The 72,089-nt window shown below is 37.7% G+C and overlaps 1 protein-coding gene and 1 non-coding gene across 2 annotated transcripts; one reads left to right on the top strand and one right to left on the bottom strand.

Moving 5' to 3' along the window:
• The first annotated feature begins 39,943 nt into the window (after positions 1-39,943).
• Positions 39,944-44,451, top strand: LOC145132442 (polygalacturonase At1g48100-like). The gene is made up of 7 exons (XM_079067224.1): positions 39,944-40,309; positions 41,733-41,864; positions 42,127-42,351; positions 42,449-42,493; positions 42,594-42,801; positions 43,400-43,590; positions 43,884-44,451. The coding sequence occupies exons 1-7, from the start codon at positions 40,004-40,006 to the stop codon at positions 44,277-44,279; spliced, it is 1,503 nt and encodes a 500-aa protein (XP_078923350.1). The 5' UTR covers positions 39,944-40,003; the 3' UTR covers positions 44,280-44,451.
• A 344-nt stretch (positions 44,452-44,795) lies between these two features.
• TRNAL-UAA (transfer RNA leucine (anticodon UAA)) lies at positions 44,796-44,878 on the bottom strand. Its single transcript has one exon. It is a non-coding gene; the product is annotated as a tRNA-Leu (tRNA).
• Positions 44,879-72,089: the final 27,211 nt, after the last annotated feature.

The following is a 72,089-nucleotide window of genomic DNA, read 5'->3' as shown; positions in this document are numbered from 1 at the left end:
AAGGCATTTTAAGTATGAGGCAATTATATCCTATAGTTCCTGAAAAGATCCCAAGCCTACATACTAGCATGCATTTCTAAAATTCCACATATCATTAGCCATAACAATATAGATACTTTGGGATCCACTTTCCTTTCTGAGCTTTGGCTGACCGTACGTATCGCATTCTTTTCTTTTGAATAAAGTTATTTTAGTTAAAAATAAATTGTTAAGATATTCAGATCCTCCGTTGAGTCGAGAATCACACGACTGTTCATCCCATTCTCTCAAACCAGGGTTCTGATACCAACTTGTAACGTCCCAATTTTCAACTCAAATTTTTTATTTTTATTTACTAAAATAAATCACAGTATGATTACATTATGCAGAAACATGTTGCGAATGCGCGTGTGTATAATCGAACCTTGCCCTTCACATGAGTACCTGAAAAACATTCATATTTGTGACAACCCGAAATTTCTATTCTGTACAACCATTCACTTCAATAGAAGTCAAAAATGTTTCTGCTAACTGTTAAGCATTTTGGAGTCAGTTTGAGTGTTTTAAAGTTAGTACTTCAAGAGATAACAGGAGAGAGGATACCCTAGGGTTTATTGTGCAACAATAAAGTCCCAAAACTCCAAGAGTTTGGAGTTTACGGCCTAAACAAGGAGTTTACGGCCGTAAACCCCATGGGGTATAAATATGGCACTTAGCCATTTTATTCACTTTTTCACATTTTCAAGAACTAGAACTTATTTCTCTCTCAAGTATCATCCGACTTTTCTTCAAGATCTTCAAGAAAGTAAGTGTTTCTTGCCTTGTTTAGTCGATATCTTACTTAATCTAGTGATCTTACGTGATTCCATCCGTGAAATCATTCCATTTGTGTAAATCTTCAAGTGTTCTTAGTTTCACCAAGAACACACACTAGTGTTCTTGGACTTTTAACACCTTTTCAAGCTTCTACATAGTAAGTACTCTTACCCTAGTGTGTTATAAGACTTGTTACACTTCCAAATCATCTAGAAAACATAAGGAAACACAAGATCAAAGGTGTTTACGGTCCAAGATGTTCTTGGACCGTAAACCCTAATAAAGGGGCCAAAGTGTGCCCTAGTCCCTTACCAAGCCTTGGAAACTAGTCTAGAGACCATCCTTGATGTGCTTAGGACTTAAAACATCAAAAAGACCATAAACCATTTGGGTTTACGGCCGTAAACCCAAGGAAAAGTGGTCCAAGGACCGTAAACTCCACAAAGGACTGAAATGGTGCCCTAAACATTTCCTAAGGCTTAAACGTGAAGTAGGAATGCTTCTTATGACCTTTAAAGCTTCAAAACACAAAATGGTTAAAGTAACATGAGTTTACGGCCGTAAAATCATGGGTTTACGAGCGTAAACTCAATGTGAGTTGGTCCCAAAACCGTAAACTCCAAAAAAGTTTACCTTTGGACCCCAAACTCAATAACCAAGTCCTACAACCCTTAGATGCAATCCTTAGCACTTATAAGCACTAAAATCAAGTGTTTTACATGTCTTAGAATGTCTTAACTTGGTTAATTAGTTGTTTAATGACTAATTGGATACATATATGTGTGATTATATGTTAACTAGGATCCTTGTGTGTGTTCAAGTCTTCAATTGACACTTAGCATCCTATATTATCCGTTCATCCAAACCACTCACTACAGGTGAGTTCATACCCCTTTAATTAGCCTTTTAAATGTTTTTAAATGCTTTTATGGGGGGGGATACAAGTTGAACAATTATAGTTATTATAGCAATCACATGTGATTAATAACTACCAAACAAGTGGATTTCTTACTTTTCAAACTGTGTTACCAAACTGTTTTATAAACTCTTTTTCATATCAAATACTTTTATTAAACTCTTTTAACTTATATTCCATGTATCTATGTAGATATAGTTATATAAGTAGGATTGAAAGGACTTAGGACTGATAGCTCACCTTACTTCCTGTTCCTTGTTTGGTTGTGGACTTAGGGTATTCAGGTTATTTGTCCGAAGGTCGTTTGAATCCTAGTTATATATCATGTATATGTGTATAGATATAAAAGGTTACTTCATTCAGTTCAATACCTTTGGGTAGCAAAGGTACACAAACATGTTCATACATTCAAACAACATTACTAGTAAACTATAATAGGTATAGTTTAGGGAGATACTAATACTATTACTAGAACAGTGAAACATACAATGAGTCAGTTCATACATGAGTCAATAACAAACAAACAATAGATACTAAGATGAGAAACAAACAATAGATACTATGATGAGAAACAAACAATAGATACTATGATGAGAAACAAACAATAGAATACTATGATGAGAAACAAACAATACATGTAAGACAGGGAGAGAACACACAATACAACTAGCACATACATATACTAGAACATTATTAGATTTATGTGAGCCATGTAACGGGGCATGGCACTACCTGTCATGACCGTTTTGTATCCAGAATCTCCTTAAGTGGGGAGCGTATGAGTTTGTGTATAGATCTATACTGGATTGACTATCCTACACATTGCTGCTCGCTACAGTGGGACTTGCAAGTCTACGGGTGTCAAACGTCATTTCTTACGACGTCTTACATCGTCGTTTTTCTATGAGTTGGTAGCAGGATAGAGGCCGATCACATGGTACTTTAAATAACAATTGGTTTAAGGTAGTTAGTACAGCAGTAGTTACTTAATACAACACTACAGTACTATTTCATTTTCCCATTACATTTACTTTGTGATCTTCACACAATAAACAATAATGTAAAAACTATATTTTTGGTTAATGATAGTCGGATTTGGGAAAATACACACTCTTACAAGAGACACACACACGGATACTAGATGCCTTGGTAGAAGCCTACTTTTAGTAGGAAACATAGGGTTTTCTAGGGGAGTTCAAACAATTACAAACTTATACAATTAGAGACTTACAAACACTTTCATGCAAATACAGACATTAATATACTTATGATCTCACCAGCTTTAAATCTGATAAACTCTTTCGAAATAACTTGTATTCTCAGGTCACCAGTAGACAGGCACCGGTGCCAGGTTTTGAGAAGATGGAGCTCGTTCAAGACTCATCTTTTATTTTGATGTATATTTTTGGTGTCTATATAACTTGACAGAACACACTTGAATGAAATTATATTATTAATGCAATGGATGATGTTGTTGCTTATTTACTACTTTGCATTGTTGTGATACTGAACATGACGTCCTCCACCTCCGAACGATTCCATCGTTCCGGTTTTGGGGTGTGATAATATTCAACTGGGTAAGCATGAAATTAACGAGTTCCCCAAAATATCATATACCACAATACATATAAAACACATACACATAATGGCCTTCAACATGAAGCTGGTCCTCCCTTTGCCTTTAGCACAATGATGGTCCACCCTTTTTGCCTACAACATATAGATGGTCCGCACTTTGGCCTTTAACATAATGCTAGTCCGCCCAAGTGTATTGGCCTTCAATCGGTGGGTAGGCCGCCCTCAACTCCGCAAATAATATATCAACACACACACAAACACAAACACACACACACACACGTATATATATATATATATATATATATATATATATATATATATATATATATATATATATATATATATATATATATATATATATATATATAACGTACAGCAATCCAACACTACAAGCAACTTAACAGAACTAACCATATTGCATACTACAAAGCAACTATATCCTAACATACAGAGGATATATACTGGATCACATAATATAGTGAGAAGACTCACCTGGGCAACTTATCAAATGAATGGCAGTTATATGGGCAATTCTACTAGTGATCCAATCTGTTCGGTAACGCGCCTAATGAGTATTAAGCTGTAATACTATAACTTATTAATTCCTATGACAATTTGGTAATGAAAGCTAGATTTTTCACTAATCATAATGAATACTAAGAGTTCTATTAAATAAGAATCAGCCAGGTAGGATGATTGGGAGGCACGACCATTACTGAATATAGTTTTCTGAAATCCAACAACCAAGCCACCGTGACCATTCTAGACACCTCTCCCGTAAGTAGATCAATTAGTATTATGTGACAACCGTCAATTTTTGGTTAAGTCAAAGTCAACCAAAGTCAACAAGTCAAACCGGTCAACTCATCTAACCCTTGTATATTAGGGTTTCCAATATGATTCATATTGTACTAGTCGTAATCTTAATACAAAGAATCACTTAGAGTTTTCACGTGTTCGGAAATTCTAAACCCTAATCAGGGCAAGTGATGAATCTATTCGATAAAACCTTATTCCTTAACCCTCGGGGGCATATAACAATCATAACAAGACTTAACGGGATGTACAAACCTTGCGTTACGAAGCCAAACACTTAAAAAGGCCGCAAACGAAGTCTCTCTCGATTTCTTTCACTCTATCTCTCTCTATGAGAAATCTCTCCAAGTATGTGAAATCTCTCCCAAATATCTCTCTGAATGAGAAATCTCTCCAAGTATGTGAAATCTCTCCCAAATCTCTCTCTGAATGAGAAATCTCTCCAAGTATGTGAAATCTCTCCCAAATCTCTCTCTGAATGAGAAATCTCTCCAAGTATGTGAAATCTCTCCCAAATCTCTCTCTGAATGAGAAATCTCTCCAAGTATGTGAAATCTCTCCTAAATCTCTCTCTGAATGAGAAATCTCTCCAAGTATGTGAAATCTCTCCCAAATCTCTCTCTGAATGAGAAATCTCTCCAAGTATGTGAAATCTCTCGCAAATCTCTCTCTGAATGAGAAATCTCTCTAAGTATGTGAAATCTCTCCCAAATCTCTCTCTGAATGAGAAATCTCTCCAAGTATGTGACATCTCTCCCAAATCTCTCTCTGAATGAGAAATCTCTCCAAGTATGTGAAATCTCTCCCAAATCTCTCTCTGAATGAGAAATCTCTCTAAGTATGTGAAATCTCCACCAAATCTCTCTCTGAATGAGAAATCTCTCCAAGTATGTGAAATCTCTCCCAAATCTCTCTCAAAATCTCTCTCAACTTCTTATAATCACTCGGGGCATCCCGACCCTTAATTTAGACGAAAACCGCTCGAAAACGGAAGATTACGCGAAAAACAGCCTTAAGGAGCCGAACCTTCTTAAGGAGCCGAACCTCCCTTAAGGAACTGAAACCTCCTGAGAACCGAACCTCCTGAGAACCGAAACCACCTCCTAAACCGAAACTACTACGGAACCGAAAGTAACCTTCGGTCCGAGAGGCCACCTTCGGTCCGAGAGGACTACCTTCGGTCCGAGATCTTGACCTTCGGTCCCTTCTGATGAGCCGCCTGCGAGACCTCTCAGTTCCCATGCACAACCGAACCTTACCTTCGGTTCTATGCTCCTAAGGAGCCGAACCTTCGCACCTTCGGCCCTGAACTTCGGAATTTCGCTTTCCTTTCCCGTTTTTCAATATTTTTTGCGTTTTGAGCCCGTTTTTCGTGATTTTAACGCGGGATTTTCACCCAAACTCGTATTTTAACATAATAAACCCTAAATATTCATATTTTAACTATGTTTTGGGGAAAATCTTTGCCTAAGAATAAAATCTAGTATGTAAGATTTATGGATGGAGTGTTGACTTTATCTAGAGTATGACACAAGCAACCCTCCCCATACCTTCATAGTACAACCCTCAGTCACTATTCATCCATGCTTAGTCAATTATTTGTCCTTTCATTGTACTCTTTCCATCATTTCCCAGCCACATCTTTGATCAAAGGCTGGAAAACTCCCCTCTCTCCTCACATTTCTCTCATTTTCCACCAAAGAACAAACTTCATTCTCTCTCACTTTCTCTCTCTAAATTTCAAGATTCAAGGCTATTCTCCAAGCTTTTCTTCTACTTTTGAAACTTCGAATCTTCAAGCAATCTTCTAAGTGTTCTTGAGTTGAACACTTCTTTTCTTCATCATCCATCTACTGAAATCACTCAAGGTGAGTTCATACCCCTACATTTTCATGTTTTCTTCAAGTTTTAGGGGGGGAATACAAGTTAAAATACCAAGAACACAACTAAACTCAAACAACAGCCTTCATCAGAAAAGTTGAGCCTTATTCCCGGACTGTTTTGAATATGTTAAACTTAATATCTTTCAAAACTGTTTAATATGCAAATAGTTCAGGTTCATACCTTTAAAATGACTACTTGCACATCTTCATAGGATTTTTCTACAATTTATGGTGATTTTTACAAAACTGCCTATCATTTCAAAAACGAATTCGGACCAGTATGTGAATATGAACATTTAACACAAGTTAAAGACTTCTAAAAATCATAATAAAAATTATGAATAAACTAGACACATTTTGTGAACTCTCAGAATTTACGGATTCAGTTTTCGACTTCGTATGATTTTTCTAAAACAGTGTTGAAAGTTTAAAAACTAGTTAACAGCTTACAACTTTCATAACACTGCGTAGTATGTTGAGCAAAGTGTATAACCATAAGTTCTAAGTATTTGAATGTATTTTCTTGTTAGTTTATCATCATAAACTGAAATTTAGTCATTCATGATAATGTTTCTTCATTCATTTCGAACACATATAATAAACTACAATAAGCATAGTTTATGGATTTTTACTACATGAAAAAGGTTTTACTCTAAAAAAATGGGTTTTTCATATACTACATGATAAACTATAATAGTAATAGTTTAAGGATTTCATATCACTAATTTATTCATAAAAGGTGACTTTACTTCCTCCACGGAAGAGGTTTAATATCAAACTATGTGTAAACTAGTTAACTTAGGTTGTGAGGCAATTCTCTCCCCGTACGTTCGAGTACGGGATCCCAATTCCTGTAAGTTATAACCAGAGTCTCTTGTAGGGAGAGCGTGATAATTGCGTATAGATCTATAGTGGGATTGACACCCCACACCTCGCTGCTAGCTACAACCGGACCGGCAGGTCTGCGGGTGACAAGAGTCATAGTATCTTAACGTCTGAAAAACGTTGTGCAGGTTATTTCTCGTCATAGTATGGTTATAGAGACTCACATAAGGAGTTAACAATCTTTCAAGTTTACAAGGAAAATTCTACTTTGAAAAGGGGTTTTATCTATTTAAAACTACAAATACGTTATAAGTACAAAACGCACACACATTCTCGGTCCTGGGATTTAGAACTACATGACTTTTATAAGGAAAATATTGGATTTTCTTTGGAAACACATTACTATTATGAACATTATAAGTACGCAACACACATATATTCTCGGTCCTGGGATTTAGGACTACATGACTTTTATAAGGAGAATATTGGATTTTTCTGGAATCATACTCTATCACTTTTACAAGGAAAACGGTTTTTTCCTCAAACAAAACTATTATGAACTCACCAACTTAATTGTTGACACTTTTTCAAAACTACTTGTATTCTCAGGGAATAAGTGAAACAGGAAATCAACAGCATTTTGAGGATGGGACGCTAAATCGTCAAACAGTTCATTTTGTCATCATAATGTAATTGATTTTGAAACATGTAAACATATACTATGGTGTAACCTTTTCAATTATATTTATGATGGTTGTATTTACTTTGAGCACTATTATACTCGTTGTTGTGATACTATACATGAAGTCCTCCACCCTCGGACGTTTCCGCCATCCTTGGTTTGGGGGTGTGACATATTATAATTGGAATTACTCATAAATCTTATTTATACAATCATAACAACGAGTATGAATATAAATATAAGTTACTGTAACAACGTAAAATTTTCAAAACAATTTTTCATTTTTCAAACAACATGATTTTCATTTAAACATTCTCAAATCTCATGTTCAACAATTATCATCAAACAAAACATATCCCAAGATCACAAAACATAAACTCCATAAGTGTGTACGGATCATGTCGGTGCCTTCCTGCGATCCTCACTAGTACCTGAAACACATAATACAACAACTGTAAGCATAAATGCTTAGTGAGTTCCCCAAAATACCACATACAACACATACGCCACTCGAGGCTACAGTACGACCCTCCGGTCAATGTGTCTCAGCGGGACCCTCCAGTCTCGTAGCTCGTTGGACCCTTTGGTTCGGTCATAGCTCGTCGGACCCTTCGGTCCAGTCTGTGTCGTTGGACCCTTCGGTCCGGTCTATATCGTTGGGCCCTCCGGCCCGGTTTGTTCAACACATAGCATACATATAACACAATGCACAGAATCTCATATATATACACATAGCATACAAGACCCTCCGGTCTACACATAAATACCACTCTAGGTAATGTATAGTGAGAAGACTCACCTCGGGTATCTCGGATAATCTCGCACACGAAAACACTGATCTAGCCCCCGCCTAAACACATAAACAGTACTCTTGAATAAATAATGGTTCTCAAGGACTATATTGTTGGATTAATGTCTAAGTCCATAACTATAATTGGTAAGACTTGACCCGACCCGGCATGGTCCATTTGGGTTGCATGGCATCATGCATTTGGATAGACTATAATGAGAGAAATAACACTTAAGGTTGGTTAATATATTATAAGTTCTAATATATTAATAAGGTTATTTAATTAGTATTGATCAAGAATTAATTTGGAATTAATTAAGTGATCAAAAGGAGACTAATTAAATATATGGGTTGATTGTGTAAATCATTCATTCTTATATATGTGGGCTTGTGATCCAAGATTCCTTATGTTGGACTAAGTCCATGGGGTGACCCATGGATACTCCATGGAGGTTAAAATCCATGGAGCATAAGGATAGGGTAAAGTTATGAGTTACATGGTGTAACCCTAATAGCCACCATATAAAAGAATCCCATGGCTCAAGAAATCGTACACTAATGTGTGAATATGAGGGCTAGACGATTTCAAGGAGTGTTCCATTTCTCTCAAGTCATCCCATGTGCATTTGGTGTTGTGTGAACCATTTGAGGTGTCACACTTGGGGCACTAGGCACTCAAGCTTCATGGAGACAAGCTGCATCAAAAAAAGGTATGTATTCTATCCATTTGATTACCCAAGTATCAAGTATTGTATGCTAGATAGGGTAATACCTTGGAAAGTTCATAATTGCATGTATAATTGAGAAAACATAGATCCAAGGTATTTAGGGTTGCATGTACACTTAGGAGTGTTAGAATGCTCATAACCCAACAGTGGTATCAGAGCCTAGGCTTGTTTTCTTGTTATACTTGCAAAAGTAGCTGGAAAAATCGAGTTGGATGCATATATTCGATTGTTTTGGCTGGAATTGGACTAGGAACATTACCCTAAGATGTTTTTGGACTTATAAACTTGTTTTTGATGTGGTAATGTTCATGCTAATCCAATTTCTAAGATAATTGTCATAATTTCAAGATTTGTATTAGTTTGTATGTTCATGCTAATTTCTTGAAGATTGATGATTTGAATTATCTTGTTCTTATGAGGTTCTTAGATTAATAGAAAAGTTGTGTGAAATAGTTGTTTTCAATCCATTTTAATCTAAGAGTTGATTCCAAAGTGTGTTTTTGTAACTTGTCCTCAACTTATATGAAAAGTCACATTTAAGAATCATAAAACTCATAAAAGTTGGCAAAGGTTACAAAATGAAGAGTCTAGTTCTAATTAAATGGTTTTATGACTCCATAACTTGTCCTCAAGTTATGGAGGTTCAAGAGTCTCTTCATTAAATTAAAAAAAAATGTAACCTTAATTAGTTCCATAAGTTACAATAAAAAAAAGTTATTTTTTTATTAATTAGTTTAAAGTAGTTTTAATTAAAACTACTTTAAACTCATAAGTTATGGAATTAATTAGTTTTGAATAGTTTCAAAACTTGCCCTCAAGTTTTGGAATTTGAAAAGTTTTCACTTATGAATACTTTAATTCCAAGTTAGCCCTTAGAATTTTAAAAGTTAAAATTCAACCCTTATACTTTATAATATTATAAGTTAATAATATTTATATATATGTATAAGAGTAAAGTCAGTCTTACCGTTAGTAGGCCTCATTCACGAAGTCGGTCTATAAGGGGGGTATAAGGTTACTGCCTATAAAATGGCAGTTTAATGGGTGTCCACTCTCACCCACCGCTTCCTTGACTGGTGGAGGGTCGTTAGCCGAACGGGTAGGACAAGGACTATAATTCTCCTTTCATTAAAAGTATTAATGATAAATACTAAGTAACTAAACTCTTATTAATACCCAATCTTAGTAACTTAGGAAAATGTGAATTTGGTGCTAACCCATGAAATTACACTTTGCACTTTGCTTAAGTCGTTAGTGGAGCGTGTGTGGTTAACCGGCACACTAACCTGGACTTAACAACGTAGGCAAAGGGTAACTTAATATTTATCATAGTATCGGTGGAGCGTGTGTGGTTAACCGGCACACTGATTAAGGGGTAAATATTAAGGGTACCAAGTATATTTGCATGGTTATTCACACCTTGTTTTGTGATCCTCGGCATCCCAGTCACAAAACCTGAAGGGCACACTCGAGATTGAAACATGCCTTTGAACAGTTCAATGAATCTCAAAGATCTAGGACTTTCAAATCCAATTAAAACCTAATAAATTATTTCGTTTTTCATTGTGGAAATTGGTGAATCGTCATTCACCTACCTTCAAATATTTTATAGCTTGGATTACGGCATCCCTCTTCTAACTTATAAAATAGTTGTTGGGTCCTAGCCTTAATATTTCATATTGGGTGTCATATTAAGGACTTTAAATCAACTATCTTGAATATCTCCCAAAAAGATGTCTGGTCTAGACATTTATGATCTTCCCAAATCTCTTGAAACAAGCTTTCCTAAGTGAAGATGATGTCCCATGGATATCATACTTCTTTCACCTCCTCCAATTATTCTCCCTAACCCACAAGTTCCTAAAAAGTTTAAGATCACTCAAGCCCTATTGGCAAGGCAAGGTCTAGGTGTGATCACATCTTGGAGATGTAGTCACATATTCACAAGCCGGGAGAGTTGGGTGTCAAAGTCTTGAGAAAGTTGGTGGCTCAACTACTTTCTAAGTCACATAGTGAGTTCTTTTAGGAATCCTATGAAACAGACTAAGACAAGACCCTTAATGATCTTATCTATTTGCTAAGATCAACTTCCTAAAACGCTATGGACATTGACAATGATGACATTGGATATCCAGTAAAGCTCTCTCTTCCCAATGGAAAGGGATCGGCTATAGTCAACTAGGTTGACCCAATGGTAAAGAGAGAGGCGAAGACTGAGATAGTCCCATTATCAAGGGTCCATAGGTAACTATTGCCAAAGGAAGGGGCATTGGTTACGAAGCTGCCAAATTTACCTAAGGATGTTAAAGTCAATAAGTTTGGCTCTACTTCAGGTAAAGTCCATTGTCTAACTCTATTAAGTACATGCTGATTCTGATCGCGAAGATGGATTTCAATCGCATGGTTCGGTGATCAGAATTTTGGGCTATTACTTAAGAGTTATGATATTTATATTGCTTAGGAATAGATAACAACAAGGTTTTCATACGGATTGTAAGGATAAGTTTTTCCGTAAAGTTTTAAAATAAAAGAAAAAGGTTTTGATTTTATTTATTTTAAGTATCCTTACAATGGCATTTGTGAAAAGTTGTTGCTTATAAGATTCCATTGATAGAAATATTGGAAAAATGGATTTGATTCTTTCGGTTGTGGTAGTGTCTAATATTACCAAATAAGGAAAGATTCTCATCACCCAAGGTTCAATTGGACCGAAACTTGGAATCATGCAAGTTGTATAGTATGATGAATGAGAACTTTCAGCTTGGAAAATTAAGACTAATTCCTTATGTGAATAAGGAAAGGACTAAGGGATCGAGTACACATTCTTGTGCACTGGTCAAGTCCACCACAAAAGATCAAGAAGACTATTCGTCATGATTTACTTAAGTTCAGTAAATATGATTATACTTATAAGTTTAAGTATAAGTCTGTAGCATTGGAGAAGTTTCAATGTGAGACAGAAGGAATAAGAAGAATCAAAGTATGGCAGAAAGATAAAAGTTTCTCAAATCTGAAAAGATGGGAGAGTACTTTAGTATCATGTTTATGATCATCTTAATGATTAAGATACCATATCACAATTGGTCCTCTAAACTCATCTTAGTGCATTCTTATGACTAAGAAGAGGAGTCATGAATTGTTGAAATGGTTAAATCAAAAAGATGAGTCATACTTCGTTCCAAAACAATTCTTAGAGTCATACTCCAAGATTGTAACTTGAGTGACATATCTTAAAGAGGGTTTGTTAACACTAGTCAAATGTAAGAGTAAAAGGTTATCTACTCTTGTACATTTGAAATTGGTAAGTTGTGATGTTTTGGATAAAACAGAGACCAACTTAGGCCAATTGTGTAAAGTGTTAGTCTTGATAAAGAATCTGCACTATCTCTTGAATATTTGACAAGGGAGTCTTATATGTCAAGAGGACAGTGGGAGTCTTAAAGCTCTTGAAAGTTTCAAGACTTAATCAAGAATAAAACCTAAAGTCCTTCACTAGCACACGACTTGAGGTTTATAACCTATCGTGTTGAAATTTTTGTGCCTATTCAAGTTGGCTTTGCATAGGAGTTCTGAGAGTTCTCAATTGGTTGCACAACTACTTGGAAGCAATGGCAGGCACCTGAGCTGCCAAATGGCAAGAATTTAAGATTGCACAAGTTTAATCAATATGAGTTTGGATTCGTCACTAACCTTGTCTTGTGATTATGGTTTTGACAAATTCACATGGATAAGAACACATACACTATTAAATCTAAGTGTCATAAGGTTTCTCTCCGATTCATGAAAATGATGGTGAGGAAACACTTTCACTAAGTAGATTTTAGCTAGATAGCAATTGTGATATTTGCATTCTCAAAGTCGTTAGTGGAGCGTGTGTGGTTTACCGGCACACTAACATGGACTTGTGAGAAGTGGCAAAGGTCTAAACAATTGAGACTATGATTACGGCATCCCTTTTCATAGTTCTAAAATTGTTTAGACACACATGTGAGCTATCTAAGAGAGGTGTATGATTTTGATAAAGTTTTATCAAAACAATCTAGTATCAGAAATCTGAACTTTGGTAAGAAAGTCAGCTGATTTCTGAGTACATGTCAAAGCTAGTGGGAGCATAAGTGTTATGCTAATAATCATCATGTTAGTGGGAGCATGATAATTATGACAAAGGTTGCAAGTTAGCAATGTTAATTATAGAAAACAAAAGTTTCAATTCGTGAGGTTGCAGGGGTTGAAAAAGTTGTTTTGCTATAATTAAGGGAGAGGAAATTATACTTCATTTCAATTCTAAAAGCTTAGATTGAGATTTTAATCGTATTTAATCAAGGATATATATATATGAATTTCATGTTGGAATGGCTCAACATAAGGAAATTCTATATATGGGTCCATTATTTGCGTTCTAAAATTCGATTATGATTACGGCATCCCTTTTCATAATCTGAATTTTGAGAACTTGGCAAATTGAAATGGAAATATTATAGCAAAAGACTGGTTTAGTCTTTATGTGAGACATCATGAATCGTGTCCCATATGCTTCGGATATAGGATCGATTACATGTGCTATATTCATCCTTTCTAAAATTCTCCAAATGCCTGGGGCATTATGAAGGGAAAAGGTCTAGAATTGGATATGACTAAAATGATTAAGCAATTGTCGAGGACAATCTAAGGTTTACCAAAGATTGGTTGCTCAAGGACAGTTGGAAGTATAATGTTAATTCTGGAAGGACCATATTGATATAATCTGTAAGGAGGCAACTCTTGTTCAGAAGTGATAGTCAAAATGGAATATGGAAATGTTTCAAAGTTAGAAATTATTCAATATGTGTAAGATTAGGAAACTTAATGAAAGAAGGATGTTTCCAAGGAGCTGATCTCCTTTCGAATGCTCTGTAATGATTGTTGTCAAGTCTTTCTGACTTTGTGCATAATCATTAAGAGGATTAATGCATATAAGTTTAGAATCTAACAGATTTCAGTAAATGGCATGAATTTGGAATTCTTGCATTTGCAGTAAGGATTTGGGACTGTGAAAAGAGGATCATTGGAGTGATGTTCAATTGATCTATTTTACAAAGTAAAGATCATAGACAAACATAGTATGCATACTTGGTGTATGGCATGACTAGTGTTTAGAAAACATAGTGTACATGCTTGGAGCATGGGACAACTATTGTTTTAAATTCAAGTATAAAGTTGATAAAACCGAAACAATGAATAATGAGTAATCAGTATGGTGATAAATAAAAGTGTTTATTTATATTCATAGGGTTTGATACCATATTTGATTCATTTATTATTGTGTTTCACTTTGCATGTTTTGACTTCCAGAATAACTAAGTCGCTCTTCCTGAATGATTAAGTTATTCAAACCATCCACAGTCGGTCATATGTTGGAAGTAGATATGAATCAAGACTGTCATGGGTTGGTTTGTAGAGGTCCAAGTTGGTGGACAAAGTGGTGCTACAACACTCATGAGTGCTCATAAGTTCTGATTATTGGATTCAACCCGCGCTCATTTGAATCACTTCATGGATTTTATCACGAGTGATCATGAGACGATAATATCTTATATTCTTCAAACCTAGAGATATGAGTTGTTACTATGAGTTGGTTATACATTGATTGCACGAAAACGCATTGGTAACTCGATGTTATAAAACGTGCCTTTGTGTATGATTAAACAAGTAGTAGAACAAACCATATGAGTCGAAGTTTATCCATTCCTTTTACCTTTGGGATAAAAGCAATATATATGGGCCCCTCGATGATTTAAAGATGATACATGTGAGTGCTTAGCCAAGCCAGGACTGATTTGATTTGTTCAATCAGTCAGTCATCATGAATCGGAAATCAGGAAACAACAAATGGACAGAGAGAATGATTGATAATCCATGTCTCAGTCCATATGATATCTAGAATGGAGGAATATATGATCCCTTATCTAATGGACAGGTCATTGACAAAGGTCAGAGTTCATCGACAAGGTCAGAGTTCGACAGAAGCTTTTGAGAGCTACGATTGCTGATCGGTTCCTGAAGTCATACGCAATAATAGTTTTAGACTTATCCAAGTGGGAGACTGTTGGATTAATGTCTAAGTCCATAACTATAATTGGTAAGACTTGACCCGACCCGGCATGGTCCATTTGGGTTGCATGGCATCATGTATTTGGATAGACTATAATGAGAGAAATAACACTTAATGTTGGTTAATATATTATAAGTTCTAATATATTAATAAGGTTATTTAATTAGTATTGATCAAGAATTAATTTGGAATTAATTAAGTGATCAAAAGGAGACTAATTAAATATATGGGTTGATTGTGTAAATCATTCATTCTTATATATGTGGGCTTGTGATCCAAGATTCCTTATGTTGGACTAAGTCCATGGGGTGACCCATGGATACTCCATGGAGGTTAAAATCCATGGAGCATAAGTAATGGGTAAAGTTATGAGTTACATGGTGTAACCCTGATAGCCACCATATAAAAGAATCCCATGGCTCAAGAAATCGTACACTAATGTGTGAATATGAGGGCTAGACGATTTCAAGGAGTGTTCCATTTCTCTCAAGTCATTCCATGTGCATTTGGTGTTGTGTGAACCATTTGAGGTGTCACACTTGGGGCACTAGGCACTCAAGCTTCATGGAGACAAGCTACATCAAACAAAGGTATGTATTCTATCCATTTGATTACCCAAGTATCAAGTATTGTATGCTAGATAGGGTAATACCTTGGAAAGTTCATAATTGCATGTATAATAGAGAAAACATAGATCCAAGGTATTTAGGGTTGCATGTACACTTAGGAGTGTTAGAATGCTCATAACCCAACATATATTACATCCATTCCTACAATCCCACAGAAGGGTAAAAGACCCTTTTACCCCTCCCTGACCCAAAAGTCCAAATGTTGACCAAAACCCTAAAAGTCAACGAAAGTCAATAGGGGCAGTACGCGGCGCGTACCAGCTCTTGTACGCGGGGCGTACTCCGGCGATCCAGAATCGGGATCTCAGACCCTTATACTGCGCGTACTGAGATTTACGCCCAGCGTAAGTCTCAGTTTCAGCCTTTCTTGGATTTTGGTCTTAAACGGTTAAGACATAAACTCAAACTCTAGATCTGACTTCTCTAAGATCACTTAATCCATAAAGTCGAGACCTTTAAGCCTTTGCATGGCTGTAAAGGTCCCTAATCACTTTAACACCTTTCCTTCTTCCTCATAAAGTCTACATCTCATGCATGGCTCAATATTCACGTCCAAGATTGGATTTTTATGAACATACAACTCATATTACCCTGAAATATGGTAGATCTAGGCCAATGGAGACCATTTGCTCATAAAGTCTCCACCTTGGGACCAAAAACCCTAAAAATTGGTCCAAGAAGCACAAATCACAAATGACAAGGAAAGCTTTGAGATTTTTACCTCAGAAAGAAGCTCTAACCTCTGTAGAACTCGGATCTACTCTTGTCCACCAACTTTTAGCTCCTAAAATGGCCTCCTCTTCTCTTTCACCACCTTGAAATGGCACTTTGAAGCTTAAAACACACACACACAAGCTAGGAACGAAGGGTAGCTCTCTATTAGGGTTTCAGTCTCTGAAATGGTGGATGAGGATAAGGCCTTACATTCCTTTTATAGTGTACAAGCCACAAATTAGGGTTTGCATATGGGCCCGCTACGCCCAACGTAACCCTGGGTACGCCCAGCGTACCTAGGCGAGTCTGCGTCCAACTTAAGCACATGAGTACGCGCAGCGTACTCTTCAGTACGCCCAGCGTACTCATTTGCCTTAATATTTCCTTTAAGGGTTAAACTTGACAACTTGGAAAAGAAGAAGGGTTAAATAGATATACCTGAATTTCGGGATGTTACAATTCTCCCCCACTAGAACCAGACTTCGCCCTCGAAGTCTCATGCCGAAAACAACTCCGGATGCTGCTCCCGCATCTCTGACTCCGGCTCCCAAGTCAGCTCGGACCCTCTCCGATGTTACCACTGGACCTGAACCAGGGGCACCTCCTTGTTCCTCAGGACCTTGATCTTTCGATCCACAATCGCGATTGGCCTCTCAACATAATTCAGGCTCGCATCCACCTGAATGTCCTCTAGCGGTACCACTGCCGTCTCGTCGGCAATACACTTCCTCAACTGAGACACGTGGAAGGTATCATGAATCTGGCTCAACTCCGCAGGTAGCTCCAAACGATACACTACCCTGCCCACCCTCGCGGTCACCCTGAACAGACCAATGTATCGGGGCCCCAGCTTGCCCCTCTTCCTGAATCGGATCACTCCTTTCCAAGGAGACACCTTCAGGAGTACAAAGTCTCCCACCTGAAACTCAAGCTCGGATCGTCGCCTATCCGCATAACTCTTCTGGCGACTCTGAGCTGTCAACAACCTCTGCCTGACCTGCTGTATCTGCTCAGTCGTCTGAAGCACTATCTCGGTGCTACCCATCACGCGCTGCCCTACCTCTCCCCAACTGATGGGAGTCCGACATCTCCTCCCATACAACAACTCGAAGGGGGGCATACCAATGCTCGAATGGTGGCTGTTGTTATAGGAAAACTCAGCCAACGGCAAGTACGTGTCCCAACTTCCTTCGAAGCCCAACACACATGCTCGAAGCATGTCCTCGAGCGTCTGAATAGTCCGCTCACTCTGCCCGTCAGTCTGTGGGTGGTAGGCGGTACTGAAATGCAACCTCGTACCCAACTCCTCATGGAACTTCTTCCAGAACCTGGAAGTGAAACGTACATCTCGATCTGACACAATCGAGGTCGGTACCCCATGACGCGATACCACCTCTCTCACATACAACTCGGCCAACCTCTCTACGGAAGAGCACTCACTAATAGCAAGGAAGTGAGCGCTCTTCGTCAGCCGGTCAACAATCACCCAAATTGCATCGACACCCCTCAGGGTCCTTGGCAATTTGGTGATAAAATCCATGGAAATATGTTCCCACTTCCACTGGGGAACCTCAAGTGGCTGCAACTTTCCATGCGGACGCTGGTGCTCGGCCTTAACCCGGCGACAGGTCAAGCACCTCTCAACGAACCACACAACATCCCTCTTCATACAGGGCCACCAATAGTCTTTCTTCAAATCCAAATACATCTTAGTGGCTCCGGGATGGATCGAGAACCTAGATCTATGCGCCTCCTCCATTAGAATGGTACGTGCCCCGCCTGCATACGGCACCCAAATCCGACCTTGAAAGGTCATCAGCCCTCGGCTGTCGGTAACAAACTCAGACACCTACCCTATCACCCGCTCCCTCTTGCGATTCTCTGGTATTACGGCCTCTGCATGGGCCTCCCGAATGGTGTCCAACACTGGAGTCATCACTGTCAACCGCATACAAATGTCTCGAATCGGGGAACTCTCCGCCCTACGGCTCAGGGCATCGGCTACAACATTAGCTTTGCCCGGGTGGTACAGGATCTCACAATCGTAATCCTTTACCACGTCCAACCATCTCCTCTGGCGCATATTCAGGTTGGGCTGATCCATCAAATACTTCAAACTCTTGTGGTCTGTGTATATGGTACACCGAACCCCATACAAATAGTGTCGCCAGATCTTAAGGGCGAACACCACTGACCCCAACTCCAGATCGTGGGTGGGATACCTCGTCTCATGAGGCTTCAGCTGCCTCGATGCATATGCTATCACATGCCTCCTTTGTTGGGTTTTGAGCATTCTAACACTCCTATGGTGTACATGCAACCCTATAAACCTTTGATCTATGTTTTCTCTATTATACATGCAAATATTAACTATTCCAAGGTTTCATCCTAACTAGCATATTATGAAGCACCTATACTACAAAGTTCTAGTTAGATGACATACCTTTTGATGTAGCTTGATGTCTTCAAGCTTTAAGAGCTTAGCCCCAATAGTGTGGAAGCCTCAAATGGAATCACAAATCACCAAAACACCTTGGAAGAACTTGAGAGAATATGTATGCACACTAAAATCGGCCCACTCTTATTTTCACACACTTGTCCCAATTTTGTGAGCCAAGGACCCCTTTATATATTATGGAGGATTAGGGTTACATCCATGTAAACCCTAATACCCATGACCTTTCATTTACATAGGATCCATGGGTTAAAAGCTCCATGGACCATCCATGAAAGCTTAGCCCAACCTAAATGAACTTGGCCCATTCCATATATATAAGATTCCATATTTAATTAGTTTTTTTTTTATCACTTAATTAATTCTAAATTAATTCTTGATCAATACTAATTAAATAATATGATTCCATATTAATATATTAGAACTTATAATATATTAATATAAATCATAAATATACTATTCTCAAAAGACTATCCATATAAATTGTGCCGGTGAAGTGCAACTCAAATGGACCATGCCGGGTCGGGTCAAGTACATACCAAATATAGTTATGGACTTAGACATTAATCCAACAGTCTCCCACTTGGATAAGTCTAAAACTATTATTGAGTATGACTTCAAAACCTAACTGGCAATCGTAGCTCTTAAAGTCGCTGTCGAACTCTGACCTTGTCAATGACTTGTCCATTAGATAAGGGATCATATATTCCTCCATTCTAGATATCTTATGGACTGAGACATGGATTATAATCATTCTCTCTGTCCATTTGTTGTTTCTCGATTTTCGATTTATGATGACTGACTGATTGAACAAATCAAATCAGTCCTGGCTTGGCCAAGCACTCACATGTGTCATCGCTAAATCATTGAGGGGCCCACAGATATCGCTTTTATCCCGAAGGTAAAAGGAATGGATAAACTTCGACTCATATGGCTTGTTCTACTACTTGTTGAATCATACACAAAGGCACGTTTTATAACATCGATTTCCAAATGCGTTTTCGTGCAATCAATGTATAACCAACTCATAGTAATAACTTATATCTCTAGGTTTGAAGAATATAAGATATTATCGTCTCATGATCACTCGTGATAAAATCCATGAAGTGATTCAAATGAGCGCGGGTTGAATCCAATACTCAGAACTTATGAGCACTCATGAGTGTTGTAGCACCACTTTGTCCACCAACTTGGACCTCTACAAACCAACCCATGACAGTCTTGATTCATATCTACTTCCAACATATGACCGACTGTGGATGGTTTGAATAACTTAATCATTCAGGAAGAGCGACTTAGTTATTCTGGAAGTCAAAACATGCAAAGTGAAATACAAGAATAAATGAATCAAATATGGTATCAAACCCTATGAATATAAATAAACACTTTTATTTATCATCATACTGATTACTCATTATTCATTGTTTCGGTTTTATCAACTTTATACTTGAATTAAAAACACTAGTTGTCCCATGCTCCAAGCATGTACACTATGTTTTTCTTAAACAATAGCTTTGCCATACACCAAGTATGCACTCTATGTTTGTCTATGATCCTTACTTTGTGAAATAAACCAATTGAACATTATTTCAATGATTCTAATTTCACACTCCCAAATCCTTATCGAAAAATGTGAGAATTTCAAATTCCTATCATTTATCGAAATCTGTTTAGATTTTAAACTTATATGCACTGACCCTCCTGTACTGAATATGTACAAAGTCACAAAGACTTGTCAACAGTCATTATAAGGTATTCCAATGGAGATCAACTCCATGGAAACTAAGTCTCATATTCAAAGTACATTGCTTTGGACATGCTTCTTGCATTAAGTTTTCTAATCTTACACATATAACTTCCACCTATGGAGACAACTCCATATTCTCATTTTGACTATCACTTCTGAATAAGAGATGCCTCTTTTCAGAATATGTCAATATGGTCCCTCCAAAATTAGCACTATACTTCCAACTGTCCCTGAGCAACCAATCTTTGGTAAACCTCAGATTGTCCTCGACAATTGCTTAATCATTTTAGTCATATCCAATTCTAGACCTTTTCCCTTCTTAATGCCTCTGGGCATTTGGAAAAATTTAGAAATGACAAATATTATAGCACATGCAATCGATCCTGTACCCAAAGCAAATGGTACACGATTCATGATGTCTCACATAAAGACATGATTCTAGACCAGTCTTTTGCTACAATATTTTTATTTGCCATGTTTTCAAAATTTGACTATGAAGAGGGATGCCGTAATCATAATCGAATTTTGAGAACGCAATATATAGAATTTCCTTAAGTTGAACCAATCCAACATGAAATTCATATATATATTCTTGACTAAAGATGATTAAGGTCTCAATCTAAGCCTTTAGAACTGAAATGAAGTATAACCTCTCCCTTAATTATAGCAAAACAACTTTTTCAATCCTTGCAGCCTCACGAATTGAAACTTTTGTTTTCTATAATTAACATTGCTAACTTGCAATACTAACAATAATTATCATGCTCCCACTAACATGATGATTATTAGCATAACACTTATGCTCCCACTAGCTTTGACATGTACTCAGAAATCAGCTGGACTTCTAGAAATCAATACTTTATTGACTTTCTTACCAAAGTTCAGATTTCTGATACGAGATGCTTTGATAAAACTTTATCAAAATCATACACCTTTCCTTAGATAGCATGCATGTGTGTCTAAACAGTTTCAGAACTATGAAAAGGGATGACGTAATCATAGTCTCAATTGTTTAGACCTTTTGCCATCTGCTTCAAATCTACTTGGTGGAAGTGTTTCCTCACCATCATTTTCATGAATCGGAGAGAAACCTTATGACCCTTAGATTTTATGGTGTATGTGTTCTTATCCATGTGAATCGTCAAAACCATAGTCACAAGACAAGGATAATGACAAATCCAAACTCATATGGACTGAACTTATGCAATCTTAACTTCTTGCCACCTGGCAGTACAGGGCCTGCCATTGCTTCCAAGTTGTTATGCAACCAATTGAGAACTTTCAGAACTCCTATGCAAAGCCAACTTTAACTGGAATGGGCACAGAATATGTCAACACGATAGGTTATAAACCTCAAGTCGTGTGCTAGTGAAGAACCTCGGGTTTTATTCTTGATTAGTTCTTGAAATTCTTTTTAGGATCTTTAAGACTCCCACTATCCTCTTGACATATAAGACTATCTTGCCAAATATTCAAGAGATAGTGCGGATTCTTTATCAAGACAAACACTTCACACAATTGGCCTTAGTTGGTCTTTGTTTTATCCAAAACATCACAACTTACCAATTTCAAATGTACAAGAGTAGGACACTTTTACTCTTACATTTGACAAGTGTTTTAAACCTTTCTTTAAGATATGTCACTCAAGTTACAATCTTGGAGTATGACTCTAAGAATTGTTTTGGAACGAAGTATGACTCATCTTCCTGATCTAACCATTTCAACAATTCATGACTCCTCTTCTTAGTCATAAGAATGCACTAAGATGACCTTTAGAGGACTAATTGTGATATGATTTCTAAATCATTAAGATGATCATAAACATGATACTAAAGTACTCTCCCATCTTTTCAGATTTGAGAAACTTTTATCTTTCTGCCTAATTTGATTCTTCCCATTCGTTCTACCATACATTGAGACTTTTCCAATGTTTCAGAATTATACTTAAACTTGTAAGTATAACCATATTTACTAAACTTTAGTAAATCAAATAGTCTTAACGAGCTTTGTGGTGGACATGACTAGTGCACAAGAATGTGTACTCGATCCCTTTAGTCCTTCACTTGACTCACACATCCATGTGAACAAGTAATTAGTCTTGATTTTCCAATGCTTGAAAGTTCTCATTCATCATACTATTCAACTTGCATGATTCCAAGTTTCGGTCCAATTGAAACTTGGGTGATGAGGAACTTTCTTGATTTGGTAAATTTAGACACTACCACAAATGAAAGAATCAAATCCATTTTCCAATATTGCTGTTAGTGGAATCATATAAGCAACAATTTTCCACAAATGCCATTGTAAGGATAATTCAAATAAATAAAATTAAACAATTTTCTTTTATTTTAAAACTTTGTGGAAAAACTTATTCTTGCAATCCACATGGAAAATTGTTGTTATCTATTCCTTAGCAATATATCATAACTTCTTAAGCAACTGCTCAAAATTCTGATGCGATCGAAATCCACCTTCGCGATCAGAATCAGCATATACTTCCTTTAAGATTTCTCTCTATTCTTTGATTCTTAAAACATCAACATGTGACCCAGTCACATCATGTAATGAGGATCTCAGAATAGAACTTAACAGAATTAGATAATGGGCTCTACCTGATGTAGAGTCAAACTTATTGACTTTAACATCCTTAGGTAAATTTGGCAGCTTTGCAATCAATGCCCCTTCCTTTGGCAAAATAAACATATGGACCCTTTGGTAATGGGACTATCTCAGACTTAGCCTTTCTCTTTAGCATTTGGTCAACCGGGTTGACTATGGCCAATCCCTTTCCATTAGGAAGAGAATGCTTTTTCTGGATTTCCAGTGTCACCATTGTCACTGTCCATAAAGTTTTTGGGAAGTTGTTCTTCTAATCAAATTTGCTTTACTATCGTTCCAAATCATTGCTGATTCAGCAGCACCAAGCAAATAGATATGATCATTAAGGTTCATGTCATAGTCTGTTTCATAGTAGTCCCAGAGGAACTCACTATGTGACTTAGAAAGTGATTGAACATCCAACTTTCTCAAGACTTTGACACCCAACTCTCCCGGCTTGTCAATATGTGACTTCATCTCTAAGATGTGATCACACATAGACCTTGCTTGCCATTAGGGCTTGAGTGACCTTGAACTTGTGGGTTAGGGAGAATAATTGGAGGAGGTGGAGGAAGAGAAGTATGACTTCCATGAGCCAAACTCGGGAAGTCATATTCATTAGGAAAGTTTGGCTTGGGAAGATCATTGCTATCTAAACCAGACATCAACAATGGGAGAAATTCACGTAAAGTTGATTTAAGTCCTTAATATAACACCCAATATGATATACTAAGGCTAGGACCCAACAAACTATTTTATAACTTGGAAGAGGGATGCCGTAATCCAAGCTATAAAATATTTGAAGGTAGGTGAATGACGATTCACCAATTTCCACCAAGATAAACGAAATGTATTATTAGGTTTTAATTGGTTTTGAAACTCTTAGATTCTTTTGAGATTCATTGAACTTTTCAATGGCATGTTTCAATCTCGAGTGTGCCCTTCAGGTTTTGTGATTGGGATGCCGAGGATCACAAAACAAGGTGTGAAGTAACCATGCAAATATACTTGGTACCCTTAATATTTACCCCTCAATCGATGTGCCGGTTAACCACACACGTTCCAACGATACTATGATAAACATTAAGTTACCCTTTGTCTACCTTGTTAAGTCCATGTTAGTGTGCCGGTTAACCACACACGCTCCACTAACAGCTTAAACAAAGTGCAAAGTTTAATTTCATGGATTAGCACCTTATTCATATTTTCCTAAGTAACTAAGATTGGGAATTTATAAGTGTTTAGTTACTTAGTATTTATCATTATACTTACAATGAAGGGAGAATTATAGTCCTTGTCCTACCTGTTCGGCTAACGACCCTCCACCGGTCAAGGAAGCGGTGAGTGAGAGTGGACACCCATTAAACTGCCATTTTATAGGCAGTAACCTTATACCCCCCTTATAGATCGGCTTCGTGAATGAGGCCTACTAATGGTAAGACGACTTGCTCTTATACATATAATATATTAAACTTTTAATATTATAATAGTATAAGGGTGTATTTTAGACATTTAAAATACTTGGTGGTTTAATCTATTAATTAAACTAGACTTTTAATTTAATTAAACTCAAACCATATATTTATGGATTAATAATACTCTTTTAATTAAACGCTTTAATTAACTATTAATAAAGTCCATAAGAGTTAATTTGAACTATTCAACAAAACATCATAATTCCAATTATTAAACTCAAAATTAAAACCATTTAATTAATTGTTTAAGTTATGAACCCAAGAGTTTTAGAATTCAATTCTTTTTTTCATAAAAAACTTTTCTCAAATTCCAAAACTTGAGGGCAAGTTTTGTAATTCTTGAAAACCTTTGGACTCCATAACTTATGGAATTAATGGTGTTTTATGATGAAATTTTTCATGTTCCATAACTTAAGAACAAGTTATGGAATTCTTTAAAACATTAACACCAAATTTTGTAACTCCATAAAAACTTGGAATCAAAATTTTTTTTTTTTAAGAAAAAACTTTCATATCCATAACTTATGGAAGTTTCAAAAACCCTTAAGATCACAACTTTAAAAAAAATTTTGAGCTCCAAAATTTTATGACAAAATATGTAACTCCTTAAAACATTTAGATCAAACTTTTAAAACTAATAAAATAATCATATCATTTTATCTTTTACTAAATTTGACCTAATTCAACTCATATAACAAATGATTCAAATTTTACAAATAATTCGTTTTTCACAAAACAAGTAATTATCTTAAAATTTGACAAAGGTCATGTTTTTTTTTCCTTTTTTTTCAACTTGAAAATAAAACATTTGCATCAATATAACAGAAAACAACCCATGGATCTGATACCACTGTTGGGATTTGAGCATTCTAACACTCCTATGGTCTACATGCAACCCTATAAACCTTGGATCTATGTTTTCTCTATTATACATGCAAATATTAACTATTCCAAGGTTTCATCCTAACTAGCATATTATGAAGCACCTATACTACAAAGTTCTAGTTAGATGACATACCTTTTGATGTAGCTTGATGTCTTCAAGCTTTAAGAGCTTAGCCCCAACAGTGTGGAAGCCTCAAATGGAATCACAAATCACAAAAACACCTTGGAAGAACTTGAGAGAATATGTATGCACACTAAAATCGGCCCACTCTTATTTTCACACACTTGTCCCAATTTTGTGAGCCAAGGACCCCTTTATATATTATGGAGGATTAGGGTTACATCCATGTAAACCCTAATACCCATGACCTTTCATTTACATAGGATCCATGGGTTAAAAGCTCCATGGACCATCCATGAAAGCTTAGCCCAACCTAAATGAACTTGGCCCATTCCATATATATAAGAGTCCATATTTAATTAGTTATTTTTGATCACTTAATTAATTCTAAATTAATTCTTGATCAATACTAATTAAATAATATGATTCCATATTAATATATTAGAACTTATAATATATTAATATAAATCATAAATATACTATTCTCAAAAGACTATCCATATAAATTGTGCCGGTGAAGTGCAACCCAAATGGACCATGTCGGGTCGGATCAAGTACATACCAAATATAGTTATGGACTTAGACATTAATCCAACACCCTTTGCATAAGTACTGCACCCAACCCCGATATCGATGCGTCACAATACACCACAAAATCCTCCATCCCTTCCGGGTAGGCTAACACCGGGGCCTCGCATAATCTCCAGCGAAGTGTCTCAAACGAGGTCTGCTGCTCCGGACCCCACGAAAAAGCAACACCCTTCCGGGTCAACCTGGTGAGAGGCACGGCGATCTTGGAGAAATCCTTGATAAATCTCCGATAGTAGCCGGCCAACCCCAGAAAACTCTTGATCTCGGTGGGGGATCTCGGCACCTCCCAACTCATCACATCCTCAATCTTAGCCGGATCGACCAATATCCCATTTTGGTTAACGAGATGTCCCAAGAACTGGACCTCTCGTAACCAGAAATCGCACTTGGAGAATTTGGCGTAAAGCCTCTCCGACCTCAATACTCCAAGGATCTCTCTCAAATGCTCCTCATGCTGCTCTCTGGATCTCGAATACACCAGTATATCGTCGATGAATACGATCACCGAACGATCCAACATCGGTCTGCACACCCTGTTCATGAGATCCATGAACGATGTCGGTGCGTTGGTGAGCCCAAAAGGCATCACTACGAACTCGTAATGCCCATAACAAGTCCTGAACGTCGTCTTCTCGATATCCTCATCTCGCACCCTCATCTGGTGATATCCAGACCTCAAATCTACCTTGGAGAACCAAGATGCTCCCTACAACTTATCGAACAGATCATCAATCCTCGGCAGTGGGTAACGGTTCTTGACCGTTATCTTGTTCAACTCCTGGTAATCAATGCACATCCGGTGTGAACCATCCTTTTTCTTGACAAAAAGGATCGGCGCTCCCCAAGGTGAGCTACTCGGCCTGATAAATCCTTTCCCCAACAGCTCCTGAAGCTGTGAGGATAACTCCTGCATCTCTGGTGGCGCAAGGCGATAGGGCGCCTTGGCGATAGGCGCCGCTCCCGGAACCAAATCGATGCGAAACTCCACCTGCCTCTCGAGAGGCACACCCGGCAACTCCTCGGGGAAAACGTCCGGGAACTCTCGCACTATCGGCACATCATCAACAGAAGTAGGCCTCTCCACTACTACTCATGTGTCCATCACGTAGGCCACAAACCCACTACAGCCCTGCTGTAGACTCTGCCTCGCTCTAGCAGCCGAACAGAATGCTAACCCTAAACGGGTACCCTCGCCGTACACCGTAAGAACTCCCCCACTAGGGTCTCGTATCGACACCAACTGTTGCTAGTAGTCTATAACAGCCCCAAAACGGCTCAACCCATCCATGCCCACTATAACACACACATCCCCCATCGCAATCGGGACCAAATCTATCGGGAACTCAACACCGAAGATCTCGAGTACACAACCTCGAATCACATCCGTAGCATACACCGCTCGTTCGTTAGCTATGGAAACCCATAGCGGTCGACTCAACGCCTCCCGCTGGATACTGATGTGCTGACTAAACGCTAAAGACACAAATGACCGACTCGCACCCGAGTCAAATAACACCAAAGCAGGTACATAACTCACAAGAAAAGTACATACGCATATCATAATATAAGCACAAGATCTCATAACTCAGCATAAATAAATGAAAGAATACATACCAGCCACGACATCGGGCGCTGCGCGGACCTCCTCCGCTGTTAACTGGAAGGCTCTCCCGCGAGCCTTCGATGCCTCGGCCTTCGCTGGCCAGATCTCAGTAGCTCGAGCAGTAGGTGCAGATCCCTGCGCTGATCCCTGCAGTAGTTGTGGGCACTCGGCCTTCCGATGGCCGGTCTGGTTGCAATGAAAGCAAACCGTGAACCCCTTGGCACAATCCCTCGCATAATGCCCCTCCTTTCCGCACTTGTAACACACCCCAGCTCTGCACACTCCCTCGTGGCTCTTTCCGCACTTCCCACAAGTGCGGCCCTTTGGACCCCCAGATCTCGAATCAGCGGGCTTTGCCCGCTTGGCTGCCTGCTGCGCCTGTGCCGGTCACATGTCCCTCCTCTGAGACTCGGCCTCCTCCCTGACCTGAGTCTCCAGCTCAATCTCTCTCTTTCGGGCATTTGCCTGGAGCTCAGCAAATGTCCGATATGACGAGTTCGCCACGAACTCACGGATATCCCTCCTCGGTATGCTCAAGTACCGGCTCATACGTGCCTGCTCAGTCGACACGTGCTCAGGGCAAAACAACGCCCTCTCATGAAACATCCTCGTAATCACCGTCACAGACTCAGTTCCCTGCTTGAGGGACAAGAAATCATGGGCTAGACGTTCCCTCTCCACAGGGGGAACATACTCATCTCGAAACACTGTTGTGAACCTCTCCCAGGTCACCGCAGTAAGCTCTGCCGTAGTGAAGTCTGCCGTCACAAACTTCCACCAGTCCTTCGCTCCCAAGCGAAGCTGGTTCAGCGCAAACTGAACCCTCAGATGCTCCGGACACGAGCAGGTGTAGAAGCATCCCTCGATATCGGAAATCCACCTCATCGCAGCAATCGGGTCCTGCGTCCCATCAAACTCTGGTGGCTTTGTGTTGCTGAACTCTCGGTACAGCAACGAGTCACCCCCCTGCGGCCTGGAAGCAGCGACGGCTGCGGTGGCCGCAGCAACAGCAGCATCAGTAAGAGCAGCGTACCGCTCATCAAAAGTCTCGATCAGCGTGGTCTTGATAGACCCGAACATCTCTGGTATCTCAGCTCGAATGGCCGCAGCCACCTCCTCGTGAATCATCCTGCGGATCTCCTCATCACTGACACGGCTGCCCTCGGGTGTGTGGCGTGTCCCAACCATGATGTCTCTCTGCAATACAACGTAAAATATCAGAGACCCACTCGAGTATACTCGCACTTGATAACTCAACCCTAATTGTTCCCTAGTACCCTAAGGATTCTTACTTGGGCTGCGCACTGATCTGATGTCATCAGTAGTACGGGCCCTATACTACCGTCCACACCGCATCAGTATTCACCCCAAGTTCTCCTCCTTGGATCCCAGATCACAAGTACTCTACATCTCGCTAGCATAGGCTACCCTTCGGTAGACCCCTCATAAACTCCTCACTGCTACCAACTCACTCTCAAGCATCACATAGCAGCAGAAATCTTCCTAGGCTAAGGCATCACAAATCAGGCCACTCTAGTCCTAATATGAATACCTAGCGTACTCTATCATGCGTAACATATCATAACATAACTCATAACACATAATGTAAGGGTATTTTGGGAAATCATCGTTCGGGCGCTGGCTGATCGTACACACTGCTTCCTTCTGCTTTTCTCAAATCCTTTTACTTCTTTAGAAAAATTGTTTATTTTATGAAAAACTTCCTCAAATCCTCAGTTTGAGTTCAAATACACCCGAAGGTGCATCCGAATCCCTCAAACCAAGGTTCTGATACCAACTTGTAACGACGTAAAATTTTCAAAACAATTTTTCATTTTTCAAACAACATGATTTTCATTTAAACATTCTCAAATCTCATGTTCAACAGTTATCATCAAACAAAACATATCCCAAGATCACAAAACATAAAGTCCATAAGTGTGTACGGATCATGCCGACGCCTTCTCGCGATCCTCGCTAGTACCTGAAACACATAATACAACAACTGTAAGCATAAATGCTTAGTGAGTTCCCCAAAATACCACATACAACACATACGCCACTCAAGGCTACAGTACGACCCTCCGGTCGATGTGTCTCAGCGGGACCCTCCAGTCTCGTAGCTCGTTGGACCTTCTGGTCCAGTCATAGCTCGTCAGACCCTTCAGTCCAGTCTGTGTCGTTGGACCTTTCGGTCCGGTCTATATCGTTAGGCCCTCCGGCCCGGTCTGTTCAACACGTAGCATACATATAACACAATGCACATAATCTCATATATATACACATAGCATACAAGACCCTCCGGTCTACACATAAATACCACTCTAGGTATTGTATAGTGAGAAGACTCACCTCGGGTATCTCGGATAATCTCGCACACGAAAACACTGATCTAGCCCCCGCCTAAACACATACACAGTACTCTTGAATAAATAATGGTTCTCAAGGACTAGATTACATCCATTCCTACAATCCCACAGAAGGGTAAAAGACCCTTTTACCCCTCCCTGACCCAAAAGTCCAAATGTTGACCAAAACCCTAAAAGTCAACGAAAGTCAACAGGGGCAGTACGCGGCGCGCACCAGCTCTTGTACGCGGGGCGTACTCCGGCGATCCAGAATCGGGGTCTCAGACCCTTACGCTGCGCGTACTGAGATTTACGCCCAGCGTAAGTCTCAGTTTCAGCCTTTCTTGGATTTTGGTGTTAAACGGTTAAGACATAAACTCAAACTCTAGATCTGACTTCTCTAAGATCACTTAATCCATAAAGTCGAAACCTTTAAGCCTTTGCATGGCTGTAAAGGTCCCTAATCACTCTAACACCTTTCCTTCTTCCTCATAAAGTCTAGATCTCATGCATTGCTCAATATTCACGTCCAAGATTAGATTTTTATTAACATACAACTCATATTACCCTGAAATATGGCAGATCTAGGACAATGGAGACCATTTGCTCATAAAGTGTCCACCTTGGGACCAAAAACCCTAAAAATTGGTCCAAGAAGCACAAATCACAAATGACAAGGAAAGCTTTGAGCTTTTTACCTCAGAAAGAAGCTCCAACCTCTGTAGAACTCGGATCTACTCTTGTCCACCAACTTCTAGCTCCTAAAATGGCCTCCTCTTCTCTTTCACCACCTTGAAATGGCACTTTGATGCTTAGAACACACACACACACAAGCTAGGAACGAAGGGTAGCTCTCTATTAGGGTTTCACTCTCTGAAATGGTGGCTAAGGATAAGGCCTTAACATTCCTTTTATAGTGTACAAGCCACAAATTAGGGTTTGCATCTGGGCCCGCTACGCCCAGCGTAACCTTGGGTACGCCCAGCGTACCTAGGCGAGTCTGCGTCCAACTTAAGCGCATGAGTACGCGCAGCGTACTATTCAGTACGCCCAGCGTACTCATTTGCCTTAATATTTCCTTTAAGGGTTAAACTTGACAACTTGGAAAAGAAGAAGGGTTAAATAGATATACCTGAATTTCGGGATGTTACAGTTACACTTAAAGCATAGTAAGGTGTTGTTTGTTTTTTTGAAGCAAAAAATCATTAAGTCTACGAACCTCCTCTGCAACCCTCTGCATAAGAAGAGGTGGACCAAATGACTGCAGACTGTAATAAGAAGCGAGTTTGTTTTTTAACATCTGCATTCTGCTGCAGATATTAAAAGATCAAAATAAACTTATTTTATATACTGGAAATTTAATAATATATGACATTTTAGCAAAATTTTATGATATTTCAGCAAAAAATAATGATATTTCAGCAAAAAAAATAATGATATTTCAAAAAGAAACTATCATTATTCAATATTAAAAAAGGAAAAAAAATAATTCAGCAAGAATAAACAAAAAAACAAAAAAAAGAAGGTAAAACAAGAATTTAACAAGGTTTCAGCAACATAGAATCAATATTTATGAAGATTTCAGCAAGAAAAGAAGAAGAAGAGGTTGGAAGAGGTAATACAAGTGTTGTCCAAAGAGAACACGCACAGAACTCCGAAGACTTCTAAAAAACAAACAGATACGAGATGAAAAGTGTTGTGTGTGTGTTGCGCTGCGCAGCAATAAGAGGTTTGAAGAGGTTTTTTTACCAAAAACAAACAACACCTAAGTGTATATTAAGTTATAGAGAGTTTCTAGCAAAAATTGGGAATTTTGTAGGTAGAACTTCGACCCGAGTGCTTCTAATTCCTGAGCCCTCTAATGCTCCATAGTTTCGCTAAATTGAAACTTTCAAAACACCCGCAAAATACCCCAAAAGTTGGACTAGAGACATATATGAGAGAGTGAAGGTGTGAAGAATGAATGGGGTCTTAAGGGCTATTTACAGGCAATTTTTCGAGGATGTATGCCATACACACCTCCCAGGCGTGTCGCGCACTTGGTTGGTGCTGGAGGGTGCCACATGTCACTTTACTGGTGGAGAGCCAAACGCGCGCCACGAGCCTTATTTGTGCGTGCGATTTAGCAGATTTTCAAAAGTTCATAATGTGTACATACAAGCTCCGTTTTTTACGTTCTTTATATCCACATGTACCTACCAACGAGATCTAAACTTTTGTTTAGACTCCGTCGGTTAATTTTCACTTTATTTTTAAAGATGTATTTTAACAGGCTTAGAATGCTAAACTCCATTTAAAATTCATATCTCTTTTATAAGACATCCGTTCACGAATGTCTTTATATTGATGGAATTATATCTACAAGATCTTCACCTCTCGTGTATATTGTCTCGGCTAACAATCGACCGATAGTGATTTCAGTTTTTGTGTCGCATACAACTATACCGTAACTTCTAAAAATCATAACTTCCTTATACGAAGTCATATGGATTTTCTCTTTATGCATGCTCTCGGTTTTACGACTACTACAACTTTCATTCAGATTGCTTAGGCAAATAAGATACCTATCTAAAATTCACTTTTTATGATACGCAGAGTCGTGTTGGTTTAATCCTGAAACTTCGAAAAAGCATAACGTCTTTATACAAAGTCGGATTCAGGAGTTCTATATATCTGCGGAAATCGTATTGACGTTTCCAACATGTTAATGATGATTACTTCAATAAAAATTAACATATTTATACTTCAAATTTGATAAATGATGGTTTGTATTGAATTCTATTAAAAATGCGAAAATAGGGTATTACAGCCATGACCTACCCCCATGGTCTTTCATACAAATGTCACGGGCTACCCCCAGCTCTTCTACGCAAGTATCATAAAGAAAACTAGCATCCTACACAGTATAGTGAGAAGACTCACATGTCTCACGAAGTCAGATAAACCACAGGTAGTTGCCATGCAACCGGTGCCACAAAACACCTAACAATCAAACAAGGTCCAACCTTAGTCTATACTCTATAACTCGCACTTGACCAAAAGTCAACTCCAATAAAAAAGTCAACGGTCAAAGTCAACTGTCCAAGTTGACTTCAGAAGGCAGCCACGTCATGACCTCTTATGGGTCACATTATGGCATAATAAAGACAAAATAGTCGCGCACCTGCCCCAGTTGCCACGTCGTGAGTGCCAAACCCCACGTCGTAGAAACCAGGTTCAACAGCTTAATGGATTAAGCCATTTTCCATCCATTTCATGGGTTCCAAAACTCGGAATTAATTCTTCCCATTGTCTTCATGGAAAAAGTTTCCAACTTTTATCCCTCAATACATCCCTTTAAGCCAATATCTCAAATCCTAGGTCCTTAATGGCAACTTAATGCATGGAAACAACCATCACTTAATTCGTAAAGTCTTCAATACAAAACTTCCAGAAGGGTTTTAGGGACCCCACTTGTAACGTCCCAAAAATAAGACCATAAAATTTTTCATTTTTAGATCAATAAGACATCAAATAATATCATTATCATAAAACCAAGGTTATCAAAATGTATCGATACATCATCAATATCAGAGTAAATCACAAAATGCGGAATCGAGTGGTGTATGCTCTACAATCATCCCAAGCTCTTCCCTTTAAAACTAGAAGTACCTGAAACATAGATTGAAAACAATAAGCACACAAAGCTTAGTGAGTTCCCCAAAATACCACATACCATACGTACATAAATAAACACACAATGGGCCCTACCCGACATCGAGCCCCGCTCGGTATACAGATTAGGCCCCGCCCGACAAACATATAAACACATACACATGCAATAATCACAAAGATACATAGCGTACAAAATGGTCATCGGGCCCCACCCAGAATCGGGCCCTGCCCGGTAAGCATAAGAGTACATAACATATACAAGAGTCACGCAGACATCTAGCATCCAATATGACAAAACCATGGGCCAACATTGGTGCCTTCGACTTGCTAAATATGATGAGGAAACTTACCTTGCACTACCGAATCTCACAGAATCTCTAGATGTTGGCCCGCTAAAATCCCCGTGCTAACAATCATAAATAATCATCCAATCAATAATCGGATCCCGACCCACACTAAGTGTCCAAACTAGGGTAAAAGACCTTTTTAACCTTTCCATAACTTGGCTCACTCCAATTAACCAAAGGCCCAATTTCCATAATAATCAATCAAAGCCCAATATGGCCCAATTTTCCAAATTGGGCCCAAATCTCATTCATGGGCCTTTTTCAAGCAAACTCAAAACAAGCATCAACCCAAAAACCTGATGCCCCAACAAGGCCCTAAGCATCTAAGCCCAAAAATGGACAAAACCAAAACCCAAGTATCCGAGGCCCAATCTGATGAGTACGCGAGGCGTACTCAGCACGTACGCAGAGCATACTCGCTTTAGGGCTTGTACGCTAAGCTTACCTGCTTATACGCCCAGGGTACTCCCCCTCATATGGCTAACTTCCAGTTTCTAGCTCTTAATCGATTAAAACCTCCATCCAAACTCAGATCTGACTTCCCTTAAGATGGTTTATTATGTAAAGTTGCCAACTTTAAGTGCATGCATGGCTTAATGAGGCTCTTAGAGCTCAAAAGAGCTTAATAAATGACTTAATGCATGCATGAGACCATAAACACCATAAAGTTTGCACCTTTAAGCATAAGGAACCTTCCAAACATCCAGATCTACAAGATTTAGCTTCTAAAACGGCCTTAACTCATAAAGACAACCAAAAAAGGACAAAGAAGCATAAAACCATAACATGAAGAGATCTAAGCAAAGAGTAGACAAGGTATGAACTTTACACTTCAAAAGTCACCAAAAGATGGAGCTAAATCTAGATCTCTAGGCTTCCTTTCAATGAATGAGTCTTCCAACTTATTCTTCTAACACTTCAAGGAGTCCAAACCACCAAAAATCAATACCAAGGCTACAAAACACTCAAAGATGCTATTAGGGTTCGAGATCAGGGTTTTAGGACATGAACGCTGATAAAGAGGCCAGCCCTATAGACTTAAAGAGCTTATATATGGTGCAACACCCTAAAATTAGGGTTTCCTCAAACCCCTCGTATGCCCCGTGTACATCGGCGTACGCCCCGCGTACGAGGTCTGAATGCGCGATCCACTCCCTCTTAGTGTTGGATTAGGTGTTTAAGCCTATAACTATAATTGATATGTACTTGACCCAAGAGTAGCATGGTCCATTTCGGGTTGCATATCACCAGGACAATTTGATAGGATGAATACTTGAGTAAAATGTTACTTATGATTTATTAATATATTATAAGTGCTAATATATTAATATGAAATCATATTATTTAATTAGTATTGATCAAGAATTAATTTGGAATTAATTCTGTGATCAAAAGAGACTAATTAAATATATGGGGATTGATTTGGTAAATAAATGATTCTTATAGTGTGGGCCAATTGTTATTTAGGATGGGCTAAACCAATATGGTAGTCCATGGATAGTCCATGGAGGTTTAACCCTGATGGGTTTTGTATACTACAACATCCTATGGTGCACATATAACCCAAAATACCTTGGATCTATGTTTTCACTAATTATACATGCAAAGGAGTTTCCAAGGCATTAAACCTATAACTAGCATGCAATTTGACATAAACAATACAAGATACTAGTTAGAGTAACATGCCTTTTATGTGGCTTGAAGTCTTCATGTATTTGGCCTTAAGAGCTTAGCCCCAATAGTGTGGAAGCCTCAAATGAAGTCACAACACATCATGGACAAAGGTAGTACTTGAGAGAGAATTCCTTCCACACCAAAATCAACTTCATAAGCTCCAAGAACTAGAAGTCTCGATTTTGGCTATGGAGTGACCTATTTATATGTGGGATTCCAAAGGTCATGGGTATAACCCAAATCCATACCCATGGGTTTATGATCCATTGTTCATGTGGCCCAACTCTTTATGTATCCATACATAAACTTGGTCCAACATGGATCATAAGCCCAACACATATAAATATAACTAATTACCATAATTAGTCCCCATAGATTTAATTAGTTTCTTTTTTATCACTAAACTAATTCCAAATTTATTCTTGATCAATACTAATTAAAACTTATTATTTCATATTAATATATTAGATTTTATAATATATTAATAAATCATACATAACCTTCTCTCAAGATCATATCCTAACAAATTGTCCTGATGATATGCAACCCAAATGGACCATGCTATTTTCGGGTCGAATACATACCAATAATAGTTATGGGCTTAGACATCTAATCCAACAAACCCATGAAGCCTAAGTAATATGAAAGGTCATGGGTATTAGGGTTTGCATGGATGTAACCCTAGACTTTGCCACACTATAAAAGGACTCCCTTAGCACCCAAAATCGACAACTAGAGTTCTTGGAGTTCATTAGAGCCGATTTTGGAGCTAGCAACATCTCTCTCAAGTTCTCCTTTGTCCTAGGTGTGTTGTGAACCGTTTGAGGCATCACACTTGGGGTGCTAAGTTCTTAAAGGCCAAATACAACAAGTTCTACAAGCTACATAAAGAGGTAAACTCCTAACTAGTATTTTATGTTGTTTATGTCAATTGTATGCTAGTTGTAGGCTTAATGCTTTGGAAACAATATTGCATGTATAATTAGAGAAAACATAGATCCAAAGCATTTAGGGTTCTATGTGCATCATAGGATGTTGTAGTATACTGAAACCCAAAAGGTGGTATCAGAGACATGGGTTGTTTTCTTTTATATTGATGCAAATGTTTGATTTTCAAAGTTGAAAAGAAAAAAAAACATGAAGTTTGTCAAATTTTAAGATAATTACTTGATTTTATGAAAAACTAATTATTTGTAAAATTTGAGTCATTTTACTACAAGAGTTGAATTATGTGAATTTATTAAAAGATAGAATGATATGATTATTTGATTTGTTTTAAAAGTTTGATCTAAATGTTTTTAAGGAGTTACAAATTTTGTCATAAAATTTTGGAACTCAAAAGTCTTTTTTAAAAGTTATGATCTTAAGAGTTTTGAAACTTCCATAAGTTATGGATGTGAAAAGTCTCATTCATTAACTCTTTAAGTTATGAATTTCAAGAGTCTTCAAAGGTTACAAAATTTGTTATAAATGACTTTGAAGAGTTTCGTAACTTGCCCTCAAGTTATGGAGCTTGGAAAGTCTCTTTTATGGATCATTCTAAGAGTTTTCAAGAGTTACAAAAGTTGCCCTCAAGTTTTGGAATTTGAAAAGTTTTTTTTTATGAGACATTGAATTCTAAAACTAAAGTTATTTGAAAAGTTTTCAAAAGTGTAAATCATGGGTTCATAACTTAATATTAAATTAAATAGTTTTAATTTTGTTCTAGCATCTTGATGTTTTGAATAATTCATATTAAATCTTTATGGACTTTATTAATAGTTAATTAAAGTGTTTAATTAAAAGAGAACATGGTTTAAGTTTAATTAAATTAAGAGTATAGTTTAATTAATAGATTAAACCACTAAGTATTTTAAAAGTTTAAAATACACCCTTATACTATTATAATATTAAAATTTTAATATATTATATGTATAAGTAAAAAGTCGGTCTTACCGTTAGTAGGCCTCATACACGAAGCCGATCTATAAGGGGGTTATAAGGTTACTGCCTATAAAATGGCGGTTTAATGGGTGTCCACTCTCACCCACCGCTTCCTTGACTGGTGGAGGGTCGTTAGCCGAACGGGTAGGATAGGACATTAATTCTCATAAAAAGTATAATGAAAATACCAAGTAACTAAACACTTATAAATTCTCAATCTTAGTTACTTAGGAAAAATGTGAATTTGGTGCTAACCCATGAAATTGCACTTTGCACCTTGTTAAGTCATTAGTGGAGCGTGTGTGGTTACCAACACACTAATATGGGACTGACAGTGTGTGGCAAAGGGTAGCTTGATGTTAATCATAAATCAATGGAGCGTGTGTGGTTAACCGGCACATTGATTAGGTCATCTGTAACATTAAGTGTACTAAGCTAATTTGCATGGTTATTCACACCTTGTTTGTGATCCTCAACATCTCAGTTACAAAGTTGAAGGGCACAATCAAGATTTAAACATGCCATTGAAAAGTTCAATGAATCTCAAAATATCTAAGAATTTCAATTCATTTAAAACTTAATAATCAATTTCATTTTTCATGGTGGAAATTGGTAAATTGTCATTTACCTACATTCAAATATTTTGCAATTGGATTACGGCATTCCTCTTCCGAATTGTAAAATATTGTGTTGGGTCCTAACCTTAATATTTCATTTTGGGTGTTATATTAAGGACTTAAATCAACTAAACTTGAATTTCTCCTTATAGATGTCTAGTTTTGACAACTATGATCTTCCCGAATCTTTTAGAAAAAGTTTTCCTCGTGAAGATGATGTTCCCCGAAATCATAATTCACTTCCTCCACCTCCTCCAATAATTCTCCCTGACCCACAAGCTCTCAAAAGATTATTATTTCCCTCCCTGTAAACAAATATCGTCGACAATTCATGACTGGATGAAAGATTCCATGAACCGATTTGAAGGATACACTCGAATGGATATCATAGAATGCATGAGAATTATTGTGAGTAAGGAAATTTCATAAAGGTAGTTAGATACAACTGGAAATAGATTAAAGAACAAAAATATCAATTAGAAAAAAAAAAATATGATACCAAAATAGACCATTGACAACCTCTTTAAGAGTTCCACCATGTTGATCGAATCATATGAGAGAGAGAACTTCCAAAACAACAAATTGTTATTGTAAATATATGTAGAACCCAAGATTGTCTTTCAAAAGAATCTTTGTAGAGAGAAGGGGGATTCCAACATATATAGTTACTTATATCATCATATCGCACCGTTGTGGAATACACTAACAGTTATAACTTGATATGTGAATTTCTCCATTTCACGCAACAATTTAAACTTTTGCAAAACCAGTGCGTATTTTGCGAAACGGTAAAATATCAAGAACTAGTGATTATATTAAAACTAAAAATGTTTAACCTTGGGACACTAATAAATTAATAGATTATTATTTTGTAGCTAGAAAACACATCGCATCAAGAAAACATATGTACACAAAGAAAAATTAGCTAGAACATTGAGTATTTATTTCATATGTTGTCATTTAGTAGCAAAAATCGATCACACGGAAAGCTTCACAATGGTGTGTTCATGAGAAATTTTCTTAAAATGTATTAAATACAGTGTGCGAAATTGGTAAAGAAAACATCAAAAATGTGTTTGTTATAAATGTAGAGACCATTTGACTCTCTTTTGCGAAGTTAGCAAAATATTTAGTTTTTGTTCTTGGTTATTTTAGTAATTAACCCTTTACAATATTGACGGCCTTGGATGATTAAAAAGGAAGGGATGGGATCACCTTAATGATTGCTAAAATAATGTAATCACAAGGCAAAAATTTGCTTCACCAATTGGCCAACTAACCTACAATGACATTAACATATTGCCATTTGGCCAACACGGGGACCAATTTGTGGGACCCATATTTAGAAGCCCAACTACATTTCACAGAAAAAGATGAAAAGTTGAGAACAGAAAATGGAATGTACGCTATCAAACAATCTCAAACAAAATGCTGTGCCTATATAAACACCAAACAAACTCCTCATTTCTGGCTATCTAAAACACACACAAAAACACACACTCACACGTGTCAGTCGACATGGGTGGTTTTAGTTTCAGAAACTTGATATTTTCACTTGTTATTGCAATTTTAGTGTGGGGTTCAAGCATAGAAACTTGCAATGCTAGGAGGGGCAAGCATTGGAGGAATAGAAGCGGTACTTTTAGTTCTTTGTACAAAAAGAAAGGAAAGAATCATGGCCACGTTGAAAAGTCGAAGCCAAAACCAAAACCAAATAATCCACTTCCTATTCCGGAAGAACCGATAGCACCCGTACAAAAAGGCTTGAAATTTAATGTTCTTGACTATGGAGCTAAAGGAGATGGGAATTCGGATGATACAAAGGTGAGTTATTTGTAATGTGTTTTTCTAATAATATTCTCTGAAAGTTATCCGTTGAAGTTTAGAAGATAATAACATGCATTTTGAACGTTCGGGGTTTATCTAGGATAAATGAAAATGAGAAGTGAATAAGAATTGCAAAATAAATGGTGTTAAGGTGTAATGCATGTAAAAGACGATTGTTATTGGTCCATATTTTTTGGGATTTTCCATGCATTATTTGTTTCTAGTTTCATACTGGGTGATGCTAATAAGATACCTTTTAGACACCTTATTGACCATTTTATAAAAAGTCAACCTATAATTAACTACTTATAATCAATTTTTTCGGAAAACAATATAATTTCAACCAATAAAAATATTTCAAAATTTAATTAGGGTGTCTATATGATAAAATGGGATGTCTTTTTAACCAACACCTTCATATTTTATAAACTTTTATGATGTGTTTAATGCATGACAGAGTTGGAATCTGATATTCCATTCTGTTATTCATTAATGCAATTCCATTATATATCGTTTTTATTCTAATACTTGATGAATTAATTTCATCATTTTTTTATGGATGGATGGAAGAAATTCAATTTCATTTGTCCTTTTTATATTAAAAAAAGCAAGATAAACTCGATATATATACTCAAATAAATAAAAATATATTTTTTACTAAGAATTGGAAATTTTAAATCATGCATGACTAGCTTTTTTTTACCACATCCGCCACCTACTAACCATTTCTACTTCTTTTTCATCATAGTAAAGCAATCGTAAAAAAGTTCCAAAAAGCAACCTATCATTCTTCATAAAGTTTCAACCACATAATCCTCCCCCTCCCCCATTCCATAATAAATACAAAATATTCTTTTGGAAAAGATTCAATCAAAATTTATATATTCACTAGCCATCATTAAAAAATGTTGGTATCCCGGATTTTTATATCAAGTATTTCTTCATTTCATAGCTTTAAAACAGAGCGAATAAATAATTCTACAAAATCATCATTATATGTTTATATTTATACCACATAAGGACATCCTTTGTCACATGAACTAAATTTGGTTGAATTGTTTACTCTATATGTTGTTGCAACTGTGTCGTTATTAGAATAAGACGTGTGGTTGTCGTATGTTCTCTTTATTACAAGGGCATAACATCACAGAATAAATAAATAAATAAAAAGGAAGAAATTAGATAGTAGGATAAAGATAACAGGAATCGGGTGACAAAAGAGGACAAAATTAGGTGGGACCACTCCTAATACTCTCATACGGCAGTTTGTATGGTTCAGATTCCCAACAATAATTGTATACTGTTAAAAGCAAACGACCAACTGTAAGACAAAAAAGTGTGCAAAAAAGGAAAAAAAGATTACACAATTTTTTAGTATTAAATTAGGAAAATAATTATAATTATGTGTTGCATAATGCAGGCATTTCAAGGTGCATGGGCAGATGCTTGTAAGGTGGAAGCATCATCGATGATCGTGCCATCCGGATATGAGTTCCTCGTGGGACCCATTTCGTTTTCGGGTCCCTATTGTCAAAGAAACATTCTTTTTCAGGTATATGATACAATTATAATGTTTAATGAAACAATGCAAGAGACATTGTACTTTGAAAATTCTACCATATTATAACACTATACTTTCAATTTTTTTCTTATTACAACACGATACTTAATAAAATTTACCCTTTTCAACATTCAAAAGTACTTTGTACTTTCATGACATTGTAATAAGAAGAAATAGAAGTTGGATGCTAGAATAAACAAATCAATGAAAATACGTTACTTTTTCTTGCAACTAACCCTAAACTACATTGCAGCTTGATGGCACAATCATAGCTCCAACAAACTCAAAAGCATGGGGTAAAGGACTCCTACAATGGCTAGAATTCACAAAACTTGTGGGGCTCACAATCAAGGGAAAAGGCACCATTGATGGAAGAGGCTCAGTTTGGTGGACAAATTCCATATTCGATGATCCTATCGACAATGAACAACAATTACTTGTTCCATTACAAAATATCACAATGACAAAAAATCCACAAGTAATTTCTCTTTCCACCACTTTTATATTTTTTATTCCATCATATAATTATAAACTACTTCATTTTTAGAAACCTTTCTTATTATTTCTCGTGACAGATAAGCAACTCATTAGATGGGAAAATGCCTAGTGTAAAGCCAACTGTAAGAATCCCTTCAATGAAAAACAGAATAAATGAATTTATATTTGCTTATGATTCTTGTACTATAATATGACACTAACTTTTTTTTTTTTAATATATAGGCTGTGAGGTTTTATGGGAGTTTTAATGTGACAGTCACAGGCATAACAATTCAAAACAGTCCACAGTGTCACCTCAAATTTGACAACTGTGACGGAGTTTTAGTGTACAGTCTTAGTGTATCGTCTCCTGGTAACAGCCCAAATACTGATGGAATTCACTTGCAGAACTCCAGGAATGTGTTAATCCATACCGCAGATCTTGCTTGTGGTAAATAATTTTTTTTGCATGTTCAATTATTAAATTATTCATATTTCCTCAAATGCCCTCAAACATTTTAAATATTAAAAAGAGTTACTAGTCTTTGTTATAAAGTCCAAAATTTCTCTTTCTCTAAATTACAATCATTAAGTTCCTTTAACGTGTTTGGTATGCATTGGACTGATATTTACAGGACAAAAACTACAAATTTTTGTTCCACTCTAAAAGGTGGCTCACACTATACTAAGTTCTTCGTCAGCCACCTAGTGGGTCACTGTGTATGTGATTTACATCTCATATGATATTTTTGGGATATTGCCAGGAGGACAAAAAGTTAAACACTGCAACATTTTGTCTCATCCAAAAAGTGGCTCATAGTGTACTGTATTAGGAACATCATGTGATATGTAATCAGATACACAGTGGGCTGCTAGCTAAAACATCATGTAACATTAAATCAAATACACAGTGGCCTACTACACAGGAGCCGAATTCAAATTAGAATTGAAATTCTTAGGCTGCGACCGCTGAGACTGGAACCCTTTGACAAAAAACAATTTTTTAGGTCTTTGCGTAAAAACTAGACGTTAATGAATACTATGTGCAGGTGATGACTGTATATCTATACAAACGGGATGTACGAATGTATATGTACATGATGTGAATTGTGGGCCCGGGCATGGAATAAGTATTGGGAGCCTAGGAAAAGATGGGACAACAGCATGTGTTTCCAACATCACTGTCCGCGATGTTAATATGCATAACACAATGACTGGTGTTAGGATCAAGACTTGGCAGGTATAAATAGAAAGTAACAATTATTTTTCCAATAAATCCTATGATTAAATTAATCAACATGAAATAAAAATACCTTTCACAAAGTTAATACTTATTTAAAACCAATAAAAGGAATTTGTTACCGATGTTACTACACAAGTGTTGGATTTAGGTCACCTAAAAAGTTCTCACGTATTCATAGTGTTTATTCATAAAACGTTATTTTTTTGTTTTTAAATGGTTTATAGTGATCTAAAAATCAATGATAACATTTTTTTTCATCTCATTAAAAAAGGTTTTTTTTATTTATATAGGGAGGATCAGGGTCAGTGCAAGGAGTATTATTCTCAAACATACAAGTGTCCGAAGTTCAATTCCCAATCATGATTGACCAATACTACTGTGACCACAGCAGTTGCAACAACCACACATCCGCTGTAGCTGTCTCAAACATTGCATACGAAAACATAAAAGGAACCTACACAGTAAAACCAGTGCACATATCATGTAGTGACAACATGCCATGTATGGATGTAAAATTGACTGATATTGAACTCAACCCGATGCCTAAAGGATACCATATGTATGACCCGTTTTGTTGGCAAGCTTTTGGGGAACTTTATGCTCCAACTGTTCCAGAAATTGATTGTTTACAAGAGGGAAAACCATCAAGCAGTTGGGATCCTGATGACACTGGGTGTGCATTGTAGGGTATGTGTATGAATTGGTGGATTGATTAATGATTAGTGAGGTTGGTGTAATTGCTGGCCCCTTTTATATCATATACTATACGATTGGTTGTGTTATATAGGGATTATTGTCTTGTTACTGTGTTAGTTTATACTTTATATAAAAAAGTTGTGTTTTGGTTTTTGTTTGATATGTGTGCTTAGCAATACAAAGTAAAGGACATTTATAGTTGTGTTTTGGTTTTTGTTTGATATGTGTGCTTAGCAATACAAAGTAAAGGACATTTATAGTTGTGTTTTGGTTTTTGTTGGATATGTGTTTTAATTTAGTTACTTGTTTGAAATACAAAGTAAAGGACATTTATGGTGGGCATATTGGAATAGCAATGAGCTTTGAGCGCCAGCCACCAAGGCAATGTACAAAAAAAAAAAAAAAATAATAAAAATAACAAAAAGACCTTGGGCATACCGGATAAATCTGGAAAGTCACCAACTTTAGAAGAACACACCACCTCGAGTAGATAAGAATTGAAAATATGCTGGCTATGGGGTTCGAACCCATGCGCACTTATGTGCAGAAGATCTTAAGTCTTCCCCCTTAACCTCTCGGGCAAACCAGCTGTTTTGACTTTATTCTATATAAATGATACTTAACACCACTATGTATTTTGGGCTTAAAGTGTTTGTACGTTTGCTCAAAAGGCTTCTGGGTTTTGGCAAGTATTCATTGAGGGTTCTGGAGTCTGGACAAATCGTTTACTCAATCGTCAATCCTTACTATATTAATTTGTAGTGTTGGTGGAAGTTTCTACCATAGGTCATAGTTGCAGTTGCAACATAATGAAATTTTTCATCTTTAATTATTTAGAACTACTTTAAATAATGTTTCCACTTTTTATTTTTAAAATTTTACTTTAACCATCTCCATTTTAAATATTTTATAAGAAGTCATTTTCCATTTATCTATTTTTACAATGTTATTTTAATCATTTTTACTTTGAACTTTTAAAATATCACTTTTATCCGATCTATTTTGTAATTTTTCCAGTCCTGTAGTCGTTCATTAATTAAAAAAAACTAATTTTTTACATGCATATTTTTATGTATGTTTCGGTATAAATTTGAGATTGTCAACATTTCGACATAAATTTAAAAAATTATGTTCGTTAATTAAAAAAATTAACTGTTTTTTTGTACGTGTCGGTATAAATTCGAATTTGTCTACGTTTTGATGTAGTTTTGTTTACGTTTTCATACTTATTTTTACATACGTGTGTAGTGAATTATGAGCATTTGATTTGACATGTGGAATTTTAAAGAACACAACGAACATGGTGATTTGGGTGAATAAGAGATGTATTTGATTATGAAAGGTGTTACAAAAAGGAGTACGAGATCTTGACTAATAAGTAACACACACTTCACACTCATAAGTTTTGTAATATTCGAGAATTTAGTATGTTTCCTTTAACCCCCTTAATGAAAAAAATTATGTCATTATAGTCCCTAACTAGTACGTGGGGCATACTCTATGAGTACGCTTAGCGTACTAGCCCGTTTCTGGATCACACATGTACCCACGTACGACGGGCATACATGGGAGTACGCACGGCGTACGCAAAGCAGGGACAAACCCTAATTTTAGGGTTTGTGCCCTATTTAAGCAACTTATACCACCCTCGGACATTCTATTGATCAGCCTCCATCACTCTCTACCCTGAAAACGAAACCCTAAGTATCATTTGTGATTTTTGAGCTTGAAAGTGAGTTTTGGTGGTGTTTTTGGTGAAGTAGAAGAAGAACACTTTGAGGTTGTTTAGGAGTGGCTTGAGCTTGTAGATCCAGAGTCATCTTCATCTAAGGAAGTCATTTGAGGTAAAAAGTTCCCATCTTGATGATTCTTTATGCTAGATCCAACTTAGGGTGTTATTTATGCATTTTTAGATCTTTTGAGCTAAAGTTGAGTTTATGGCCTACTCCAAAAGCCATGGGGGTTAGATCTTAACACAGATGAGGTCCCTTGTCCATAAAAAGGCAACCTTTATGAGTTATTTTGGTTTATGTGTGAGTTAGATTCTTTGTTATGGTTATTTTTGAGTTTTGAGTCTTATTAAGTCATGCATGGGAGTAAAGTTGTCATCTTTACGTGTTAAGTCACCTTCTAAAATCAGATCTGATAGTTTGGCATGTTGGCTTCACCAAATAAGTGCTTAATGAGCTGGGTTGGCTGTCTGCGGAGTACGCGGGGCGTACTCAGCTCGTACACTGAGCGTACTGGCCCTGGAAGGAATACGCGAAGCATAAGTCTGAAGTTGTTTGACTTCCTCGGGTTTGGGTGATATTTTGAGCTTTTAGGGTTTAGGCCTTGTTGGGCCATTGGACTTTTGACTTTAGGTCATGGATAGACTATGGACTTTCTTGGGATTAGGTCCATGATGATTTTTGGTCCAATTTGGAAGTTGGACCTTATTGGGCCTTAGGATGCCATTTAGGAATTTGGGCCATTTGAGCAAATAGGTTGAGCCTTGGTTTTGGGCCAAGTAAGGGAAAGGGTAAAATGGTCTTTTACCCTGGATATTGGACAAGTAACTTAGATTATTGATTATGGGTTGAGATCCAACTATTAATTGGATATTACTTGATGATGATAGCACGAGGATTTTCTGGACCAGTAGACCGAGATTTTATTTGAGAGATTCAGCAACTAGAAGTGAGTTTCCTCACTGTGTTTGATGTGTCGAAGGCACCAATGCCGACCTATGGGTTATTATGATTAATATGCTAGTTGGTTGCGTGACTCTTGCATGTATGATATCTAATATGTATACTGGGCGGGGACCGATGCCAGACGGGGCCTGATAAGTATATTGCATAATTATTTATCTTTATGATTCTTACATGTGTCTATGTGTTTATTGTTGGATAAGGTGTCTAAGTCCATAACTATATTTGGTATGTACTTGACCCGATTTGGCATGGTCCATTTGGGTTGCATGGCATCGGAACATTTGGATAGACTTTTGTGAGAAGAGGATATTTATGATTTATTAATATATTATAAGTTCTAATATATTAATATGAAATCATATTATTATTTAATTAGTATTGATCAAGAATTAGTTTGAAATTAATTTTGTGATCAAAAGAGACTAATTAAATAAATGGGGATTGATTTGGTAAATCATTCATTCTTATATATAGTGGGCTTGTGATCCATAATCCTTCATGTTGGGCTAAACCCATGTGGTGATCCATGGATACTCCATGGAGGTTAAAACCCATGGATCATGAGGAATGTGGAAAGGCATGAGTTACATGGTGTAACCCTAATGTGCACACTATATAAAGAAGCCCCATTCTAGTAAAATCGGCACTTAAGAGATACAAGTGAGGGCTAGCCGATTTTGGTGCAATAGAATCTTCTCTCAAGTTATTCCAATTGTTGGTGGTGTTGTGTGAAGCATTTGAGGCATCACATTTGGGGTGTCAGGCTCACAAAGTCTTAAGGAATCAAAGCTACAAGAAAGGTATGTCATTCTACTAGTTTTACATTACATATACCCCATGATATGCTAGTTAGGATGGAATCTTGGAAAAAATGAAAGTTTGCATGTATAATAGAGAAAACATAGATCCAAGGTTTCTAGGGTTGCATGCACACCATAGGAGTGTTAGAATGCTCAAAACCCAACATTTCTTTGTATACCGGGCGGGGCCCGATGTCAGACGAGGCCTGATGATTATATTATATGCTATTTATCTTTTGTGATTTTTATGCATGTGCTTATATGTTGTATGTATATCGGGCGAGGCCCGATACCAGGCGGGTCCTAATGACTGAAATATTTGTTCCGAGCGGGGCCCCTTATATGTTTGATATGTACGGTATGTGGTATTTTGGGGAACTCACTAACCTTTGTGCTTACGGTTTTCAGTTTATGTTTCAGGTAGATTTGGTTCGAAGGGGAAGACTGTGACATCCCCACATTCGCGGTCATTTTTAAAAATTTTATTTATGCTTATTTAAAATCAGAGTATCCATTTTAAAGAATAATATTGTGGAATTTGTTCCCAGAAAACATGATGAAGATATTATCAAAGCATTTATGAAGAAATGTATTTTGTTTATATTAAAACATTGGGATGTCATCGTCAATACAGAAACATAAGCATAAACAAACCTTACATTCATTTACACTAATGATTTACATCTCCATTAATCTCTTAGTGTAATGTATATTCGTATCGACACCTATGATACAAATAAAACGAGTGGACCAGGTTGGGAAACCTAGTAAGTACATAGGGTTTTCAACCCACAATAATATAATTGTTATGTTTAATCATCAAACAATTAACCCAACTTCTCATCCCCATTATCTTATTTATTCTTAAGGATCTATCCTAAGAATCATCTATTCTTCATTCATTCATTCCTAAGGATTGTCTTAAGGAATAGGCACGAAGTCCATCGCTGCCAGGGTTTATCCAACAGACACTAAGTCCATAGCCGCCGATGTTATCTATTAGGCACAGCTGCCAATATTATCCTTTAGGCGCAGCTGCCAGGATTATGATGTTCTCTATTAGGCACAGCTGCCAACATTATCCTTTAGCCGTAGCTGCCAGGATTTTTAGAGTACATATGGTGAACACGTAGTTCAAAAACACCTACAGATTGTGGCGCAACTACCAATGTTCATCTATAGGGAACTTGTAACATCCATAAAATTCATAAAAAATTTAAACTTTTTCAAACATCCAAAAACCACCATTTATTACAAATTGTTTTCAAAATAGTTTGTCATCAGAGTAATCCCAGAAATCATAACATAAAATACGAGGAGGTGCACGATCACGCCTTCTCCTTCCTGCAATCATCTGAAGTACCCGAAACAAAATCCACAACTGTAATCCAAAAGCTTAGTGAGTTCCCCCAAAATACCAATACAATAACAACACACATATAATAACAACATACTATGGCCCAATCAACCATCGGGTTGGAATGCCAACATGTTATGGGTCCAGTCAACCTTCGGGTTGGAATACCCCTGGCCCTCAACCATCGGGTTAGAATGCCAACATACTATAGGTCAAATCATCCTCGGGATGGAATACCCTCAGCCCTCAACCATCGGGTTAGAATGCCCCGGCCTGTTGGCTTACGTACAAAGCAGAGAAGCCTCAACCACCAATCAAATATGTGCACATATAACGGGTAATCATATAACTGTCTACATGCAATCAGACAGATCTAACAAGCCACTAAGCATAACATCATCCTATCTACCAGGATACCAATCTAACAGATCATAACAACATAGCAACACGCATAACAAAATATCAATCCGCTGGGCCGGCATTGGTGCCTTTGACCTGCAAGTATAGTGAGGAAAACTCACCTCTCAAGTAGTGTTGAACCGGTAAAATCCAACTCCAAGACTCAGCTCCGGACTCAACAGCCTACAACCACCATATAACCATTCTATCAAAACCTCCAAATACCCAAAAATGCCCTCAAAGTCACACTTGGTCAGCCATGGCCAAAGTCAAAGTCAACAGTCAAGTTCAATTGCCAAGGTCAACAGCCCATGTTAACCCAACTCGTCGAGTGCATCTATCGACTCGTCGAGTTCCTTTAGTAATCAGAAAACAAGAAAAACCCGAACCAACTCGCCGATTTGTTAGAACAACTCAGCGAGTTTCTATAGTATCCAGGAAACGGGAAGACCCGATTCAACTCGCCGAGTTGGCTAGGCAAATCGTCGAGTTCTCCTAGTCTTAAAGCATTCAGCCATTTCCCAAGCGGATCTAGTGCCACATACCATAGATCCGGTCCCTTAGACTGAAATACCACGTAAAGTTGCTAACCTTACGTCCATGCATGGCATCAAGAGGCTAAAACACTATAACCAAGCTTATTAAGGGACTTAGAGCATGAAGGAGGGCCAAGACTTGATAAAGTTGGCGGCTTTAAGTCCATGGAGGCCATGAGATGTTCAGATCTGAAGTCATAGCTTCATAACATGCTCAAATCCCAAAATGGTCCCAAAATGGGCTAATAATGGCCATAAACTTTCAAATGAAGAGATGTAGCAAAGGGATGGTCAAGATATCAACTTTATACCTCAAAATGACTGCAACAACAACGAAAATCCCCGATCTAAAGCCTTCCTCTGAATCAATCCTCTTCAAGCTTCAAGTTCCTTCCAAAAGAGCACCAAAAATCACACTCCAAGCTCACACACACTCAAAATGAGAGATGAGGCACAAATTTGGGTTTCTCTGGTGTGACAACCCGAAATTTCTATTCTGTAAAACCATTCACTTCAATGGAAGTCAAAACTGTTTCTGCTAACTGTTAAGCATTTTGGAGTCAGTCTGAGTGTTTTAAAGTTAGTACTTCAAGAGATAACATGAGAGAGGATACCCTAGGGTTTATTGTGCAACAATAATGTCCCAAAACTCCAAGAGTTTGGAGTTTACAGCCTAAACAAGGTGTTTACGGCCGTAAACCCCATGGGGGTATAAATATGGCACTTAGCCATTTTATTCACTTTTTCACTTTTCAAGAACTAGAAACTCAAATCCTCTCAAGTAGCATCCGAATTTCCTTCTTGATCTTCAACTATGTAAGTGTTTCTCGCCCTAAAAAGTTGATATCTTACTTAATCTAGTGATCTTACGTGATTCCATCCGTGAAATCATTCCGTTTGTGTAGATCTTCAAGTGTTCTTAGTTTCACCAAGAACACACACTAGTGTTCTTGGACTTCTAACACCCTTTCAAGCTTCTACATAGTAAGTACTCTTACCTTGGCTTGTTATAAGGCTTACTACACTTCTAAATCATCTAGAAAACACAAGGAAACACAAGATCAAAGGTGTTTACGGTCCAAGATGTTCTTGGACCGTAAACCCTAATAAAGGGGCCAAAGTGTGCCCTAGTCCCTTACCAAGCCTTGGATACTAGTCTAGATCCATCCTTGATGTGCTTAGGACCTTAAAACATCAAAAAGACCATAAACCATTAGGGTTTACGGCCGTAAACCCAAGGAGAAATGGTCCATGTACAGTAAACTCCACAAAGGAGTGAAATGGTGCCCTAATCACTTCCAAAGGCTTAGACTTGAAGTAGGAATGCTTCTTATGACCTTTAAAGCTTCAAAACACAAAATGGTAGAAGTACCATGAGTTTACAGCTGTAAACTAATGGGTTTACGACCGTAAACTCAATAAGAGTTGATCCCAAAACCGTAAACTCATAAAGTGTTTACCCTTGGACCCCAAACACAATAGCCAAGTCCTACAACCCTTAGATGCAATCCTTAGCACTTATAGCACTTAAATCAAGTGTTTTACATGTCTTAGGATGTCTTAATTTGGTTAATTAGTTGTTTAATTACTAATTGGATACATATATGTGTTATTATATGTTAACTAGGATCCTTGTGTGTGTTCAAGTCTTCACTTGACACTTAGCATCCTATAAACAATCCGTTCATCCAAACCACTCACTACAGGTGAGTTCATACCCCTTAATTAACCTTTTAAATGATTTTAAATGCTTTTATGGGGGGAATACAAGTTGAACTATTATAGTTATTATATTAATCACATATGATTAATAACTACCAAACAAGTGGATTTCTCACTTTTCAAACCTTGTTATCAAACTGTTTTACTTCAAACTGTTTTACTTCAAACTGTTTTACAAACTCTTTTACATATCAAATACTTTTATTAAACTCTTTTAAACTTATAGTTATATAAGTAGGACTGATAGCTCACCTTATTTCCTGTTCCTTGTTTGGTTGTGGACTTAGGGTATTCAGGTTATTTGTCTGAAGGTCGTTTGAATCCTAGTTATATATTATGTATATGTGTATAGATATAAAAGTTCCTTCTTTTAATCAGTTCAATACCTTTGGGTAGCAAAGGTATACACACATGTTCATACATTCAAACAACATTACTAGTAAGCTATAATAGGTATAGTTTAGGGAGATACTAATACTATTACTAGAATAGTGAAACATACAAAGAGTCAGTTCATACATGAGTCAATACCATACAGAGAGAACATAACATACAGATAGAGAATACTATGATGAGAAACAAACAATACCATACAGAGAGAACATACATACTTGCTAGACAGGGAGAGAACACACAATACAACTAGCACATACATATACAAGAACATTACTACAGTTATGTGAGCCACGTAACGGGGGCATGGCATTACCTGTCATGGCCCGTTTTGTATCCAGAATCTCATTAAGTGGGGAGCGTATGAGTTTGTGTATAGATCTATACTTGATTGACTATCCTACACCTTGCTGCTCGCTACAGTGGGACTTGCAAGTCTACAGGTGCCAAACGTCATTTTTACGACGTCTTACATCGTCGTGTTTATAGTCGGTAGCAGGATACAGGCCGATCACATGGTACTTTAAATAACAATTGGTTTAAGGTAGTTAGTACAGCAGTAGTTACTTAATACAACATTTCAGTACTATTTCATTTTCCCATTGCATTCACTTTGTGATATTCACACAATAAACAACAATGTAAAAAAACTATATTTTTGGTAAATGACAGTCAACAACCTACAGTTAAAAGATGGTTCCTATTAAATTCTTATCAATATCTTCATCTCTCTAAACTTACAGTTAAAAGATGCCTCCACGTCGATCGACAAGATGCGATCCTCCCGCACCAACACCTCCTGCTCCTCAAATCGATACAGCAGCTCTTAATGCTGCTGTAGCTGCGGTTGTGGCTACAGCCATGGCACAATATCATTCTTCTGGTTCCACTGGAGGAGGAACCCCTGTTCAATCTACTCTTGGTGAAGCTCCTATGCGCTTGAGAGAGTGCTCCTATAAGGACTTCACTAGCTGCAAGCCTAAGTCCTTTAGAGGGACTGGCGGAGTCATTGCCCTCTCGCAATGGTTCAAGAAGACCGAATCGGTTTTCGAAATCTGCTCCTGCCCAGAAGGGAGCAAGGTCAAGTTCGTTGCTTGCACCTTTGAGGAGAAAGCCCTGACATGGTGGAATAGCCATGTCAAGTCACTATCTCTAATAGTGGCTAATGCTATGGGCTGGGAAACGTTGAAAGACCTCATGATTGAGGAATACTGCCCGAGGGGCGAAATCCAAAAATTGGAGGAAGAACTGTGGAGCCTAACCATGAAAGGCTCCGACATTGTGACCTATACCGCCAGGTTCTGTGAGCTGGTGGCCCTCTGTCCCAATATGGTTCATACAGAGGGAAAGAAGATTGAAAGATACATATGGGGGCTGGTGCCTCCATTCCAGGGAAATGTTTTGGCTTCAAACCCCACTACATTCGATAGTGCCAAGCGATTGGCACAGCGGCTTATAGACCATGGGGTTCGTACCCCGGTCGCAACAACAACCCTGGCCATCTCAAAACCCGCCAGAACCGCTGATTCCAAGCGGAAGTTCTGGGATGACAAAAAGAAGAAGAAGGCTGCTAAAAAGCAGCAGATCGTGGCAGTTCATGCTACGATAGCACCTGCCACTGTTGCTGCTCCGGTAAAGCAGTACGCTGGAAGTTTGCCTAGGTGCAACCAGTGCAACTTCCACCACACAGGAGCCTGCCGGGAAATACAGTGTTCGAACTGCAACAGGAAGGGGCACACTGCCCGTTTCTACAAAGCTCCTACTAGACCACTCAACCAAGTCCCCGGCGCAGGAGTGGGCCAAGCTTGCTACGGTTGTGGCGAGGTGGGCCACTACTGTTGGATAAGGTGTCTAAGTCCATAACTTATTTGGTATATACTTGACCCGACCCGGCATGGTCCATTTGGGTTGCACTTCACCCAAACTGTTTATGGATAATTTTATGAGAATTGTATACTTACGATTTATTAATATATTATAAGTTATAATATATTAATATAAAGTCATGTTATTTAATTAGTTTTAATCTTGAATTAATTATGAATTGATTTAGTGATTAAAAGGAAGACTAATTAAATCATGGGCTATTGTATTTATATGGTGTGGGCTAATGCTCATTTGTTAATGGGCTAAGCTTATATGGAAGTCCATGGATGATCCATGGAGCTTTTAACCCATGGATCCTTGGAAGAGGAAAAGACATGGGTTATTAGGGTTTCACCCTAACCATGTACACTATATAAACAAGCTTATGTTGCATGAAAAAGACACTAATGTGTGTGTAAGTGTGGTGGCCAAAATCAAGAGTTAGTATACTCTCTCATACATTTTCCAAGTTTGTGGTGATTTGTGATTTCCATTTGAGGCATTCACATTATTGGTGCTTGGCTCTCAAACTCCAAGGAATCAACAATCAACAAAAGGTATGTAACTCATCTAGTTCTTTTATGTTTAAAAGTACCCCATGCCATGCTAGATAGGTTCTAAACCTTGGAAAATATTATTTTGCATGTATCTTAGACAAACATAGATCCAAGGTTTAATAGGGTTGCATGTACACTTAGGAAGTGTTAGAATGCTCAAAACCCAACAGTGGTATCAGAGCCTAGGCTTGTTTGTTTGATACTTGATGCAAAATAGTGATAAAAAGTCGATTTTTTGCTGTCTGACTGATGAACTCGCCGAGTCCATGGGGGGACTCGCCGAGTTCATGAGTAAACTCATCCTACTCGGCGAGTAGGTTCGTGCACTCGGCGAGTAGGAGCCTCAGAATGCAGATTTTCGACTTTTGCTGCTGGAAATGGACTAAAAACATTACCCTAAACTGTTTTGGTGTTTTAAAACTTGTTTTAGTTGGTGTAATGGTAGTTCTAATCCATTTACAATAGCTTATATCAAAATTTCATGCTTTGTATGTGTTCATATAATTCTTGAAACTTTGATGATCATGTTCATGTTCTTATGAATTTAGAAGATGATAGGAATTATTTGCTGAATTGTTTAGGATTAATTCTTGATCATTTATGTGTTTTAATGGAGTCCATAATTTGTCCTCAAGTTATGGATATCCAAAGGTCACTTCTTTTAAACACACACTTAAAACACATAAGTTACATGGAAATGAAGAGTCTTCATTTTTATGAACCTTTAATTCATAAGTTATGAAATGAAAAATTTTGGAGAGTCACAAAACTTGCCCTCAAGTTTTGGAATTTGTAAAGTTTCACACACTTTAATAAACTTTAATTCCAAACCCTTAGAGTTTTAAAAGTTAAAATTCAACCCTTATACTATTTATAACATTAATGGTTAATTATTATATATATGTATAAGATCAAGTCGTTTTACCGTTAGTAGGCCTCATTCACAAAGCCGGTCTATAATGGGGGTATAAGGTTGTTGCCTATAAAATGGCAACTTAATGGGTGTCCATTCTCACCCACCGCTTCCTTGATCGGTGGAGGGTCGTTAGCCGAACGGGTAGGACAATGACTTTAAATTCTCATTAAAAGTATAATGAATATTATAAAGTAACTAAACCTTTTATAAATTCCCAATCTTAGTTACTTTAGGAAAAATGTGAACTTGGTGCTAGTCCATGGAATTCACACTTTGTACCTTACCAAGTCGTTGGTGGAGCGTGTGTGGTTAACCGGCACACTAACTTGGACTAGTAAGGATCACGAAGGGTGACTTAATGTTTATCATAGATCGGTGGAGCGTGTGTGGTTAACCGGCACATCGATTAGGTGATAATATTAAGGGTACCTAGTGAGTTTGCATGGTTATTCACACCTTGTTTTGTGATCCTCGGCATCCCAGTCACAAAACTTGAGAGGGCACAATCGAGATTGAAACATGCCATTGAAAAGTTCAATGAATCTCAAAAGATCTAGGAGTTTCAAATCCAATTAAACCCTAATAAATTATTTCGTTTTTCATGGTGGAAATTGGTGAATCGTCATTCACCTACCTTCAAATATTTTATAGCTTGGATTACGGCATCCCTCTTCCAAGTTATAAAATATTGTGTTGGGTCCTAGCCTTAATATTTCATATTGGGTGTTATATTAAGGACTTGAATCAACTAACTTGATTTTCTCCCATTGTAGATGTCTGGTTCAGACAACTATGATCTTCCCAAATCGCTTGGAACAAGCTTTCCTCTTGAAGATGATGTCCCTCAACATCATGCTTCACTCCCTCCACCTCCTCCATTTATTCTCCCTGACCCACAAGCCCGAAGACTTGAAAGGTTCAAGGTCACTCAAGCTCTACTAGAAATGAAACATAAAGATGGAAGACCTGTGTGCACTCATGTCTTAGGAATGAAGTCACACATTGACAAGTTGAGAATGTTGGGTGCTGTTATTTCAAGGAATTTCGCTGTTGACTGGGTTCTTCAGTCACTTCTTGAATCGTATGGTGAGTTTATTAAAGACTACCATATGACAGATCCTGACATAACCCTAATAGATCTTTCTTATTTGCTTCTTGCTGCTGAATCAGCAATGATTTGGCGCAATGGTCAAGCAAATATTGATGGAAGGTCTAATTCTCAAACTTCCATGGACATGGACAATGGTAACATTGGAAGTCCAGAAAAGCTTTCTCTTCCCAATGAAAAGGGATCGGCCTTGGTCAACCCGGTTGACCAAAAGGTAAAGGGAAAGGCTAAGTCTGTGATTGTCTCATGTACCATTCCCAAAGAGTCTATATGTTTTTATTGTCATGAGAAGGGACATTGGAAGCGAAGCTGCCCTGAATACCTGAAATGTTTGAAAGCAAGTAGAGACAAAATGTTTTGACTCGGCTTCAGGTAAGTCCACTATCTAACTTTGTTAAAATTCCTAATTGTTGATTCTTATTATATGATGTGACTAGGTTGCATCTTGATGTTTAGCAGGATCGAGCAAAAGGAAGGTTAAAATAAGAGTGTGCTGAATCTAATCACGAAGATGGATTTCTATCGCATGGTTCGAGGATCGGATTTTTGAGCTACTACATAAAAGTTATGATAGATTGCTAGGAAATATGTAATATCATAGTTTTCATTTGAAGATGCATTGTAAGGAATATTTTTCCGCATTTTATAAAGAAATAAAAGTTTTGTTTAGTTTATTTTATATTATATCCCCTTACAATGGCATTTATGGAAAATTGATGTTTGTATGTTTCTAGCAATATTGGAAATATGAGTTTGATTCTCTCATATGTGGTAGTGTCTGAATTTACCAAATGAGGAAAGGTTCTCATCACCCAAGCTTCAGTTAGACAGAAACTTGGAAGCATACAAGTTGTATTGTATGATGGATGAGAATTTTCATCTTTGTAAAAATTAAGACTAATTCATTGATTACATGCATATGTGAGTCAATTGAAGGACTAAGGAATTAGGTACACTGGGTGTGTGCTGGTCAAGGTCCACCACAAAGATCAATTCGTCATGATTTACTAGAGAGTAGTAAATATGGTTATACTTATAAGGTTAAGTATAATTCTGTAACATTGGAAAAGTTTCAATGTATGGCAGAACGGATGAGATGAATCAAATTTGGCAGAAAGATAAAAGTTTCTCAAATCTGAAAAGATGGGAGAGTACTTTAGTATCATGTTTTTTATGATCATCTTAATGATTATGAAACCATATCACAAATTCATACTCTAAGGACATCTTAGTGCATTGTTATGACTAAGATGAGGGGTCATGAATTGTTGGAATGGTTAAAATCAAGAAGATGGATCATACATGTTTTTATGATCATCTTAATGATTATGAAACCATATCACAAATTCATACTCTAAGGACATCTTAGTGCATTGTTATGACTAAGATGAGGGGTCATGAATTGTTGGAATGGTTAAAATCAAGAAGATGGATCATACTTCGTTCCAAAACAACTCTTAGAGTCATAATCCAAGATTGTAACATTGAGTGACATAAAGTAAGGTTTAAAACACTTATCAAATGTAGTGTAAAATGTTTTCTACTCCTGTACATTTGAAATTGGTAAGTTGTGATGTCTTGGATAAGACAAAGACCAACTAAGACCAATTGTGTGAAGTGTTTATCTTGATAAGAATCTGCACTATCCCTTGAATATTTGTTTTGTCAAGGAATGGTTCTTGACTAGGGAAACTTATATGTCAAGAGGACAGTGGGAGTCTTAAAGATCCTGAAAGGATTTCAAGATTTAATCAAGAGTAAAACCTGAGTTTTATCACTAGCACACGACTTAAGGTTTGAAACCTATTAAGTTGACATAATTCTTGTTTCTGTGTCTGTTCCTATTAAGTTGTCTATGCATATGAGTTTTGTTAGTTCTAAACTGTGTGCATAACAGCTTGGAAGCATTGGTGGGCCTTGTGCTACCAGGTGACAAGAAATTAAGATTGAACAAGTTCAATCCATGTAAGGCTAATTTGTCACTAACCTTGTCTTGTGATTATGGTTTTGACAAATTCACATGGATAGAAACTCATACACCATAAAATCTAAGTGGCATAAGGTTTCTCTTCGATTCATGAAAATGATGGTGAGGAAATGCTTTCACTAAGAAGATTTTAAGTAGATAGCAATTGTGATGTTTGCATTCTCAAAGTCGTTAGTGGAGCGTGTGTGGTTAACCGGCACACTAACATGGACTTGTGAGAAATGGCAAAGGTCTAAACAATTAAGACTATGATTACGACATCCCTTTTCATAGTTCTGGAAATTGTTTAGACACACATGTGAGCTATCTAAGAAAGGGTGTACGAATCTAAATTTCAGAAGTCCAGCTGATTTCTGGAAATATGTCAGAGCTAGTGGGAGCATAAGTGTTATGCTGATAATCATCATGTTAGTGGGAGCATGATTATTATGTTTAGTGTTGCAAGTTAGCAATGTTAATTATAGAAAAACAAAAGTTTCAATTCGTAATGTTGTAGGGGTTGAAAAAGTTGTTTTGCTATAATTAAGGGAGAGGAAATTATACTTCATTTCAATTCTAAAAGCTTAGATTGAGTTTTTAATCATCCTTAGTCAAGGATATATATATGAATTTTATGTTGGAATGGTTCAACATAAGGAAATTCTATATTGCGTTCTCAAATTCGATTATGATTACGGCATCCCTCTTCATAGTCGATTTTTGAAAACATGGCAAATAAAAAATATTGTAGCAAAAGACTGATCTAGTATCAGGTCTTTATGTGAGACATCATGAATCGTGTCCCATATGCTTCGGATATAGGATCGGTCACATGTGCTATAATATTCATCCGTTCTAAATTTTTTCAAAATGCTTAGAGCATTAAGAGGGAAAAAGGAATAGAACCAGATATGACTAAAATGATTAAGCAATTGTCGAGGACAATCTAAGGTTCACCAAAGATTGGTTGCTCAGGGACAGTTGGAAGTATGATGTAAATTGTTGGAAAGGACCATATTGACATATTCTGAAAAGAGGTGACTCTTGTTCGGAAGTGATAGTCGAAATGGGACTATGGAAATGTCTCCATAGGTGGAAGTTGTTCAATCTGTGTAAGATTAGAAAACCTTAGTGCAAGAAGGATGTTCAAAGCAATGTACCTTGAATATGAGAGTTCGTTTCCATAGAGTTGATCTCCTTTGGAATCCTCTGTAATGACTGATGACAAGGTTTTGGTGACCTTGTGCATAATCATTACGAGAGGATCAGTGCATATAAGTTTAAAATCTAACAGTTTTTTGGTAAATGGTAGGAATTAGGAATTCTTACATTTACAATAAGGATTTGGGATTGTGAAATGAGCATCATTGGAATCATGTTCAATTGATCTAATTCACAAAGTAAAGATCATAGACAAACATAGTGTGCATACTTGGAGTATGGCATAACTATTGTTTAGAAAAACAAAGTGTACATGCTAGGAGCATGGGACGACTGTTGTTTTTGTTCAAGTATTAAGTTGATTATTTGAAACATTATACAATGAATAATGTGTAATCAATATGGTGATAAATAAAAGGTGGTTTTATTTATATTCAAAAGGATTCTGAGACCATATTGGATTCGATTATTATTGTGTTTCACTTTGCATGTTTTGACTTCCATAATAACTAGGTTATTCTTTCCGAATGATTAAGTTATTCAAACCATCCACAGTCGGTCGTATGTTGGAAGTAGATATGAATCAAGACTGTCATGAGTTGGTTGTAGAGGTCTAAGATGTTGGACATGGCTACAACACTCATGAGTGCTCATAAGTTATGAGTATTGGATTCAACCCACGCTCACTTGCATCACTTCATGGAATTTATCTCGAGTGATCGTGAGACGGTAATATCATATAAGTCTTCAAACCTAGAGATATGAGTTGTTACCTATGAGTTGGTTGTGCATTGATTGCACGTAAACGCATCAGTAACTTGATGTTATAAAACGTGCCTTTGTGTATAATTCAACAAGTAGTAGAAACAAGTATATGAGTCGAAGTTTATCTGTTCCTTCTAGTCCTTGGAGGATTAGAAGCGATATCTGGGCCCCTCGATGATTTTGTTTTGACCTATGTACCGGGCCCGGTCAGAACCTAAGTGATGTGTTCAATTTAGTTCTTTGTCAAACAAATCGCAAAATCAGGAAACAAACTGCTGGACAATAAGTACGACGTTGTTCCATGTATTTGTCCGGCTGATATCATGAGAACAGAGGATTATATGATCACTTATCTAAAATGGCGCTTCATAGTTCAACAGAGTTTTCGAGAGCTACGATTGCTGGTTGGTTCCTGAAGTAACATACGCAAATACAGTTATTAGACTTATCCAAGTGGGAGACTGTTGGATAAGGTGTCTAAGTCCATAACTTATTTGGTATATACTTGACCCGACCCGGCATGGTCCATTTGGGTTGCACTTCACCCAAACTGTTTATGGATAATTTTATGAGAATTGTATACTTACGATTTATTAATATATTATAAGTTATAATATATTAATATAAAGTCATGTTATTTAATTAGTTTTAATCTTGAATTAATTATGAATTGATTTAGTGATTAAAAGGAAGACTAATTAAATCATGGGCTATTGTATTTATATGGTGTGGGCTAATGCTCATTTGTTAATGGGCTAAGCTTATATGGAAGTCCATGGATGATCCATGGAGCTTTTAACCCATGGATCCTTGGAAGAGGAAAAGACATGGGTTATTAGGGTTTCACCCTAACCATGTACACTATATAAACAAGCTTATGTTGCATGAAAAAGACACTAATATGTGTGTAAGTGTGGTGGCCAAAATCAAGAGTTAGTATACTCTCTCATACATTTTCCAAGTTTGTGGTGATTTGTGATTTCCATTTGAGGCATTCATATTATTGGTGCTTGGCTCTCAAACTCCAAGGAATCAACAATCAACAAAAGGTATGTAACTCATCTAGTTCTTTTATGTTTAAAAGTACCCCATGCCATGCTAGATAGGTTATAAACCTTGGAAAATATTATTTTGCATGTATCTTAGACAAACATAGATCCAAGGTTTAATAGGGTTGCATGTACACTTACGAAGTGTTAGAATGCTCAAAACCCAACAACTACAAGAGGGACTGCCCTAAGGCAGGGAATGCCGGTAGAGTGGGAAGAGTTCTGGCCATAGGCCACGAGGAAGCGATTGCCGACCCCATAGTGGTCATGGGTACGTTTCTCCTCGATAACTCTTATGCATGCATACTGTTTGATAGTGGAGCGGAGAGGAGCTTCGTGAACCAAAAATTTGCTCATTTACTTAAGCAAAAATCACGAGCACTTAAAGAACCGTTCACTGTAGAAATGGCTAATGGAAAGACGGAGAGCACTACAAGTATATTCATAGGGTGTACCCTAACTCTAGATAGCCATTCATTTTCGATCGACCTCATGCCGGTCTCAATTAAAAGTTTCGACGTCATTATCGGCATGGATTGGTTGAGTCTTCATCGTGCCGACATCATGTGTTACGAAAAGGCTGTACGCCTTAATCTGTCGTCTGGCGAAACTCTAGTAGTATATGACGACAAACCCGGCACGAACCTTCGTATCATCTCGAGCATTCAAGCTCAGAAATTCTTGCGAAAGGAATGTCGCGCATTCCTTGCTCATGTGGTCGATTTGAGCCAAGAAACGAAAGACATTCAGAACATTCCCATAGTACGCGACTTTTCCGACATCTTTCCAGAAGAACTCCCAGGATTACCCCCGCAACGACAAGTCGAGTTCAGAATCGACTTGGTTCCAGGGGCTACCCCTGTAGCCAAATCGCCCTATCGTCTAGCACCTGTAGAGATGCAAGAACTGTCATGTCAACTTAACGAACTGCTCAGCAAGGGCTTTATAAGACCAAGCTTCTCACCCTGGGGAGCTCCAGTCTTGTTCGTCAAAAAGAAAGACGTATCGTTCCGTATGTGCATCGACTACAGGGAGCTCAACAAACTAACCGTCAAAAATTGTTACCCTCTGCCTCGTATTGACGATTTATTTGACCAAATTCAAGGGGCGAACTTCTTTTCAAAAATCGACTTAAGATCCGGATATCACCAACTACGAGTGCTAGGGGAGGATGTTCCGAAGACAGCCTTCTGAACTCGTTATGGGCATTACGAATTTGTAGTGATGCCGTTCGGATTAACAAATGCGCCCGCAGTATTCATGGATTTAATGAATAGGGTGTTTCGTCCTTACTTGAATCAGTTCGTCATCGTCTTCATCGATGACATACTTATCTACTCTCGTAGTAAGGAGGAACATAGTCAACATCTGCGACTAGTCTTAGAAATGTTACGATTGGAGAAGCTCTATGCGAAGTTCTCAAAATGCGAATTTTGGATCCGAAGAGTCGAATTCTTAGGGCACGTGGTTAGCGAAGAAGGAATACACGTGGACCCTTCCAAAATCAAAGCCATTGAGAGCTGGTCCCGAAGACGCCTACAGAAATTCGTCAATTTCTAGGCCTCGCTGGCTACTATCGCAGGTTCATTCAGAACTTCTCCCGCATTGCGAAACCTCTTACAACACTTACCTAGAAGGGCGTGGCCTTTGACTGGGAAGAGAAGCAGGAAAGAGCGTTCCAAACGCTCAAACGAGCCTTGTGCACCGCACCAATACTATCCCTCCCCGAAGGGATAGAAGACTTCGTTGTCTATTGCGATGCGTCAAACCAAGGGCTCGGATGTGTTCTGATGCAGCGAGGTAAGGTCATCGCCTATGCCTCGAGACAGCTGAAAACACATGAGGTAAATTACACTACCCACGATCTTGAGGTAGGAGCAGTTGTGTTTGCTCTGAAGATCTGGAGACACTACCTGTACGGAACAAAAAGCACTATCTTTACAGACCACAAAAGCCTACAACATATATTCGACCAGAAGGAGCTCAACATGAGACAACGACGGTGGGTCGAGCTACTCAGTGACTACCAATGCGAAATTCGTTATCATCCGGGTAAAGCCAACGTAGTAGCTGACGCCCTAAGTCGGAAAGAATACTCTGGTCGTAGGGTCAAATCATTGACCATGACTATCCATTCACACCTGTCCACACAAATTAAGGAGACTCAGCTCGATGCTTTGAAACGTGAAATTTAATGGGTTTTATGTACAACAAATAAACTAGAAAACAATTCCTAAGTTCACATGCAACCTACTTTGGATCTATGTTTTAACTATTGAACATACAACTTTGAATTGCAAAACAAGAACCCTAGAGGAGAGAGGCTAATTTCGAAATTAACAAACTAGGGTTTAGGGTTTACATACCTTTCAATTGTTATAGCAAACAATTGATATTCCCTTGGTCTTGATCTTGATCTTCTTGGAAGCTTTAGCACCACAAGTGTAATGCCTCTAATGGAATCACACCCAAACTAGCAAGAAGGAAAGTAGAAGAGAGAGGGGAGAGGGAGTATGCAAAATCTCGGCCTTAGGGTTTCTTCAAAAGAAAGAGTGACCAAAAACATGAACCAGGAGGCTCCTTATATAGCTGAGGGATCTAGGGTTTAAGGGAAACCCTAGTTATCCTTTGCTTAGGGCCTAAGCAAACCCAAGGGCCTTATCCAAGCCCCTATGGACGAAATTATTAGGGTTTCCCCTAAAGATTTCGTCCACCCTCTTCCAAGGGGGTTCTAGAGCCTTCCATTCAACTATTAGATAATTGCAAACTAGTCCCTGTACCTTATAATTAATTCTTTTAACCCCAAAATCAATTCTGATTAATTTCTGGCTAACAATTAATTAAACATAATGATTTCTAATTAATATATTAATCCATTAACATATTAATAAATCATTTATATATATATTAATTTATTAATCTTATAAATTAATATCTCTCCTTTCATAATTTCCTTGTCCAGTTGCTAGGTCGAGGGCAACCCAAAAGGACTGTGCTACTATCAATTCAAGTACATACCAATTATAGTTATGGGCTTAGACACCTAATCCAACAAAATTGTGGCGGGTGAATCCCTTAGAGGGATGGATAAGAACTTGGAGGTCAAGGGTGGCGGAGCTTATTATCTCATGGATCGAATCTGGACACCGAAACACGGTGGTTTCAGAGACTTGGTCATGAACGAGGCGCACAACACTCGTTATTCCGTCCACCCAGGTTCAGATAAGATGTATCTGGATCTTAAAAAGCTATACTGGTGGCCTAACATGAAAGCAGAGATTGCTACCTTCGTGAGTAAATGCCTTACTTGCGCCAAGGTCAAGGTCGAATACCAGAAACCCTCCGGTCTTCTACAACAGCCGGAGGTACCGGAATGGAAGTGGGAGCAGATCACTATGGACTTCATAACCAAGTTGTTCTAGAGCCTTCCATTCAACTATTAGATAATTGCAAACTAGTCCCTGTACCTTATAATTAATTCTTTTAACCCCAAAATCAATTCTGATTAATTTCTGGCTAACAATTAATTAAACATAATGATTTCTAATTAATATATTAATCCATTAACATATTAATAAATCATTTATATATATATATATATATATATATATATATATATATATTAATTTATTAATCTTATAAATTAATATCTCTCCTTTCATAATTTCCTTGTCCAGTTGCTAGGTTGAGGGCAACCCAAAAGGACTGTGTTGCTATCAATTCAAGTACATACCAATTATAGTTATGGGCTTAGACACCTAATCCAACAGTCTCCCACTTGGATAAGTCTGTAATTATAATTGCTAGTATGCCTTCTAATTTTGACCAGCAAATTGTAGCTTCCAAAAGCTGCTGCCGAACTCTGACCCAGTCAGTTACGTGTCCTAAGATAAGTGATCATATAATCCTTCGTTCTGCTAGATATCCCTAGACATAAGACATGGAATGTAATCAATCTCTTTGTCCAGAATCTATGTTTCCCGATTCCTGATTTGTGATGATGTAGGACTTCTAATTGAACACATCAATTTAGTCCTGGCTGGGCCCAGCACATAAGTCAACACCAAATCATCGAGGGGCCCACAGATATCGCTTTTTCTGTTAGGGCAAAAGGAGCAAATAAACGTTGACTCATATGCTTGTATCTTTTACTCATCAAATTATGCATGACAATACGTTTTATAACACCAAGTTACTGATGCGTTTTCGTATCACCAATGCATGACCGACTTGTAAATCACAACTCATATATCTTCATTTCAAGATTATAAGATATTATCGTCTCAGTATTACTCGTGATGAATTCCATGAAGTAATACTCTGAGCGAGGGTTTATCCAATACTCAAATCTCAATTTCTGAGTACTCATGAATGTTGCAGCAATTCTATTGCCATGTCTATCCTTAGACAATCTGCAATCCAATTTATGACAGTCTTAATTCACTACTTACTTCCAAAAGTACGATCGACTGTGGAGTTTGAATAATCTAATTATTCAGGAAGTAAAACATGCAAAATATGAAATACAATAATAAACAATTGACAAAAGGTAGTAGCCAAACTTATAAATAATACTTTATTATTTAATGACCAAAAGTCAACTACATTTACTTTGTTACAAGTTTCAAAACTAATCTAACTACTAAAACTAATATCATCTTTCAGTCCTATGCTTCGAGCATGCTGAATATGCTTAGCCCTACTCAGACCCTTTGTGAGAGGATCTGCTGGATTATCTTCAGATGACACCCTCTTTACTATAAGATGGCCTTCTTCTACTCTATGTCTGATGAAATGGTACTTTCTGTCGATATGTCTGGTCTTACCATGATCTCTCGGTTCCTTTGTCAAGGCAACCGCTCCTTCATTATCGCAGAACAGTTCCATAGGCTCCTGGATGGTTGGAACAACTCCGAGATCCCCGATGAAGTTCCTCAACCAAGCTGCTTCTTTCGATGCTTCACTTGCTGCTATGTACTCTGATTCACAAGTAGAATCAGCCACCGTATTTTGCTTGGAACTCTTCCAAGTAACTGCTCCTCCATTCAGTAAAAACACCCAGCCCGACTGAGAACGGAAGTTATCTCTATCCGTCTGAAAGCTGGCATCACTGTAACCATCTACTCTCAAAGTGTCACTGCCACCAAGCACAAGGACCCAGTCCTTTGTCCTTCGCAAATACTTGAGTATATTCTTAACTGCTATCCAATGAGTTCTACCTGGGTTTCCCTGATAGCGACTGACCATGCTCAAAGCAAATGCCACATCAGGACGAGTACATGTCATAGCGTACATGATCGATCCGACAGCGGAAGCATAAGGTACACGACTCATGTCATCTATTTCAACATCTGTACTCGGGCATTGAGTCTTACTCAATTTGGTATTGCTCTGGATAGGTAGCTCTCCCTTCTTGGAATTTTCCATACTAAACCTCTTTAGTACCTTATCCAAGTATGTGCTCTGACTATGTCCAATTAGTCTCTTCTTTCTATCTCTCAATATTCTAATCCCAAGAATATAGGCAGCTTCTCCAAGGTCTTTCATGGCAAAACACTTTCCAAGCCAAGACTTAACTTCTTTCAAGGTTGGAACGTCGTTACCAATGAGTAATATGTCATCGACATACAACACCAGAAAAGTTACTATACTCCCACTAGCCTTGATATACACACAGAACTCATCTTCACTTCTAGAGAAACCAAACTCTTTGACTTTCTCATGGAAGCAAAGATTCCAACTGCGAGATGCTTGTTTCAATCCATAAATGGATTTCTCAAGCTTGCACACTCTATTGGGGAACTTTGCATCAACAAAACCCTCTGGCTGACTCATGTAAACATCTTCAGCCAACTTCCCATTAAGGAAAGCAGTTTTGACATCCATCTGCCAGATTTCATAATCATGAAAGGCAGCTATGGCGAGCAATATCCTAATAGATTTAATCTTAGCCACTGGCGAGAAGGTCTCATCATAGTCAACCCCTGGGGTTTGAGTGAAACCTTTTGCAACCAGTCGAGCCTTGAATGTGTGCACATTTCCATCCATGTCTGTCTTCTTCTTGAAGATCCATTTGCACCCAACTGTCTTACGACCTGGTGCACTGTCAACCAAATTCCAAACTTGGTTGTCATACATGGACTTAATCTCGTTGTCCATTGCCTCTTTCCACTTGGAAGCCTCTGGGCCTGCCATTGCTTCCTTATAAGTGACTGGTTCATCTAAGTTTACCAGTGTTCTGTCACTTATGAATGTATCACCATCTGAAGTAATATGAAAACCATACAACTCAGGTGGCACACTCACCCTAGTGGATCTTCTAAGAGGTAATGAGTTATCGATTGGTTCAACAGGAACTGTTTCCTCTGGTTGAGTGCTAGTGTCATCTAAGGTTCCTTCGTTGGCTGACTCTTGAATTTCTTCAAGGTCAATAGTGCTCCCACTGTCCTCTTTGAATATGAGCTCTCTTTCAAGAAAGACTCCTCTTCGTGCTACAAAGACCACGTTCTCACTAGGCCTGTAGAACAAATATCCAAAAGACTACTTTGGGTAACCAATGAAAACACATTTCTCACTTCTAGCTGCTAGCTTGTCGTGAGTCTCTCGTCTTACGAAAGCTTCACAACCCCAGACTTTAATATGTGTTAACGAGGGAACTTTCCCTGTCCACATTTCGTGAGGTGTTTTGGCAACCTTCTTTGTAGGGACAAGATTGAGGATGTGGGCGGCTGTCTCTAAGGCATACCCCCAGAAGTGAATAGGAAGCGAAGCCCGACTCATCATAGAACGAACCATGTCTAACAAGGTTCGATTGCGCCTCTCAGCTACACCATTTAACTGTGGTGTCCTAGGAGGAGTCAATTATGAGACTATCCCACATTCTTTCAGATAGTCGTTAAACTCGATACTAAGATACTCCCCGCCTCTATCGGATCTAAGTATCTTTATCTTTCTGCCCAATTGATTTTCGACTTCATGCTTAAACTCTTTGAACTTTTCAAAAGTTTCTGACTTATGCTTGATCAAGTAGATATATCCATATCTGCTATAATCGTCAGTGAAAGTCACATAGAATCGATTAGCATCTCTTGTAGTTGATCTGAAGGGCCCACACACATCCGTGTGTATGAGATCCAACAGACCTTCACCTCTTTCACAAGACCCTGTGAATGGTGATTTTGTCATCTTTCCCAAAAGACAAGATTCACACATGTCATCTGACTTTAGGTCAAATGATTCCAACACTCCATCCTTTTGGAGTTGGGCTATGCGTTTCTTGTTGATGTGTCCAAGACGACAATGCCACAAGCATGCCTTGTCTACACTATTAGACAAGTCAATATTAAGTACACTATTTCCTAGGCTATCAACACAAGTCACTGTTTCATACACACCATTACAAGGTAAAGCTTCAAACATAAAAACACCATTCTTATAAACAAAAATTGAACCATTCAAATCATTAAAAGAATATGTAAAACCTTGTCTGAACAATGCATGAAATGAAATAATGTTTCTCGTCATCTCAGACGAATAGCAACAATTTATTAAATCTAATCTAACATCATTACTAAGCAGAAGCTGATAAACTCCGATCTTGGTTACTGGTGAAGACTTTCTGTTTCCCATGATCAGGTTTATCCTTCCTCGCTCTATCTCCTCACTTTCCTTTAGACCCTGCAAATCAGAACATATATGAAAACCACATCCTGTATCAAGGACCCATGAACGAGAAGATAATGAGTTATTAGCAGAAATAGTGTAAATACCTGCCGAAGATGGCTTCACTTTGCCATCCTTGATATCTTGCAGATATTGTGGGCAAGATCTCTTCCAATGCCCTTTTTGGTTGCAGTAAAAGCAAACTGCCTCTTTTGGATCAGAAACATGGGGAGTGGAACCATTGGGCTTAGCCTTTGGGCCATTACTAGATGACCCAGCTTGAGCCTTGCTCTTCCAGTTTTGTTTGGGAGGACCTTTCCTCTTTTTCCCCTTTCCCTGTCCAATAGCCAAAACAGGGGCACTCGTAGGTGTGGAGGGTATACTTTTACCCTTCATCCCTGCCTCAGCTGTCTGCAACAAGTTGTGCAATTGGGCCAAGGTCTGCTCTGTATTGTTCAAATGGTAAGTTAGAATAAACTGACCATAACATTCAGGAAGTGAGTTCAAAACCATGTCAATGGCCAATTCCTCATCAAAGTGAATATTGAGCTTGACCAAACGCTCTATGTAGCGTTGCATTCTTTGCACATGTGACACAACTGACTCCCCATCTTTCATCTTGCAAGCCATGAGTGACTTGACTACTTCGAACTTTTCTTGAAGAGCTCGCTTATGGTACTTTTCCATAAGGTCCTTGTTCATCTCGAAAGGCCAGTAGTCCTCATAGTACCTCTGCAGTTCTGGGGACATAGTTGCCACCATGATGCATGCCACTTTGGTAGCATCATCGTAATGTTTCTTGTAGGCAGCAAGATCTTCAGGAGTAGCTTCATTCTCATCAAGCTCTTTGAGCTCCTTTTCAAGAACATATTCTTTGTTCTCGAAACGAAGATCCATCTTGATGTTGCGCATCCAATCGTTATAGTTTGAGCCATCCATAACAACTTTGGAGCATATATTGAGCAAGGAGAAGTTCTGGTTGGAGGAGGATGAAGTAGAAGTGTTTCCAGGAGTAGACATCTGAAAAGAAAGAAAGTTTTAGTTAGATTTCAAGATACCTTAATAGAATAACCCAAAGATATAATATCAAGGTTAGGATCCAACTATGAAGATTCACAACTCAGAAATGGGATGCCGAGATCCAAGTGCAAATTTCATAAAGGTAGGCGAATGACGATTCACCAATTCCACCATTAGACGAAACAAACGAAGTGAAATTCCTAATTCTTTTGAGATACATTGAAACTATTCAATGGCATGTTTTAATCTCAGATTATGCTCTTCTATTTGTGACTGGGATGCCGAGGATCACAAACAAGATGTGAATAACCATGCAAATGTGCTTGGTAACCTCATTGTCTTTATCATTAACTATTGATGTGCTGGTAAACCACACACGCTCCATCAAAATGACAATTATGAGATACCCATTACTACTCTTTATTGGTGCCTTTTAGTGTGCTGGTTAACCACACACGCTCCACTAACGACCAATAAAGCATAATGTGCAATTTCATGGATTAGCATACTTTTCACATTTTTCCTAAAGTAACTAGAGTTGGGATTTTGAAAATAATGTTCTAGTACTTTTAATATCATTATACTTTTAATGAGAAGTAGTTGTCCTATCAAATCCGTTCTGCTAACGACCCTCCACTAATCAAGGAAGCGGTGGGTGAGAGTGGACACCCATTCAACTACCATTTTATAGGCAGTTTCCTTATACCCCCCTTATAGATTAGCTTCGTGAATGAGGCATACTAGCGATTTGACTGACCATATTCTTATACATATAATATTAAACCTTTACTTATAATATATATAAGGTGTGTTTTAAAACTTTTTAAAACTTCAAGGGTTTATATAAATTTCGAAATTTAAGCTATTAAATTCAAATTTAAACAAACCAATTAACCAGATTTAATATTTATCTATTAATTAACTATTAATCAAATTATTAAATCTTGTAAGGATTATCTAATTAAATTAATCAATTAATTTAATCCTAATCCTTATCCCTCTAATTTCGAAAAATAGGGTAAGGATAATTATCCAATTAATCTAATTAAGTAACAATTATCCAAAAACAAGAAACCCTAGTTATCCTCTTAGCATATTTCGAAATTCATAAGGGAGGAGGCTAGGGTTTTCAAAACCCTAACCCTAATTTCGATTAGGGTTCTTTGGAGGCTAGGGTTTTCGAAAAAACCCTTTGATCCAAAACCCTAGAAATCGAAAAATTGGCCTTTAGGGTTTAATAGCTATAAACCCTAATTTGCAATTCAACAATTGTAGCAATTCAATTTAAAACAACAATGGCTCTGATACCACTAATGGGTTTTATGTACAACAAATAAACTAGAAAACAATTCCTAAGTTCACATGCAACCTACTTTGGATCTATGTTTTAACTATTGAACATACAACTTTGAATTGCAAAACAAGAACCCTAGAGGAGAGAGGCTAATTTCGAAATTAACAAACTAGGGTTTAGGGTTTACATACCTTTCAATTGTTATAGCAAACAATTGATATTCCCTTGGTCTTGATCTTGATCTTCTTGGAAGCTTTAGCACCACAAGTGTAATGCCTCTAATGGAATCACACCCAAACTAGCAAGAAGGAAAGTAGAAGAGAGAGGGGAGAGGGAGTATGCAAAATCTCGGCCTTAGGGTTTCTTCAAAAGAAAGAGTGACCAAAAACATGAACCAGGAGGCTCCTTATATAGCTGAGGGATCTAGGGTTTAAGGGAAACCCTAGTTATCCTTTGCTTAGGGCCTAAGCAAACCCAAGGGCCTTATCCAAGCCCCTATGGACGAAATTATTAGGGTTTCCCCTAAAGATTTC

Source organism: Lactuca virosa, chromosome 8 (assembly GCF_052849685.1).
Source record: "Lactuca virosa cultivar CGN04683 chromosome 8, Lactuca_virosa_CGN04683_v6, whole genome shotgun sequence".
NCBI lineage: Eukaryota > Viridiplantae > Streptophyta > Magnoliopsida > Asterales > Asteraceae > Lactuca > Lactuca virosa.
Note: the sequence above shows the minus strand (reverse complement) of the source record. Positions and strands in the feature narration are given on the sequence as shown.

Coding starts and splice junctions, on each gene's coding strand:
- LOC145132442 (XM_079067224.1), top strand. CDS start 40,004: ATGGGTGGTTTTAGTTTCAGAAACTTGATATTTTCACTTGTTATTGCA. Junction 41,865..42,126: donor AAAGAAACATTCTTTTTCAG/GTATATGATACA, acceptor ACTACATTGCAG/CTTGATGGCACAATCATAGC. Junction 42,352..42,448: donor CAATGACAAAAAATCCACAA/GTAATTTCTCTT, acceptor TTCTCGTGACAG/ATAAGCAACTCATTAGATGG.